Source organism: Medicago sativa, chromosome 8 (genome assembly GCF_051527215.1).
Source record: "Medicago sativa cultivar Bolivia chromosome 8, Bolivia_mono, whole genome shotgun sequence".
In the NCBI taxonomy this organism is placed as follows: Eukaryota; Viridiplantae; Streptophyta; class Magnoliopsida; order Fabales; family Fabaceae; genus Medicago; species Medicago sativa.
Genome location: NC_140756.1, coordinates 69,606,160 through 69,678,248, shown reverse-complemented (window position 1 = coordinate 69,678,248; position 72,089 = coordinate 69,606,160). Strand labels below are relative to the sequence as shown.

General features: G+C 34.0%; 5 protein-coding genes and 1 pseudogene across 6 annotated transcripts; 3 read left to right on the top strand and 3 right to left on the bottom strand.

Annotated features, from left to right (window-relative positions):
* The first annotated feature begins 1,919 nt into the window (after positions 1-1,919).
* Positions 1,920-4,397, top strand: LOC146900992 (NAD(P)-binding Rossmann-fold superfamily protein). 2 transcript variants are annotated; one of them, XM_085734638.1, is made up of 5 exons: positions 1,920-2,242; positions 2,489-2,733; positions 2,864-2,957; positions 3,064-3,175; positions 3,818-4,397. In XM_085734638.1, exons 1-5 carry the CDS (start codon positions 2,113-2,115, stop codon positions 3,978-3,980), a joined length of 744 nt encoding a protein of 247 aa, XP_085590764.1. In that variant the 5' UTR covers positions 1,920-2,112; the 3' UTR covers positions 3,981-4,397. The 2 variants fall into 2 exon arrangements, with proteins under 2 accessions (XP_085590764.1, XP_085590763.1); XM_085734637.1 differs by having other exon boundaries at positions 2,468-2,733.
* A 22,977-nt stretch (positions 4,398-27,374) lies between these two features.
* LOC146900991 (CDPK-related kinase 5-like) lies at positions 27,375-31,569 on the bottom strand. Its single transcript, XM_085731806.1, has 11 exons — positions 30,946-31,569; positions 30,728-30,858; positions 30,330-30,371; positions 30,068-30,176; positions 29,835-29,913; positions 29,453-29,749; positions 29,263-29,375; positions 28,685-28,792; positions 28,543-28,605; positions 28,286-28,453; positions 27,375-27,944 (listed from the first exon to the last, which is right to left on the bottom strand). The coding sequence occupies exons 1-11, from the start codon at positions 31,441-31,443 to the stop codon at positions 27,807-27,809; spliced, it is 1,746 nt and encodes a 581-aa protein (XP_085587932.1). The 5' UTR covers positions 31,444-31,569; the 3' UTR covers positions 27,375-27,806.
* Positions 31,570-33,419: 1,850 nt separating this feature from the next.
* LOC146900990 (Phosphoglycerate mutase family protein) lies at positions 33,420-38,452 on the bottom strand. Its single transcript, XM_085732826.1, has 7 exons — positions 38,245-38,452; positions 38,073-38,154; positions 36,893-36,943; positions 36,660-36,770; positions 35,579-35,710; positions 34,213-34,288; positions 33,420-33,946 (listed from the first exon to the last, which is right to left on the bottom strand). Exons 1-7 carry the CDS (start codon positions 38,289-38,291, stop codon positions 33,723-33,725), a joined length of 723 nt encoding a protein of 240 aa, XP_085588952.1. The 5' UTR covers positions 38,292-38,452; the 3' UTR covers positions 33,420-33,722.
* A 1,293-nt stretch (positions 38,453-39,745) lies between these two features.
* Positions 39,746-41,829, top strand: LOC146900989 (uncharacterized). Its single transcript, XM_085738294.1, has 4 exons — positions 39,746-39,895; positions 40,003-40,092; positions 40,770-40,772; positions 41,473-41,829. The coding sequence occupies exons 1-4, from the start codon at positions 39,746-39,748 to the stop codon at positions 41,803-41,805; spliced, it is 576 nt and encodes a 191-aa protein (XP_085594420.1). The 3' UTR covers positions 41,806-41,829.
* A 1,936-nt stretch (positions 41,830-43,765) lies between these two features.
* On the bottom strand, positions 43,766-46,099 carry LOC146900988 (phosphoglycerate mutase-like protein 4). Its single transcript, XM_085736293.1, has 7 exons — positions 45,921-46,099; positions 45,688-45,766; positions 45,014-45,064; positions 44,812-44,922; positions 44,343-44,474; positions 44,181-44,256; positions 43,766-44,083 (listed from the first exon to the last, which is right to left on the bottom strand). Exons 1-7 carry the CDS (start codon positions 45,953-45,955, stop codon positions 43,905-43,907), a joined length of 663 nt encoding a protein of 220 aa, XP_085592419.1. The 5' UTR covers positions 45,956-46,099; the 3' UTR covers positions 43,766-43,904.
* Positions 46,100-55,275: 9,176 nt separating this feature from the next.
* Positions 55,276-56,575, top strand: LOC146900987 (putative acetyltransferase At3g50280; annotated as a pseudogene).
* The last annotated feature ends 15,514 nt before the right edge of the window (positions 56,576-72,089 follow it).

Below are 72,089 nucleotides of genomic sequence, written 5' to 3'. Positions count from 1 at the left end.
TTCTCTGAGTTCATATATATTGCAAAAAGAAGAAAGAATAAAACATATTGTCAGAGAAAGTAAAGATAATCAATCTATTTCAACATTCTTATAACATCAAGTCGTCAATATTTCATCTATATTGTTAACAACGTTGTTGTACATGCATGTACTGAGAGGAACTAATGCGTATTTATTTTTCCTTGTACATATGATTATTCTATACACAAGATTACTTTTTACTTTTGGGGATAAAAATGTTGTAAGATGGAATGTGTATCTTTTCCCTACTCATGCCATCTGGGATTCTGAATAGTTCATATCCATCATGTCGATTCTATAAACATCAGGAACAAAACACCGTGTCGATTCTAAATCATCAATATAATTATTGAGAAATGTAACGGGGCATCTATATCTATCTCTCTCTCTCTATATATATATACACACATATATAAGCACAGCTCGACAATGAATCACCATTTCAAATTTAATCGGCTCTAGTTTTTTAGTGAGAGAAATTCCACATTCTCTGTAAGTTTTTTTTCTTCTTATTCACTCATGAGAGAGATGGTTTTAGATCGTTGTTGACCTAAGATCCCTCTCCATCTTTTTTCTTATTTCTTTCATCTAAATAATTGATTTCACATGTATCAAAGTTTTTTCTGTTGTGCTTTTTTTTTTTGTGATTTTGTTTTGAATAAATGAATATCGTTTTATTTTTATAAAAAAATAATAATAACCATTTAAATATTCCTACACACATAACAATCAAACTGCATCAGATTAGTGATTCGGAAAAAAACCAGAAAGAAAAGAAAACATTATAACAAAGATTTACATACATATATTTTTTTTTTGCCAAGATAACTTTTTTACCATATCATGTAACAAAGCTTTTAAGGTAGTTAATTTGATTTTTTTTTTTGACAAATAAGGAAGTCAGTCAATTACAACTAACTTTAATGGTATCAAGTTGTGGTTCGGTTTGGTTGGAGAGCGCGAGTATATTTGGATTAAGTATATAGTGGTATGACATGTTTAAAATTTATAGACTGATTGTTGGTGTTCAAGTCAAAGTGGTAATCCCCCAACAACTATGAATGGATTCAACATTTTTAAATATATAAAGGGTGACCTATATATTATTAATACCTTAAAACTTTAGGTCAAAATGTGGTGTTCTGATATCTTATTGGTCATAAACCAATAACTCGTTGTTGATCATGAAGCTCCTTTTGTCTTTCAAAAAGTTTGTCCGTTTTAAAAGATTTCACATAATTATTCTCTAGTTCTCAATAAATGGCAACAATTGTAATATTTTGGAGTATTTCACGTCAAATTCTTGTGTTGTGATCACAACCCAATCTAACCACCAGCAACCAGCATCACCACCACCAATGATCACAACCCACTTCTCCGACCATCGCCAACGACCGATGTCCACTACTCTCACCATTGCCAATTAACAACCACTTCGACTACCGTCGTCAACTACCAACCACCGCTCTAACCACCTCTGAATGCAAATTTTAGACCACCACTCCGGCCTGACCTCCAATCACCGCTATGACAACCATATGTCGACGTCGCCTTTGGCAACCACCACTGTCACCATTGCCAATTGAGTAGAAATGAAAACCAAAAACGACCAAAATAAACATCCCATTATTTAATTTGTTTTAAGTTAATTAATTATTTCCTAATATATTATCAGTCATTTGAGAACCCAAAACTAATTCTTTGTTGTCTGTAATGTTTTTAGAGTAATGTTAACGTGTGTTTGTCCATCAATTTGCTATATTTAGCATAATAGGATATGAAAAAACATACCAAATTTAGAAGCTGACTCTAAAAATATATGTCAAATACTCTACTTTTCCAGTATCTCACCCCACTCCACTAGTATAAATCCCCATCTCTTTCTCTCCATTAATTCCACCTACCACTACTTTGCCACTTCCTACTTTTATTTTTGCTTGCTACTTGCTACCTATAGTATAGGCTAGTATTCACTTCACATTCCTATATACATTCTTTATTTGTAACCTTAGGCTAAATCTTAATTCTTTCATTCCTTCCTTCCATATATAGTTTTGCTATTTGTAACCACTATTTTGGTGGAGGTGCACGATGAGAAACATGGCAAGCTCACGAGGTAATATTGCAGCCATAGTTGGCGTCGGTCCTAATCTCGGCCTCTCCATCGCTCGCAAGTTTGCTCATGAAGGTTACACCGTTGCCATCCTCGCCCGTGACTTAGGTATGAATGTATTTTCTTCTATTATATGTTCATCTATAACATACTTTTTGGACAAACATGTTATTATCGTCGACTCAACTTTCTCTTATATATAAAACATAATATTTGTTTAAACATATATTAATATAATAATACAAACTATTACTATATATTATTTATGTTTGATTGAATTGAAGGGATATGTGATGTGATACAAATGAGTTATTATAAATTGAACTGATGCAGGGAGGTTATCAAGATTTGCAGATGAAATAGCAAGGGAAGAAAAGGCACAAGTGTTTGCTATAAGAATTGATTGTTCAGATTCAAGAAGTGTAAAAGAAGCATTTGAAGGTGTACTTTCACTTGGATTTGTTGAAGTTCTTGTTTATAATGCTAATTATGAGTCACCTCTTCAATCCAAACCAACTCCTTTTCAACATCTCTCAATCCAAACTTTCCAAACTTCCCTTGCCGTTTCATCCCTCGGCGCCTTCAACTGTGCTCAACAGGTAGTTATAGTCTACTCTGCGATCCAACATATCAAATGTTTCTGTCGTTTTTTATTATCTCAATTTATTTGATTAATAAATCATTATCATATAATAGTATGATGAAGTTAAATAATGATTTATGAATTAGGTGCTGCCGGGAATGGTTGAAAGAGGAAAAGGAACAATTCTATTCACTGGTTGCTCTGCTTCTTTAAATGGCATTGCAGGATACTCAGAACTATGTAAATATACTACACAATTTTATTTATTTGATTGATTATGTTTTAATGTAAGTTTAATTAGCTTATAAGAGAACATTGCATTGCATGTGGTGTGTGCATGAGACAGGCTGTGGGAAATTCGCTTTGAGAGCACTATCACAATGCATTGCTAGAGAATTTCAGCCTCAAGGAGTGCATGTAGCTCATATTATTATCGATGGTTTTATTGGCCCACCAAGGTGCGTTTCGTTTGTTTATTTGTTCCTAGATCTTCTTTCCCTTTTCTTTTCCTGTCATTCATATATATTCATTGGGATCTTGATTTCACCTACTTGCATATATTTCATTCCATTATATATATATATTTCCTATTCTAATTCCACCATAACTAATATACATCTATGTAGACATTCCTCGGATTAGACGTGTCTTGATGTCCGACACTGACACGATACCGACACATATAATTACACTGAATTACGTGATTTTCTTAAATTATCAGCGGTGTCGGCTGTCGGTGTCCATATCGTGTCCGATATCCGTGTCCAAATCCGTATTTGTGCTTCATAGATCTACATACACATAAGATTTAAGGTACATATATATGTAAATACTATTTAAAATTTGCATATATTGTCAAGAGTTCTACATGGAACGAGATAAAACGTTAAATTTTCAGGTAACAAGTCGATTTTGTAAGAATTGAATTAAGTCTATCCCAAATTTCTAAAATGGTATCTGCGTCTATCTCTGTTATCCCACTTGATTACCTCTATGCGACTAGTTTACGTAGGACAATCATCATTTTACATGTAGGTTTTGTGACGGAGAATTAGGTTTTAACCTATTGTGTAAATGACTTGTTATGTTATGGGGTGCAGAGGATCATCGGCAACAACAACAACGATGTCGTCGCGAGGAGGAGGAAGTGGTGGTGAGAGTGTTATGGACCCGGATGCATTGGCTCAAACATATTGGCATATACACGTTCAGGACCGGAATGCATGGACCCAAGAAATGGATGTTCGTTCATCGAACTTCTAGTAGCAACTAGCAACAACTACTTTGTCTAATCTTCCCTACCAGTCCGTAATTTATGTCGCTCCATTATTTTCATGTCTCTCTCTCTTTTGCCGCAATCATGTCGTTACTGATGTCAGAGCATGAACCATGAATTAATTCATGATGTTTCTTATCATCTGCTACTATTTGGGACTTGGCTAGTGTGCTATACTCTCTGTGATTTTGTGTGTACAAAAATTAATTACACGTTACAATTATTGTTATCATTATGTAAAGGAAAAAAAAAATATGATCCATTTAAGCATCTCAATGCTTAGAACTTGTGTTGTTTCTTGGGTCTACTATTACAAATATATAACATTGTTGTTTGTAAGAAGAGAAGAGTATATTGAAATTTCCATGTTGCATCAAAATAATTCCTATGAACAGTTTCTTACATAAGTTAAATGCATCCTATAGTTATGATTAGTGACTAATTTGTTTGGTAATGGGACAAGTTGATTCTGATCATGGGAGTGGGGTCTTAAGGGACCAACATATAGGAAAAGTTAAGCGGATCAAAGGTTGGGAAGGGGACATGATTGCATGGATAAAAGCTAGAGTTCGTGTCCTCATTTTGGACATAGAAAACTATGTGTAGTTGGTTGAATTGAATCTCCAATATTGTTTTTGAGTGTCGACGTTCTTTTAATATTTTCTTTTGAGGGATTTTTGTTTTAATGTCTTTTAGCCTTTGTTTGAGAGTTTATAGAGGCCAAGAGAGAAGAGACCTTTGAGGATAGAGAAATGTTTATTTGAGTACATCCCAAATGAAAAATGTTGGGACATATAAATTAGAAGATTATATAATTAAAAAGGGTGCCACAAGAACTTAATACAATTATTGTAAAATTTGATAACCGCCTACCGTGGGTAAAAATGAAAGGTCCATGCTTAGAGGTACTATTTTTTTAATCAAAAAATGGGTGCCTCTAATGTAGTGTGCGTGCGGCTAAATAAATTTCATTTCAAGTGTCCATATAAGACATACCTTGAGGATAAAGGAATGATGAGGATGAGAAGGGGGGAGTAGCCCTCCACCATGCATGGATATACTTTTTAATTCACAACTTTTTTTTAAATATATCAAATCGGTATATAAGTTTATAACTTTTCTCATGAGTAGAGCTATCAAAATAGATCAAATCGATCCATTAGTCCATAACTTTTTTCTAAATAGCGAGCATATAAACAATTTAGCTTTTTTTAGTCTGAGTACATTTAACGCATATACAATTTGGGTTGGGTCAAGCCGAGCTAGGTCATTCTACTTCAAACCGACCCACTTCAATGTGATTCTTGAAAGAAGAAAAAAAAGGTATTAATAAAAACTTAAAAGGGTTATATGCTAACTTGTGCCCGCACAAGTTAAGGACTAAAAAAAGAAGGGTCATGTTAACTTGTGCCCTTAGGGCACATGTTAAGCAACCTAAAAATAGAAATTGTTTCTTAAATTTTGTGCATTCAATTAGTTAAAAGTCAAAAAGTTAAATTCAAATACATTAATTACAACAAAACATTTCTATTTTTACTTCTTAACTTGTGCCCTGAGGACACAAGTTAACATTAGCCAAAAAAGAAATGAAAAGTTAATTTTGCATTGAGAAAATCAACTTTTATACTTTTTAGTTGCTAAATGCACAATTTCCAATACTATAATTCTATATTTGGTTTGCTTAACATGTGCCAGTTTTTCCCAAACTTAAAAGTTAATTTATATTTAAATATATATAAAGTTAATAAAAAGAGATACATTAACTTTAACTTAAAATTATTAAATTTTATAAAGTATTAATTTCTTTGTGTGTTAACCCTTTGTTTTTTAGGAAAAAGGGTCCTAGTAATCCGGAGTTCAGTTAGGAGGTAAATAAAGTCTGACCAATAATTGTTCCATCCGAAAATCAAGCTCGAGTTCTCCCAAACAATTCTTCATTTGGCGGAGCTCATTAACCACTTGACCTCAATTGATTATAAATTATTAATTTGATTCAATTGAAGGAATAAAATATAAGTTTAATAGATATTCATTGTTAATGTTAAAAAATTGAAAGTTGCATCCAATCTTATCTCAACAAATATATAATTGTCAGAAACAAATATATTATGTCGCATATAAAATAAAATGAGTGAGTTAACCAACGAGTCATGAGTTTATTTTGTTTTCTAAGGTTGCACTTTGTGAGTTCTAACAAGTACTCTACACTTTTACGTAATTTTTATGCGATAGATATTTGTATAGATGTTAATTTATATGGTGTCTATTTGATTGATTTGCATATGAGCATAATGTTGATAAATTTCTAGTCAATCAAAATTTGACATGAAGGACATATTCTTTTTAATAAATATAGTCATGCAAAGAAATAATTTTTTTTTTAAGAAAAAACAAACAATTAATGTTATTTATCCATTTGATGCGTGTGAAAAAATAATGTAGTTTTGTTTTACATTGCATCTTTTTTTTTTAAAAAAAAATATGGTAATATTGAAATATGAGTCCGGCCAATCCATCTGCATAACCCATTTATAGTTGGGCCAGACTCAACTTTGGCGGTTCATATAGCTAACGGTTCGGCTCAATCCAATTCATTTATATGCGGTGGACCATTGGACAAGAGCCGAACTAGCCCATTGACAAATATAGGTACGAGTATGGATACAAGATGCAAGATTTATTTTATTTTTTTTAAAAAAAATTAAGGTATGACTACGTCAATTAAAAACATGAATTTTTATGATCCCGACTTGGTTTATGACTCGACTATCCCATTTTTCCTTAGAAACCAAATAAAAATAAGGCTTGATTACAGTTTTGATCATTCTATTTTCACTCACTCATTGAATCGTTCTCTCCAATTTTGTACTCAAAAAATGATGAGACATGTTTTAAACGAAGTATCATACGGTTGGATGACCTTGAATGATCAACAACCATGAATTACTAGAAAACCCCATAAAAAAACAATTTAAATATAATACATTACTGTATTATGTTTAAAATCTGGAAGAAAGACCAAAATTGAGTGATTTTAAAATGGGAGGACAAATTTCATGAGCGAGTCAAAACAGAGGGACCAAAATTATTGTTAAGCTAAAAAATAATATTTTTTAAAGAAATATAAGAATAGATTAAAACAACATAAACTAAGTTTTTGTTTTTGTTTTTATTTTGAAAAGCCAAAAAATAATATATTTTAAACAAACAATCAAAGCAGATCGAAAGGTTACAAAGTTCACAAATGGTATTTGGTTAAGCTAATTATTCAATTTCCAACAAAAACATTAAAATAAAAATTTAAAAAGCCAAAAATGGTGCTTGGTTAGAATAATAAAGAAACTCAAATTTGAGAAAACTATAAATTTCACTCAAAGATGAAATAATGAGGAAATTAGACGAGTATTGATAACAACACGTACACATGGTTCATCGTTTTACATGTATCCATGTTTCATAGATTTCAAAGTCCCTAATATGAAGGAACTAAAAAAGTACATCGAGAGAAGGCTTTAAAAAGTTTTGAAGCGCTTTGAATACATTTTCAATCATTCCCCATTTCTTCATAACATTCTAAAATCAAATAAAAAAAAGTTATAAATGTATTCTCATTTCATCCTTTTGAAAATATTTCAATTAAAGAAGGTGAATGAGTTTCCTTCGTTAATCTCTTTCCCCACCCTCCCTACAAAGTCATCTCCTCCCATTTTCTCTAAACTCCCAAACAAATGTTTGAGAGATTTGAAGGAAGGGCTTGGATGGAAGGGGAGGAGCGAAAATGAGATATATATATATATATATATATATATATATATATATATATATATATATATATATTCCATCTTACATGAGAATATTTTTTTAGAGAATAAAAAGATAATTTTTATATGAATAATATATTTTTAATTTATAGAGTAAAATAAAAAGAATTTGAAGAATTATTTTAACCCTAAAAACCTTCCTCAAATACATTTTTATTTTGAGTTTTCTCATATTCGAAGAGTTTTGTATTATGAAGAAAAATAAATCTCATATTTAAGGAGAAAGTCTTGTGTGGCCACAAAGCTTAAGCACATTAGAAACACACACAAAAAGAAAAAAAAAACGGTAGAAGAAGAAAGAATTAAATGACATATTAGAAGAGTTTTGCATTATGAAAACAAATAAATCATCTAAAAAGTATCTTCTATGCAAAAATTAATCATTTAAGAGCACACTAAAAAAAAATAAGGAAGACAAACAAAGAATTGAATGACCTATAATTTTAATATAGTATTTTTTTGTTGTGTATTTTGATTTTGGATTGTGACCTTTTTCAAGTTAGAGAACTATCATTCATTCCTTATCCTCCATTGTGAGGGAAGCAACAACGACGATACAAATACAAGTGCAAGTGTGTGCGGATGTAAGAGTTTTCGCTTGAGGGGTGAGCATGATGAAATAATGAACTTACATTTGAGTGAGAGATTGTTGTATAGCAAATGTGAGTTAGAAGTCCCACATCAATTAGAAAAATGGATATTGAATATTTTATAACAGAGATAACACATAAACTCCTTGTCTTAAGATTTTAGATTAAATTGTGTTGTCTCTTTCATGAACATTTTATAATCGAGATAACGCATAAACTTCTTGCCTTAAGGTTTTAGATTAAATTGTGTTGTCTCTTTCATTTATGTAATCTCTTACCTAATGTGGGTGATCACTCGAGCTCCCCTCTTAACTCAACGTAATTAACTCTCAACCATAGCCTTAATCTTTTCATGTCATGGCATTTATTCGCAGTTAGGCATTTCGAAAAGAAAAAGAAAAAAAGCATAGAAAAGTAAATTGGAGAAAGGTTTATGGGGTCAAAAAGCAACCAATGAATGAGATCAATCAATTTGGTGAAATTTATTGGAGTAGCCGTAATATACATGTTGTTAGGGCATTGCAGCTGTGCACTGACAGCTACATGGAATAGGTTCGTGACGAGGAAGGGGGTTCCACAATCAACACATCCTATCAAATGGTGGGTGCCAATTGGTCTATTGCATGATTGGTGCTTTTGTTTATTTATAGTTCATACAACCATATGATGATTGGTCATGTTATTCAAACATATCATTTCAATCTTAACTGTAGTGGTCCCTTAGGGTTGCATCTCAAAAGTTTAATTATAGTAACGTGTCCTGCTTTTCTAATGACAAATTCTCATTAATGTTGTTGTTGGTTTGTGTATGTGTACTAAGAGGAGTGTACCCTCTTATGTCATGGTTGATGTAATATTTGTGGTAGGAAAATCACAATCATTTGAGCGTGCCATAAAATTAACTTCAAATAACCAGAGAGTATTATATAGCCAATGTTTGTTTTCCGTGTTGAATTTGTAAGGAACTAGGTTTCACCTTCGAGAAAGATATTCTTGAGAGAAATTCTAGCAACACATGTTTTTAATACGTGCAGTGCTATATGTTAGAAAACATGGCATCCATTGATGAAGGAGAGAAAAGCTTGTGAATTCTTTCTATTGATAGAAAATGAAATGTTACAATATGAGAAAGTTAACCCACTTATGGGGAGGTTACACCTATATATACTAATAGAACTATGTATCTCTAATAGTCCCCTTCAAGTTGGAAGGTGTTCAAAAACACATCCAACTTGAAATGAGAAAATACAAGTAAAGATGCCGGAAATACATCGGCTAAAAAAAAATCAAACAAGTGCTCATCCAACAAGAAGCAACCACAACTCAAGGTTGAACCAATTGAAGGAAGGAGCATCAAAGCAACGCTTAACCACCATCCGGTAGAAGCCAATATCAACAAAGCCAATTAAGGCACAACGCTTAACCATCAAGAGTATTCAATCACTCAAGATAGAAGCACAAGACAAGAAATACAAGGATATCCAAAATCAATGATGATATCCAAAAAGAAGTGCAAGGAAGAGCCATAGTCTACAATGGAAGGAGGTCATATACAAGACCAAGGTTCCAAAGATAAAATTGATGCCCTCCAATGCCGAGCCGAGACAAGAAAAACCAAATGCAAGGAAGAGCCATAGTCAACAATGGAAGGAGGTCATATGTTGAACAAACTTCACACCAAAAGGACCATGAAGCAACAAGACCAAGCTTCCAAAGATAAAAGTGATGCCCTCCTATGCCAAGCCGAGACAAGAAAAATCAAAAGCAAGCCAATAGAGATGCATAGCCATGTGATGTGTCTTCAAATCATAGAAAACAAAACCATGTTGATGCATTCAAACCATAGGCCAAAAACCAATGCTTCCAATAATGAAGCCAAACCAAACAACGATCCAGGACAAAGAAACCGAGGGAAGATAATCAATCCAAGAATCTTCCAACAATCCAAAACTGAGCCAGAATCATAAACCTCACTAAAGACCAATAGAACAAACTATTCCTTGAGCAAGAATCTTTTGACAACTATATCACGGTTCCAAAACATACAAATGTAGTGAGAAACCCTTGAACAGTCCATAATACATGTGACAAGGCTCCAATGTCCAAAAAACAGTCTAACATTTCCAAAACTAATGAGCTGAAATGCACAGGGACTGTTGGCTATAACAACAAAACTTACATCTCCAATTAAGTGCAGCTGCTGGAAAACAGAAATAGAACACAAAAGATGGGTACAATTATGCAGTCAACATGTACCAACTGATGAGTGGCAGCAAGCCTTGTACTTTCAAAAGAAGAAAACCAATCCACTAAGAATCAATGGCTGTGAATAATGGTCCAAATCACCAAATAGGAGACTTCAAATTAATGAGTATGCACCATCTCAACATCCATGACCATTAATACCAGGCATGATTAGTAACCATCATAACACATAATGTCATATCATCAAACCTCAAAATAACCAAGAACTGAAATGGTAAAACACAATTCACTGTCAATGAACAAAAAAAAGTTGAACAAACAGCTACAACCACTTCCAATTCATTTGAACTGAAGTATAGGAAGACATGAATTTGCATATTTCTTCAAATTGGGAACAACTCCAGTGTAGTAACAAAGCCATATGTATCAACAAAGGAAATCCAATCCAAAATTATCTTCAATCAGCATATAAGAGTACTAGTTATCCATTATCAGTCAAGTCTAAAAACTGAAAGTAGCAACCTGAATTGGTGATTCTAATATAGAGCCATTTGCAAAAGCATATCCAACAAATTCCAGAACAAAATCTCAGACTGGAATTGCAGTGTCTTAACCGCACAAATCAAATCGGATTATTGATGCAAAATTCAGTTTGAAGAAAGATAAATCAAGAACCTGACGGTGTTTGAAAAACAGAACCTAATTTTGAAAACTTGTCACAAACACCTTGTGAGCATATGAATGAAGATGTGGAAATTCAAAGCAATGAACGAAGCTCCACACATCTGAACTGATAACTCCAAAACATCAAAGAAATTTGATAGGATTCATAGACAAATCTCAAAAATTGCATCAATCTGAAATCCTCAAGTATTGCTAATAACTTCATGTATTTCAAGAAAAACATCTATCAGTGATGCAATCTAATCTCAAACAAGAGCAAACGAAATTACTATGAAAGAGACGGATCGAAACAAAAGAAAATGATGATTTCAGAACTATGAAACCCTAGAAATTGGGGAAAAATGATGACAACGAAATCTAACCAAATTGCGAACAGAATTGAGATACGGATCATAAACGAAAAAGATCGAAATCAAAACGAAGACAATCGGATAGAAAAACGAAAAAGAAATGCAGTGTGAGAAGAAACAGAACCGATCAAAGACGGATCATGAAAGTGAAATCGAATCAAAGATGAAATGGAATCAGGAATTGGATTTCGATCGAGAAAGTGAAACCGAATCCAAAAAAGGAAGGAGGATGACGCAAACTGAACTGATTCAGAAAAGAAAAAGAAGCAAAAAAAAAAATGAATAAGAAAGAAAAGACGAAAAAGGAAAATGAAATAGAAGATGAAAAAATAGTTTTCTCGAGAAAATGCAGCGGAAAATTACTTCAAGGTGGATACCAGATTCGCTCTGATACCATAAAATGAAATAGAAGATGAAAAAATAGTTTTCTCGAGAAAATGCAGCGGAAAATTACTTCAAGGTGGATACCAGATTCGCTCTGATACCATATTAGAAATCATGGTTGGCCTAACACAACCCCACAAAACCGGCTTGTGAGGTGAGGATTGCCCCCACTTATAAACAAATTGTCAGGCCAACTCCTAACCGATGTGGGACTCTTAACACTATATTCAGTGAGAAAAATCTTTTCGAGTGATTAAAACTTGAAAATGGCTGGAATAAATGCAGAATGCGGAAATCATGGTTGATTTGAGGAAATCATGGGTGATTGGTTAATAGAAGTGATAACGCTACGGTTACAAATTCAATGCTTGTGATACTTTCTTGAAATATTTTTTCGCGAGAAACATCATTTTCCTTTTAATACACGTTTTTTAATATATTTTTTGGTTAAAATTCCCATGAAACCTACCAAGTTTATATAAGATCCACATGATTTGATGGAACCGATGTGAATTTTAACCAATCAAAACAAGTATGTTAAAATATGTGTTGCTAGCATTTTTCTATTCTTGAAAATGGGTGAAGAGTTTTTAGGTTACGACCTACCCATCTAAGCCTTTTTTTTTGGTTTGAGCAAACCCATCTAAGCCGAAATCTACTGAAATTTGTGGATATACTAATTATTTAGTTCCAAGAGTGCCGCAAGACTCTAATTACGGTAATTTATACCAAAAGAAATAATAACTACGACTATATATCTTTTTCCCTTCTTTCTTTAAGTTTTTGAAGTGTTATGTTTGAAACCAAGATTATTTAGTTCTCTACAAAAAAAATTGAACAAGCCTAAGTGTTAGCAAAGTGATTATACGCTTATCATCAAGAAAGCGTAAAAGATCTGTTAACACTCAAAAAAAATTGGTCGAATAATGTATTAGCAAACATATTAGTATTAGGTGATTCTGCATCAACTACATAGACTATCAGCTCATGGACATTAAATTTCACTCGATTTGGTGGCTAAAAGCTAATAATGTCACATTTGTGTATGGTTCTCAAAGATGGTGGTCGGACCCTTTGCTTTGTTTGGGTATCGACTGACCTATGTTTCTGTTATTATTATGTTTGACTGATTGTTTCTTGGGGGTGGTCTCTTTAGTACACCTTATGCTAAGGAGGTTTCACTGCCTTTGTTAATATATTACATTTTTTGTTCTTAAAAAAAACTATATAGACCATCAAAAAACTAAAACCAACGCATGCATTTGCATTTCGATAATTATCTTTATTATTTCCTAAAGAAAATTAAAATTTCAACTTTTCCAAACTAGAAATATATATTAAATCTAGTCTGAAATAAATTTTAACAAATGTCTTAAATAAATCCGAATGAAATCCAATTTTCAAGTGTAATCTAAAACCCCTAAAAAAAAAGTGTAATCTAATTAAAGTTCATATAGTTTATCCTACAACTTTGTTAACATCATGCACACACACAGATATAATATTACAGCATCATTACTTAATCGGCTCTACAGACAACCACATATAGATTTACTTAGGTTAAACTTACTCCTCTTTACATGTCAAAAGGTTTACTTTAGAAACATTTTTTTTCATGTCTTAGCTTCTTACAGAGGTGGCAATTTAATTCCTCGTAATTTTTCATTATTTTATTCTACTGAGAAAATTTACTTCCAGTATCATGGATTTCTTCCCATTTTTGTTACGAGGTTATTGGAGATATAGTTAGCTTTATTAGTATAACTAGCTAGTATAGTATAGTTAATATAGAATAAGTTAGTTATGTAACTAACTAACTACCTACCTATATCTCAAACTAATAGAAGTTAAAGCCAAACCAAATGATCGATATGCATTACTAACTTGAAGTTTTTATTTTTAACAGCAAAATAAGAATTTTTTTTTTAATAATATTTGAGAGAGCTAACTTGAAGTGTTTGAATTTTTATGTGAGAGAAGACATTTCTATAAAGTAATTTGTTGAATTTGAATCCTCACGTGTGGGAAAAAAAATGAGAGGATTATGTAGATGATCTCAACATTACAAGTGGAATCCAATACATTTTTGAATAAAGAAAGGAATATGCTGGTTAGAGCGACAAAAAACCTCACAATGTTTTCACGAGCGATACTTTACATAACATCTATTCTTGACCTATAGCCATGACCTCCCATGATTTCGGGTAAGGAAGCAATTTAATTGGCTATAAGCTTTTCGTGAACCGCTCTAGATGAATTTTGTCGGGATGAATAGCAATGTAGAAATCATCAATATAAACCTCATGTTTTTTGCACATATGAGATGATCCAAATCCACAATCCATATATATGTTTCCTTTTGCCTTTATACTTCATAAGTTTGACTTTTCACTCTACAAAATATTAATCAATCTCCTCAAGGAACTAATTGGATGCACAATATTTTTGTTCCCTCAAAACAAAATCCTTTATTTCTAAATAATAAAGTGTTGCTTAAAAAGGAATGGCTGAGATTCTAAACGCTTCTCTTTCCTTTTCCTTTCCGATCTTAAAAGGCATGCAATTGTGTCTTTATGCGGTTGCTAAACTGTTGAAAGCTAGCATGCACTCCCAAGTGGATACAATATAATGATATATGTAGAAGGACTATTTTCAAGCCCTAGAAAGATGGTCCCATTTTTTATTTTTTTTTGAACAAGCAGAAAGATGGTCCCATTAGTACAAGAATGGAAAAAATTCAAAGCACCTATATATATAGGGCTCCCCCTACCTAGTGTGTTGCATCTTTTGCTTACCATTTTCAGCTTGAATCCTTTTCTTGGGATTATCTTGTGTCAAGTTCTTATCTTCTCATCTCGAAAGGGGAAAGAAACACAATGACATGGAAAAACAAAAGTTGAAAATGAGGACCTTTTTTTACTCATAATTTATCTTCCCTTGGAGAAAACCTAATTTTGTGTTTTAACTCTCTTTTAGTGGTCCTTAGGACAATAAGAATCAAGAAGCCAAGTAAGACTTAATAATATTTTCCATTTTTTTATTCTAATGGTAGAATCTATTACTTATGGATCCCACAATTGTAGAATTCAAATTGTGCTCTTCCTTTCTTTCCACCTTGTATGCCTTTGTCAAGGTTCTTCCTATAGGACCATATGTCTCCACCCTGTCATTCATACCATCCTTCTCCAATGATGTGAAAATTATAACACATTCTTACTCTCAAAAACAACCTAAGAAAAGTATGTAGAAGTGTAAGGACATGATGGGAGCTTTGGAGATTACTATATTGAACAATCAACAATCACATAAATGATTCATACATCACTTCTTAATTATTTTAAGACATTAGATCTATGAATTCTCTCACTTATATGTTATTAAAAATTCACTTTTTTATTAATGCAGGAATATTGATCACACTTGATATATCGATCGTCTCCCTCTCAAGTGTGAGCACATACATTCATTTGAGGTTGCTCCCCCTGAAACATAAGCTCTTCTTATCCAAGTAGACACTTGCATTACAGTTGGCACTCAACATCAATGGGGCACGATGTCCTGTCAAACCATCAACTCTAATACAACTATTGAATCACAAGGAGAGTCTGGGGATGATCACATTGATCTTTGAGTAATCATATAAACGACTTGAACACTACATCTTAACATAAAACCATAAGCTATTAGATATATAAGTTCATTCACTTATATGTTGCCCAACATTTATTTTTCCATCCAATATGAGACTCTTGATCTCACTTGATCTGCTAACAAGTAGATGATCTTGCACAAAAAGTACACACGCCACAAGAAAACATACATTTGTGGTGGTCATTAGTTAAAGTGTCGGTGTGTTGAACCGTTGCTATAATTTAAATGATTTTCTTATTAAAATAATGTTTAATAATAAATTAAAATATAACAAAATTTACAAATTTGGAAGTAATTTCAGAAAGATTGCTATTTAGTAACCATTTTTTATCTGGTCGATAAATAAGTTTGGAGAAATGCTAGCAACGCACATTCTAACACACATTTTTCAACACACTCTCTTTGATTGGTTAAAATACACATGGGATCGACCAAAATTATATGGGACCCACATGATTTGGTGGGACCTCTGTGAATTTTAATCAATCAAAAAGAGTGTATGTTAGAATGTGTGTTAATAGCATTCCTCGTAAGTTTGTGACCGATTTAGAGTTCTCTATTTGTAAAATTTGTTAGACCACTAGTCACTAATATCAGCGATTCATTTGACATTCTTAGTCTATAATCGATGGCTAAATCGGTTACTATATAACAAAATTTTTAGGTCTCAAGATGTTGATCTTTGGGACATAGTAGAAAATAGTCCTTTCACTCCTAAATCTACTAATGTTGAAGAAACCCCAGAGAGCAAACCAATGCAAGCATGAGCCATAGAGAACAAAAAAGTACTACTGGTAATTCTCTCTCGTATATGCATCAAGTGTGAGATTAGTTATTTAATTAATTTTGCATCGACAAAAATAATATTTTATTAATATTTTCTTAAAAAAGGAATTAATATAAATTATTATCAATTGTTATAACCAGTTAATATAAATTATTTTCAATTGTTATCCAAAGGATGACTTTTCAACCAGTTATTATTCTTTCAAAAAAAAAAAACCAGTTATTATAGTATGAGTGCAATAAGCTAGAACTAATTAAGCTTGAATGTCTAATGCTCAAGAAAAGTTTCAAGAAGCTTCAGAAGAAAAAGAAAGTTGTGATGTATAGATAATTTATACTAATCGTTGTCTTTTGCATCAACTGAAACTGGAAAGCTTCAATCTTCTGATGTGCCTTCTGTTGTCTATATTATTATTCAGAATGAAAATAAGCTTTGAAATAAATGGTCAAGGTGTATGACACAAGATCTAACAAACTTTGTTAATGATAAAAATAATAAGAAACTTATTGGCAACAAATTTAGAATTTTTGGAATTTGGGCCTAGGGGGGAGCATTCCTTTCAAATATTTGGGCCTTCCGGTGGGTGCTAATTCAAGGAGTATGTCTACTTGGGACTCGTTGGTGGAGAATCTTAGTGGCAAGTTGAATTCTTGGGGCCATAAATTTATTAGCTCTGGTGGTAGGATTGTGCTCTTAAACTCGGTTCTTAATGTCATTCCTATTTTTTACTTGTCTTTCTTGAAGCTTCCGGTCCAAGTTTGGAAGCGGATTGTTCGGATTCAAAGAGAGTTTTTATGGGGAGGTGTAGGTGGTGGAAAGAAGATTAGTTGGGTGAATTGGGAGACGGTGTGTCAAAGTAAAAGTAATGGGGGGCTAGGTGTCAAGGATATTCGCCTAATGAATGTTAGCCTTTTAGCCAAATGGCGTTGGAGGTTGTTGGAGGACGGTACGGCGTTATGGAAGGAGGCTTTGAGGGCGAAATATGGCTCTTGTGTGGATAATTTGTTGGTAGGTAGCAATGTTGGGGTTCCAAGATTTGCTTCATATTGGTGGAAGGAAATGCTTAAGGTAGGGGACTTTGGTACCCATAATTGGTTCAATGCGGAGGTGGAGCGTAAGGTAGGTAATGGCCTTTCTTCTAGCTTTTGGTGTGATACTTGGAGAGGGGGTACTTGAAGGGATTTTATGAGAGATTTTTCAAAATTTATAATCCTCTTAGCGGAACAAATCCCATTGAAACGGATCTTGATTAAATCATTAATCACAAATCAAACAGAACACATGCTTAAACATTTTAAGGATTCATGTGTTTACCTCTTGAAGCGCAAAACCTTTGTAGAAGAAATATTTCTGATCACGAGCAAAGCAAAGCAGCGATGCATCTACTCAGTCCACACGAACAGAACTTCTCCGATGACCGGTGCTAGCCAATTCCAACGGAGATTCAGAGAGAACAAGGTTTAGAGAGCGGCGGCTAGGGTTTCACAACTTTTGTGAATTAGATTAAGCACTCACAAAAAGTTAGCAATGCTTCAGCACAAGGGTTCTATTTATAGAACCACTTATGTGGTCAGCAAGACAACACTTAAGTACACCGTACCTTACGGTGGACCACGTTTCTCTATTTTTCGTAAATTAAATAATAAAGTCATATTTAATTATTTAATTACTAATAAGTCTTACTTATTATTTTATAAATAAGTCTCACTTATTTATTTTATAAATAAGTCTTACTTATTTATTTCTCTCTTCTATCTGTCCTTTGTGTGTGACCCTATAGGTTCTCATAACGTTGGCAATAATATTAAATCACATATTTAATATTATAAACAGTGAGCGGTATCCAGCAACACATCACTGCTACCCAAGTGACGAGAATGTCATGTGATCTGACGAAACCTTTCTGTGATAATGATCATGTGTATAATTACCCTTTTGCCCTCATGTCTATATTGAACACAAGGCATAGACTGTGTCATCCTTGTCTAGTTCAATATTGGGCCCGTAGACATTTCTCCTGTTATGTAGGAGGGACAAATTCCATCTAGGTCACTCATGTCCCTCAGCATGATTCATGGAGTACCCATCAACCAACTTTATAGTTATCCTGTTACGGACAACGTTTGAATGGTGACAAAGCACTCGACTTCAACATCTAAGGTACATAGTGGTTTCAGGTCGAAGGGTGGAATACACCACTATCACTATGAGAATATCTTATGACACTTTTCATAACTTTTACTATGTAGTATTCTCATAGCGGGTCAATCCAATATAAATATTACTCCTAATATTTATATCTATGTGAAGACTTGATAACTCTTTTATCCATGATCTGTGAGATGTGATCATCAGTCTACCCACATAATAGTCTCTATGCTTTAATGATATCTCACTTCTCAATAAAGCTTGACTATGGATACTTTAAGAATAATTTCATTATGTTTAACGGGGTCTCACAATTAAGTTATACTTAATGTTCCATTAAACGGACTAACTATTCTAGGGACTTTATTATTTTGAAACAGAACAAAATCAATAAAGAAATGCCTTATTATTATATATTCACAATATATACTTATATCAATATCATGATACAAAGCCAAACCCAATCAACATAGATTGGCTATTAGGGCTTACTCCAACAATCTCCCACTAGCACTAAAAGCCAATCAAATAAATATTAACTCAATATCTATATATTGCTCAAGTGTTAGCATCAAGCACACTCTGGGCATGATACTATTCTAGTAGATAAGGAACCCTTTCCTATGTTGGTAGGCTACATTACTTTCAATTTACACTTTCGATTTTCCATCGAAAAGAAATTGAAGTGTCAAAGTATACATTTGGATCATTGGTGAGATCAAGTTTTCATTGCTTGCAGGATTTAAACCAATTTTACCTCAGACGAGATCAATGGAATCCGCAACGCAAGAAACACATGTTTTCACTCAGTTATGAGCTAAACAATCCAAATCATATATATTTGATATCTGTAATAGAAACAACAACTATCTGAAGCTTGTACTTTCACAAATTTCATAGTTGATATCCTAGCATAACATTTATTCCAAATTACGATCTGGATATACTGTACACCCATATGAAAGTAAACACCATTGTAACTCATTTACAATGTTTCTTTCATCCGTGTTCAAGAAACAATCCAATATCCTTTAAGACATCCAAGGATATTTTTTGAAGGTATTCTAGTGTCGAACACTATAATCAATTTTGGTACATATTAGAAATAATTTTCTAATCATGTCTTACATGTGTAGATAAATTGTTTTGGTGACTAGTATGTCATCTACATACTCTACCAAACTAATATCAATGCTCCCACTAATCTGCTTATGTGCACAAGATTTCTTTATTAATAAAAGTTTTCATAAAAACTCATTAATAAAATAAAAATTCAACTTCGAGAAGTTTTCTTTAATTCATAAATGAATTTTATAATACATCTACCTTTCTAGTATCCTTTGGATTAACGAAATCCTACATATATCAAATACATATATAAGGTTATTCCAATTAAGGAATACAACCTCGTTATCCATCTTCTAGAACATGTATTATACAACAATGGGAATTGGGATCGTTAGATTTAAGCATTACGATGATGGAATGGTTTCGTCATGATATGCATCATGAATTGCATGAAACCTTGTACAATCAATCGCATCTTAAAGGTATTCATAATACAATCCATGTCAATTTTCTATAAGAAAACTCACATTCATCTTATGAGTCATACTCATTTGGATGATATAACCAGTATCCATATATGGTTTGTGTACATGGATTCTTTATAAGATCCCATGGCATCTAGCCACTTCTCAAAATCAGGCCATTTACGACCTTCTAGTAAGTCAGGTGCTTATCTTCCATGAGCATCATATTACCTTGTTGAGTCATGACAAATCATGTTTCTCATCCTAGTGTTATGACATATCAGACTCATCTAGATCATGTGCTACTCGAACTAGCGATTTACCAACAACCCTTTGTTGAATCAGTTCATGTTCCATTCTTAGAGAAACATGTATTTTGTGGTACTTGACTTAATTCAAGTTCTACATCACTCCCACTAGCTCTTGCAGAGCTATACTCCTTGAGAAGGAATACTCCAGTTCTAGCGACAAACAACTTTTGTCAAGGAAGAAGATGTAGAAATAGTATCCTCTAGTTTGCTAAGAGAACGTCCACAAGTATACATTCATTTAATTTGAAGTTTAGTTTATCTAGTAAACCATATAACCTCAAATTATCATAAAGTCAAAAATAGGTACTCTTACCTCCATATCTAATATGGTGCCTTTATGATTACTCAATTAGAACTTGTTGTGGGTGAAGAATAACTGTAATTTAATTAATTTCAAGAGTCTTTGAGTTATAATCAAACTATTTTAGACCGAGTCATGTCAAACATGAAACGATATAAATAATCATTATACTCATTAATCAAGCATTTACCATCACGACTTACTCGTATAGTTTTTATACTTTTCAAACTTATTCTTTTTACTTCATTGTTAAAATCTTTGAACAATTTCAAAGTTTTCTTCAATCATGTCAAATACACTTTGCTTATCTACTAAATGATTTAGTAATGTTAGATGAAGTAATAGAAACAATATCTAGCAAATATGTTTAGTTCTCCATATACATCTCATATGTATATAAACTCAAATAAATTACGTGCCCTTTCACCTTTGTTGGTGATTGGTATACTAATCTATTTTGAAAGGTGGGACTCACATCATTCAAAATGATATAAAATCAAATGAGTCCAATAGTCCATATCCATGGATTTTGGAAATATGAATCTCACTTTTTTGTACTAAACAATGTTGCCAATGATATACAAAAGGTTCAAATCTCATTTGATCCTTTTTCATATGTTATAGATCAGCTTATCGAGATCATGGAACTCAATTCCATTACTTGATTAGCACACTTGTATAGAAAACATTATTTGGATAATAGGACAACATTTATCCTTTTATTCAACTACACAATCATTCTCTTGTCAATGCAAGATTTATGATTTGATGCTTCTATTTTATATGGAATTTAATAACAATTATTTGGCTCCATATCAAGTTAAATTTAAGTTCAAGCATTAGTTCCTATGTCAATGAAACAATTTGTTTCATTCTAGACGTAAGTGGACTTCACTTATAGTTAATGTCCCCCTTCTTTAAAACTCTCTATATTTAAACAAATATGAGATTAATCATCAAGTATCATATACTTATGATGCAGAAGTAGAAATTTAACTTTCTATAACTATATGAGCAAATAAGAAGTCTTACTTCTATTTTAACTCTTTAACAGTTTTCCTCATTCATAAGAACAATTCTTAATTTTGCACCAATTCAGAAACTCTTTCTTGAAGATATTGTTCTTCACAAGAACATTTAACAGTATAATAAAATGCATATGCTAAAGAAATTCTAAATACAGAAAATAAATAAAATAAATATATCATGATTGAAAAACATACTTAATTAGGTCTTTAATTAAATATGCTCCCACTATTTTACTCAAAACAAATGACCTTCAACATTTGAATCGGAAAATCTCACATTGGAAGATTTTCTAGTGGGTTGAAATCCATATTTCACCATGCTTTAAGCCAACGGGGGCTGTATTCAAAACTCAGTTATTTAGGTAGGAACTCCTTCCAATTGTATCTCATACAACTTTCAAATCATTTGAGTGAATAACTCCTTACTCTAATCTATCATATAGATGTTCCCAAACATTGCTTCTAAATTTATTTTAATCTTATTAAAATTAATTTAGTTAAGTTAAACCCAAAAGAATAACACTTGGGTAAATTGGATTACCGCACCGCAACTTACTAGTATAGAATATGCGCTTCACGGAGGCAAAACCCACATAATCGATATTAGTCTTGAAGGGTGTTAAACTTTTGGAAAGCATTAAACTTAATATTTCATTTGAAGTAAATATATATTTTAATCTTATTAAAATAATCTAGTTAAGTTAGATCCAAAAATAACAATCAGTAAATAGAATTACTGCTCACAACTTACTAGTATAGAAAGTGCACTTCGCGGGGGCGAAACCTACACATTTCGATATTAGTCTTGAAGTGTGTTATACTTTTGAAAACAAATTACTTCATATTCTATTTGAAGGATTTTTATTTAGTTTAATCTCATTGACATGCATATCTCATACACACATTTTTAAAGATGCATGACATTCATGCTCATAGAAAGCAAGTATATAAAACATTTAAAATATACATGCTAACATACATCTAAAACATGTTAAGCATACATCACATACATGCGCTAAATAAACATACATTTCATGCATCACATACATAAAATAAATTAGGTAGTATGGTTATGACCTCCTAATGCGTAAGAATTAAATAAGCTACTTTATTACAATTCTTTGACCCACGAGCAAGCTTAAAAAGTTTCTCCAACTGGAATCATCATTTGGCGTCGTCTTCTCTTCAACTTGAGAAATTACATTATTTAACACTTAAATAAAAGAATTAAAATAAATCACGACACGCAGGTCGTATTTAAATAAAAGAAAATAAATCACGACATGCAGGTCGTATTTAAATAGAAATTAAACGCCAAAATCTAAGGTCATAACCATATACCATTAATTAAATTATAGATCAGCACGTAATGAATCAAATATTCATTCATATAATTACCTACTAAAGGATGTCAAGTGCCGTAATTCATATCTATGAATTTAATTAAATAAATAATTATTAGCGAGATATCTAAACGTGATATTAGCTTTTGAGTAGTCAAGCTGCAAACCGTGATTTTAGAAACATCAACAATTGAATAATAATTTCACACGGTATCAATTATTACGTATCAATTGAGATTAACTTGCCAAATTTGTTATGAAGATAATGATATGCCTTAAAATTATGCCATAAAATAGGATACAATTTTAATTCAAATCCAAGCCAATAACTAATTCTCCTAAAAGAAAAGAACGTGTATGAAAAATCATCCCATGATTTTCTATAACAACTAATTACACATATGTAAAACTTAGATATGATAGCAAACTGGTTTCCGAAAAATAATTGAAACAAGGATTTGATCAACTGTGTTACCTTTGGAACGATTTCTAAAGTTATACACTTATACTTATTTTGAAACAATTTCAAAATCAATATCATTATTCAATATCCTGGCTGCAATTGAATCACGTTTATATATTTGGTATTTCAAAACCAAATATATTTTATTTCTTATTATAACCATTATAATAACATCCATCAATTGAAAAGAAACTAATTTTCTAATCAAATCTGCACGTAATCAATCGCTAATTTTCGTTTCGAAAAATTTGGATCACTTTCGGTTTTCACAAACAACTTTGGAATATAAGTTTTGCCAAGTATCCTTTTAAAAACAATTTTAAAACTTATATCTTTAGTATTTTGAAACAATTTCAATACATTAACCAATAACCAATTAATACAGAAACACACTAAACAATTAGTTGTGCCTATTCAATTTGCATCAGCAACAGGTCACATACGTGTGTTATTATGATTCACGGTTCACAAAATCGAATAACAGACGAGAACAAACAATATCACAATTCCATTGAACATAGAAAAGAATGATCAGCAAAATTCACGAAGAGATTATGTAGCTTAATCGATTAATATGTGTTAACATAACTTGTGAAACTCCTTTCACAAATAAAAATAAATAAACTATACACACAGAATTCAGAATTCACCGTGTAATTCTATTTATTTTTTAATAATTAAAACTAAACACATGATTAAACAAAACTAAGCAAGGAGATGCATACGACACTTGAATATATTATCATATAACATATGCACAGATCAAGGTTTGGAGAGCGGCAGCTAGGGTTTCACAACTTTTGTGAATTAGATTAAGCACTCACAAAAAGTTAGTAATGCTTCAGCACAAGGGTTCTATTTATAGAACCACTTATGTGGTCAGCAAGACAACACTTAAGTACACCGTACCTTACGGTGGACCACGTTTCTCTATTTTTCGTAAATTAAATAATAAAGTCATATTTAATTATTTAATTACTAATAAGTCTTACTTATTATTTTATAAATAAGTCTCACTTATTTATTTTATAAATAAGTCTTACTTATTTATTTCTCTCTTCTATCTGTCCTTTGTGTGTGACCCTATAGGTTCTCATAACGTTGGCAATAATATTAAATCACATATTTAATATTATAAACAGTGAGCGGTATCCAGCAACACATCACTGCTACCCAAGTGACGAGAATGTCATGTGATCTGACGAAACCTTTCTGTGATAATGATCATGTGTATAATTACCCTTTTGCCCTCATGTCTATATTGAACACAAGGCATAGACTGTGTCATCCTTGTCTAGTTCAATATTGGGCCCGTAGACATTTCTCCTGTTATGTAGGAGGGACAAATTCCATCTAGGTCACTCATGTCCCTCAGCATGATTCATGGAGTACCCATCAACCAACTTTATAGTTATCCTGTTACGGACAACGTTTGAATGGTGACAAAGCACTCGACTCCAACATCTAAGGTACATAGTGGTTTCAGGTCGAAGGGTGGAATACACCACTATCACTATGAGAATATCTTATGACACTTTTCATAACTTTTACTATGTAGTATTCTCATAGCGGGTCAATCCAATATAAATATTACTCCTAATATTTATATCTATGTGAAGACTTGATAACTCTTTTATCCATGATCTGTGAGATGTGATCATCAGTCTACCCACATAATAGTCTCTATGCTTTAACGATATCCCACTTCTCAATAAAGCTTGACTACGGATACTTTAAGAATAATTTCATTATGTTTAACGGGGTCTCACAATTAAGTTATACTTAATGTTCCATTAAACGGACTAACTATTCTAGGAACTTTATTATTTTGAAACAGAACAAAATCAATAAAGAAATGCCTTATTATTATATATTCACAATATATACTTATATCAATATCATGATACAAAGCCAAACCCAATCAACATAGATTGGCTATTAGGGCTTACTCCAACAGTACTTGCTTCCGGATTAAATACCCAAGGCTCTACTCTATTTCAACTCAAAAAGAGGCCTTGGTGGGGGAGGTGGTGGATCTCCGCATAGTGTGGAATCTTACTTGGAGAAGGCATCTTTTTATGTGGGAAGAGGAGGTCCTTTTAAGCCTTTTGGAGGACTTAGAGGGTATGAGGATGAATGATCAAAGGGATGTTTGGTGGTGGCGCTTAGAAGAGAAAGGTGAGTTTTCGGTTAGGTCGGCATATAAGAAGTTGGAGAGTGTGGTTTTGTGTGAGGTGGGTTGGAGCGAGGAGGAGAGAGGAGTCTTTGTCAATTTATGGAAGTGTCCGGCGCCTTCGAAGGTGGTGGCCTTCACTTGGAAGGCTTTACTTAATCGTATCCCTACTAAAGTCAATCTTGCTAGGCGTACTGTTCTTGGGCCGGAAGCAAACTCTACGTGTGTTTTGTGTAATAGGTTGGAGGAATCCACTCTTCACCTTTTCATTCATTGCGAAGTGTCGAGTAAAGTTTGGCTTTTGTTAATGAGGTGGTTAGATAGGTTCTTTATTTCCCCTCCCTCTCTTTTTGTTCATTGGGCATGTTGGCTTAGGGGGGAAAGGAACAAAAATGTGCTAAAGGGTTTGGAGGTGATTTGGTTAGCTACTATTTGGACCTTGTGGAAATTTAGAAACGATAAGGTTTTCAATGATACAAATGTTCGAGTGGACGCCGTGGTGGATGAGGTTAAAGTTTTGGCTTGGAGGTGGGTGTTGGGTAGGATTCGTATTCCGCCTTGTTTGTATTATGAATGGTGTTGGGATCCTATTTGGTGCTTACGTAGGAATATTGTCTCGGCTGTGCTAACTGGAGTGGGCTAGCTGTTTTTGTCCGGAATCGGTGGAGAGTTTCGTAGTCAGTTGCTGGGCTTTTCGAGGTGCTGTTTTGGTCTGTGTTTTTTGGGCTGCCTGCTGTTGTTTTTGTTGTTGCTGGTTACTGCGGCTGCTGTAGGTGGTTTTGTTGGTTGGCAGCGGTTTTTGGTGCTTCTGCAGGATGGGTTTTTGGCCTGTGGTGTGCTGGGCAGCGAGTTTCTTCTCTTTGGTGGAGCTGCCTGGCGGTTTTCTTGGATTAGGTAGTGACGCACGGGTATGCTTGCCTTAGATCTTAGTATATGTGTGCGTCATTACTCTGTCGTTTTTGTACTTGTTGTGGGTGGTTTTTTAAGGGGTTTTTGTTCGAGTCATCGCTTTTATGGCAACCGATTTCCCCTTGTTGTAATTTTTTTTCTCCACCCGAGCTTATTAGTGCGTCTTGCACGGGCTTGTTGGTTAATAATATTTGCCATTTCAAAAAAAAAAAGAATTTTTGGAATTTATTTTTAATAAACTGAAATTTTTTTATTTATTTTTTTATTTTTTCCATATACATTAACAAACTTTTCTGTACAGTATTTTTCGTTCGAAAATAAATTTCCTTGTTAGTAAAAACTGGGGGTGCTAATAGTTGCACTCCATGGGATACATCAAGTATGTTATCTCTTTGTATGACTTTATAAATAAAGTGAATATTACTATATATGCATCTCTACTACAATTGAACTGAAAACTTTCTTTCTTATGTGAATGTGATCAAGTAGATTGGGAACCTAGCATAGGATAAGGATAACATAGTCAATAACTACCTTAGTTCAGAAGTCAATAGTCAATAGAGGATATACCTACCTCACGTGCTGCTTATGCTAGATCCTCAATATATCAGCAACTACCAAGGTAGTTAGCACTACTAAATTAAATGAATGAAACATTTATCCAAGAAGACTAAAATTTCAAAAGGTACAACATGGAAAGGTAAACTAAAAACTTCTTTTCATTTAACTGTGGAATGCAATGCAATGAATTTGCATTTGAACAAGAATGATACTCTTCAATTGTTTGTGAATCTCAGAACATGTAAGAATATTAACCAGTTAACAACAATCACATAATATTATCACCTGCACCTTAACACACAACACCTTTACAGTGGAAAATATATTTCTAAAAAAACAAAAAAATATGTAGGAACAAGTTTAACTCCTGGATTACGTGTAGAAGAGCTTCGCCTTATAAAATGGTAAATATAAACCCTGATGATTTATGCTGAGTACAAATCCAGCAATGGTAAAGACCCTTTGATGCTATAAGAATGTGATGTGTGGACAAACATTTCATTGACCGGATAATCATAATCATAGTATAATTGAGTATGCTTGTAAGTACTCTGATGGGGTTCCAAACTTTTTTATTGAGGTTTTACAAGACTTCGAGATGGACCGTGCAGCAACTTAACAAATCCAAGGAAGCTTAACTTTCCATCGGTGTGCCTAATCCAGTCATGAAGAACGGCATGAACAGGTACAGATGGACCAAGGCCAAGCTCCTGATTAATTTGGTTAAAACCATGCATGAGAAATGTATTGCATACATAGTACGTGACTGATGATAGGAAACTAACATATATTAACTCATATACTTCAAAACAACCGAAACTAGTTTTTCTTGTGATATCTCCACTCCGATGTTGAAATTAATGGTTTATTAAATCAGAGATTATTACGATGCTATAAAATATGAAAAACTGAAGATGAAAATTATTAGATATCTTCATTTTAAAAGAATAGTTGATATAGTAATATTATCTGCACAAAGAATTCTAAAGATGTGCATGTGTGCATAAACTAAATCATCATATTTGTATTCAAGTAATCAGATCAAGCATACCGAAGCTAGTTCCTCAATCATTATAGCTCTGTTTCCATCCTTTTCAAAAATTTCATAGGCACAGCGTGCATGTTGCTCCCACCTGTCAAGTGCTTCGAGTTGATGAACACTAAGTGCAGCTGTACAGAACTCATCAAAATCCATCCTTCTATATTGCAAGGCATTAAGCTGCCAAAAAAAAAAAAAAAAACCATTTGTACCAATATTCAATACATGCAAAAAAAATATCATGCGGATAGTTAAGTCAAAGCACTTACTGATGCCACAAGATCAGGAATTCGCGACTCCTTCATAGCATCCGTCGCATTCTTCATCAAGACCTAAACAGCTCAATTTTATGAGAATCATTATAAGAACATTCTCCTAATATGGTATACAATGAGTTTGGAAGAAACCAACCGCTTTGATATTTTCCAAGTTAATGGTTCCATTTTTGTTTGGTTCTAGAAGTGCGAACTGCTCCTTCAAATAATTCAGCTCATCAGCAGCTACTGTCTTAGACAGAGCCTGTCCCAATGCCCAAGAATATAAAATGTTAGTAAGTTATTGGGAAATATAAATGCAGTATGATCCGCAAAAGAAATAAAGAACAGTAGAGAACAAAGTTACAGTAAGAAGAACTACCAACAAACAATGACAATGTATATTTAAACATTTTTACCATCTTTAACTTTGAACTTTACAACTAGCATTTCATCAGTAACATATTAAAGCCTGTCTAGTTGAAACACTAAACAAATATGGACAGGTTTGCAACTCAAATTAATCATGCAACAACAAACTAAGCCTGGTTAATACATTATGTAAATTAAACTCTTAAACAAGTAGTACACTGTACAGTGTACCCTAGTGATGGTAGAGAGTATGAAGCCAATCAGAAGCACATGTATAGTAGTAAAAACCAGAAGATACCAACAGATATATTGTTCCAAAAAGACTCTTTATTTGTACAGTGATTTCTGAATAAATATACACACCCTTAAAGCTGCTTTTCGTAGCGAGGAGGAACGCATGTATGCCTTCATGAGCTTGAACACTAGAATATCCAACGGTACTTTTACAATCTTATAACTTTTGATCCATGGATGACCTGCAGTATAGACCAGTAAGGAACATAACAAAACGTAAGAAACACCAAGACCCACCCACGGTAGACGAGAAACACACCTAATGCCTGTGCTGCTGTCATTCTCTTCCTTGGATCTTTATTTAGTAATCGTTTAACAAAATCTTGTGCCTCATCTGACAAAGAAGGCCAAGGAGGTTCATCAAAACTTGGATCTGCTTTCAATACGGAACGAAAGATCCCAGATTCAGTCCGTGCCCAAAATGGACGACTTCCACATAATAAAATGTATGCGATCACACCAATACTCCAGACGTCAGCCTCTGTGCTGTAAGCTCTATGCAAAACCTCGGGAGCCACATAGTATGCGCTACCAACGATATCATTAAGCCGTTCATCTGTAAATCGCAATAAAGTCAAAACTTAATCCATACCCAATATACTACATGACAGGAATCCTACAAAAATGGACACAAAACATACCCGGTTTAACGAAATCCGACAAACCAAAGTCAATGGCCTTCAGCTCTGAGTTTTCATCTTTGGTTGAAAACAAGAAGTTCTGAGCCAGAAATTACCAATTTTCTGAAGTTAATACTTGATAAGAAATTATATTTACACGACACAAGGCCCATGAAGGAAACAAAACATAGGCACATTTTAATAAGTTATCAAATACCATCCTAAAGGATGATTAAATCCCGAACGTACTTCACCTCAGGTTTAAGATCGCGATGAACAACACCTTGTAAATGGCAAAATGCAACAACATTCAGTATTTGTGTCATGACAACTTTTGCATCTTCCTCTGAGTATTTCCCACCTCTGAAAGTGAACACATTGTCACAAGTCATTATATGTTTCCTCTATTGATCACAATTTCTATTTATCCCAAAACCAATACCAAAAAAAACAAATTCAACATTCAAATATTAAATTTTCAAAATAATTAACATTTACAAAATAACTAATCGTTACCTCGATAGTATTCTGTCCAAAAGCTCCCCTCCTTCACACAACCTTCAATGCATAAGAGTTTAAGACAATTAGTTACAAAATTCACCAAAAATAACCTTAATAATAACTAAATAAGAAGATGACAACAAAGAATCTTGACAATTATAAACCAAACAGTTACAAAAGATGAAAAATAAAAATGTAAGCGTTGTAGTAGAAGCCTATGAAGCACGGACAAAGACACCAACATCGGACACAGTGCACACAGATACTGACACATTGACACTAATAATAATTTGAAAAAAATGACATAATTCAATGTAATCATATGTGTTGGTGTTAGACACTACACTGACACGTGTCAGACACCGAACACATCTTTGATCAGAAGTAGCAGTGATACAAAGATAGAAGCTTACTCCATGACTATATAGACATTATCATGATCTTCATAAGCCTCATAAAATTTAATCAAATTTTTGTGTCCATTCAAAGCTCTCAAGATCTTCACTTCCCTTCTAACATCCTCAATAGCAATAGCAGTTGTCATCTACAATTCAAAAACCAAACAAAATCAACACAAACAATTTCGTTTCAACATAAACCAAACAACAACAAATCATGACCCTTAACAAACCTTAACTTTCTGAATAACCTTAACAGCAACACGATGACCCTTAATCTCACCCTTATAATTAACCTTAACAACAGCAGAACAAGTGTAACCAAAATGTCCTCTACCAACTTCTTCACCAAGCTGATACTTACTACCAAAATGCTTCGAAAACCCGAAATTCTTATCAAGAGGAGCAACACTTTCACCTTCACTTCCTTCTGATATACTAGCTGCACCGTTCGGCTTTACGGAGCCGTGACGGCGAGCTAGCAGTGACCTAATGTGCTTCGCCGGCGACGGTGGTCGGAAGAATCTCCTCGGAGTTCTTGGTGTCGCCGGAGTTTTGCCGGAGAATAAATTGTGAGCTGGACTTGGTGTGTAAAAGGGGAGAAAGGGTGATTTTTTAGGGTTTTGAATTTCTACTACATTGGTGGAAGAGGGTTGTTCTGGTTTTGATTGAATGTGAATAGTGGTTTCTGAATTGGGTGAAGAGAGTGGTTTTGAAGTGCAGAGACCCATTTTGAATCACTGATTTGAATGTGATTTTGAAGATTGAAGAAGTCAATGGTGACGGTGATGATGAAGATTTGGATCTTTGGGTTTTGGAGAGGATTTGAAAAAATGGGGATTTTGTTTGTGGTAGTTAAGGTTAGGTTCGTTGATCATGGATATTATATTTTGGTGTGAATCGTGTATATCTGCGCGCAACTGTAGTAGAGATCATATTTAATATCTCGAGTCAGACAAGATCGCAATTAATAATAAGTACATTCTCAAAGTTGGATTTAAATTAGACGTTTCGTTAAATTACTTACTGTGTTTTCGTTAAATTATAAGTTTCGTTTCGTTAAGTATATTCTCAAAGTTGGAGATTTAATCTCTCGAGTTAGACAAAAATTGTAATGGATAGCGAAATTTAAGTTGATGTATGTTTAAGGTTGGATTCGAATCGGACAAGCTTGATTAGAAGAGCTATCATGTATTGTTTTTTAGCATTTAAGATTTAATCTCTCGAGTTAGACAAAAATTGTAATGGATAGCGAAATTTAAGTTGATGTATGTTTAAGGTTGGATTCGAATCGGACAAGCTTGATTAGAAGAGCTATCATGTATTGTTTTTTAGCATTTAACTAGTTTTGTTATTTTGGGTAATGAAAAGGATAATAAAAGAAAGAGAGAGATCCGTGTAACGTAAGAGAAATGAAAACGACGAAGCGTTTCGTTATTTTTGTTTTGTTGTGTTGCACGGATTGGAGACAGCTAATTTCACTTTCTTCCTTGCCTTGATGTTAGTTTGGTGTGATAGAAGACTTAACGGTATTTAAGTGCTTTTGAAATAATTTTACTTGCCGAAATAATCTAGAAGGGGTGTACTAACACTTGTTAAGGATTCAAGAAGAAAGAATTGATAAGGGTGGAGTGTTATGTAAACAATAATTTTAACATAGTCTCTAACACACACTCTTATTCTTTTTTTTGTTAGTACATACACTCTTATTCGATGTAACATATGTGAGTCGTTGGAAATTTCACATAAAAGAGTGAGATCTATATGAGTTCGTTTTTTTTAGGAAAGATCTATATGAGTTCTTATTGACAAGTTTTATGTAAAAAAAAAAAATTTGTTTCTTTAATGTTTTAAGGTATCAAATACATAATTTCAAAGATAATATTCTTTTTAGCAAATCCCCTAAGAGATACTGGTATTTAACATTTTCCTTATATAAATATTTTCTCAGATCATAAAGTCGATGTATATAGTCTAAATTTTAAACTAAATACATCAATTTTTATTGACTCAAATATCTCTTATAAAAAGATCAGAGGGAATATACGATAAGGTTTTTCCTTTAAAAAAATGAGTTTTTGATTGAATTTAAAAAAGATGATTACTTCCATTAGTACGAAGAAAGGTGCAATACGAAGCCGAACTACAAAACAAGGGTGGAGAGAGGTCGGATTTGGAAAGGTTTGACTCCAAAACATCAAATTTGGCTCAATATGAAAAGGAAATTTTACGTCATACCCTACACTTTACAACTCTATCTCTAAAAACATTATGAACTTTCCATAATACCCTAAGTTCAAGTACAACAAATAAAAAAAATAAAATTCAAAATCATTTTTCACACACCTCTCCAAAATTATGGAATGAAAATTCATAGCGACACTTTCAATTTCGTCAATTCCATAATGAATATTGCAAAATTGGGTTAACATCAAATTGTAGAATAGAGGTACAATCGAGTGGGTATGAGGTAAAAATGGGTTAACATCAAATTGTAGAATAGAGGTACAATCGAGTGGGTATGAGGTAAAAAAAATTATGAGAAGATGAATATATGACTGGATCACAGACATATATGGATAGCAACTTCAATACTCGTGCCCCTACCCTCTAGGTATCGTCGTAACCACACCTGTTACCCGCAATTTAATTAAAATAAATATGGATAAATCACAAAACGTCATATCATTTTTACATAATAAAAAGGTTATTCAAAGTTCTTCCATATTAAATTATATATATTTGTACGTTTGCAATGAAATTTATCTGGAGTTTGACAATATAAGTATTTCTATTGGTCCTCCTGTCTTCCATAAACCTCTTCATTCTTCAACATTTTGAAACAGAAGCTAATAATTATTTTTCTGTACTTCTACTCTTGTTAATTATAAAGAGTGCAATGAGTTATATACTCAAGGTTCTACATAGACCTCAAACAATCATAGTGAGTCAAACTTTAGTTAACAATGGTTGGGAGAAACAATCAAACTTCTGGATGGGATACAACGGCCTAACCAGAATTTTTATCACCCCCAAATCCAGACTGTAGAAATCCAGTTTGGCTCAAATGGCTAACATCACTCCACATTTTTATGATCCATTTATCATCAGCGTCCAAGTGAAAAACACTGACTGATGTGTTGAGTACCTTCCCACAAGGCCCTCCATTTGGGCAGGCCCGGTTGTAGAGTTGTCTAATGAATCCTCCATGAGTCACAACGATTACTCGCTCCCCTACAAATAATACATATAATATCAGCAGAATGTATTTTAGGAAATGTCTCTCTCTCTTTCACACACACGCACACAGAACAAGACTTTCAGAATGTATTTCATCTGAAAGAGATATCAAGTGTCTTTTTGGCAAAGTAGCTAGTATGTTAAACCAATCTAGCCAGACAAGTAAGGGTGTCGTGCAAGGCACTGCGGTTATTGGACGAGCTAAATAAAAGATCACATATCAAATGTTACGACGGAAGGACTTTCGCTGATAAGCCTACCTATATGCTTCATGGCAATTCGGTCCAACGCAGATGTGGAGCGATCAAAAAGTTGAACAATACTTTCACCACCACCCTGCACGTAATGGTATATGGATCAAGGTTATATAAATGCAAAATGCATCCATCATTATAATTATATAATGCATAAATCATACATAAGCTGAATCACAAACATCAAGTCATAATAGGAAACTGTTATCTACAAGTATGTACCCATGTTTCTACATTATGCAGAAGGCAGCAGGTATTAACCTTTACTTTTATAATCTGAAATCTCTTCTTAGTCATAACTCATATTTGAGACCATGACACACAATAAGAAATACTTTAGAGTAGAAAGGCAATTCCAAGATACATGCAAGACTACATGACAATAATTTGGTTACGCTATATAACAAATAAGACAACTACAACATGGATAAATAGGCAAGTTCTAAATCAAAACAAAGTAGATTCCATGACATTTGCTAGAGTTGTCTTACATGTCATTGTCAGCATGTTTAGAATTTGCAAAATGGATGATCATCTTATATAACTGAAATTTGAGATCTCTAACAAAGAAATTACATGATGAGTTTAATTGCTCTAAATGATCTTATTTCATATTTTACTTGCCGTATGATATGATATTACATATGTTGGCTACTTCTTCAGGTTCAACATGCAGCCACGTTATGACAATGATAAATTCTTTGGATATGCTCATTAAACTTGAAGAATTTTCTATTTGGTAGCCTAGTCCAAAGTTATGCTCTTCATGTTATTACATGGTTAACAACAACAATAACAACCAAGCGTTATCCCCATTAAGTGGGCTCGCCTACATGAATCAAACGACTCTATGGTGTTCTATCAAAAATCATGTCCTTCTTTAAATCATTAATCTCTAGATCCTTCTTAACAATTTCTCTTAGGGTGTGTTTGGATGGAGGGTTTAGGAGGGGAAGGGGGAGGGCTTACTTTTCTTTTTTAAATTACAGACATTGTAAAATGATTTTTAGAAAATTGAATTAACAAGATAAACGATCATATAATACTTCAAAAACACTTATTTATTTAAAAAGACATTTTACATTGTTCGTAATTTAAAAAATAAAAGTGAGCCCTCCCCTCCTAAACCCTCAATCCAAACACAATTGTTTTTCCAGGTCTTCCCCTACCTACCTCTAGTGATTTGACTTCCCTCCATCTGATTACTCTCCTTAGTACAGAATCCCCAGGTCTTCTCTCTACATGCCCAAACCACATAAGTCTAGCTTCTACTGTTTTTTCTACTATAGGTGCTACCCCAACTCTCTGTCTCATGTTATTACAATGTTACCAAGGAAATTTACGCTTACAAGTTGGTTTATATGGTACTTACTGGTATTTCCATTTCTTCGTTCTTAGACATAAATGCTTTGTAAGCCTTGGGATTAGCTTTTGCCATTTCATGATAAACAAGGCCTTGGAGATCCCCCAGGTGTCTTTCCCGTAGGTCAGCATCCTTGACAACCTAAAGTTTCAATAAGGAAAATAATTTTCAGAAAAGGAATAGGTAATACACCACTTGTACTAAATATGAGTAGAGTTACGAAACAAAAACAATGCAAGCATAATTTGACTTAATTATGAACACAGAAAGACAGTTCTAGAACTGCTTATACAGTTATACCCAATTATTAAATTTAAGCAATAAGTTTTCTTTTTGTTGCCATCTATTAGAAGGTCAACAAAATCTCAAATAATATCTTTAGTATTCTGAGAATTTAAAAAAGTCTTTGCAATGTCTTAATGGGTCTTTAGAATATACAGTGCAATTGACTAGTAATCTGATTGAGGAAGCGATATTAGGCGCAGTTGCCAATTCGTTATTTCCAACTTTTTTTCTTTATTAAATTATGATCACTGGTCTTACTTTATTTGGGCATGAACTTATAATACTATGCTACTAGCACTTAATCAAATTATTAGTAAAATAGGACCATTGGACTGGTATTTTATATCATATCATAACACTGAAAACACCACATATCAACCATTTATCCTATTGTTCTCAATCTTTATTCTCTCTGACTCCTTCCCTATCTAAACCCTGTAAGTTCAACACTATATAAGGAATTGTTCATCCCTTTGTATTCCATAATTACTAAGAAACATCATGACAAAACAAAAGAATGTTCTACGAGGAATCATTCGGGAGAACCAGAGTTCAATTCCTACTAGGAACAATTTTTGGCCAGGCTTTACTTACCTCCCGGCTGTACTCCAGATTACTAGGGCCCCATTCTTATAGGAATGGGAGAGTTAACACCAAATAAAAAAACTAAAGAATGTTTGTGCAAACCAAAAAACCATTGGCTTTAAGCATGAATAGAGTTAAAAAAAATCATTACTAGGTTATTATCTTATAGCAATTGAATCGATAATAAGCAACATGTAGAAAAATGAGTCTGGTTGCTAACCTCCACCCCTCCACATTTGGATGCAATTATCTGTGCTGTTTCAGAAGCTCGTTGAAGGTCCGAAGTATATATCACAGAGGGCTTAGATTCCCTTGAGAGTCTATCACCCACCTAAATTGGAAAATTTACAGGAACTAGGATCATGAAAGCATAAATGAACAAAAATGTAATGTACAGCTTCCATCTTGTTGGTTTGTATATAGAAATTAGAAATCACGACATATACAACTTACTTCAGCTGCTTGCTGTCTTCCAGTTTCATTCAATTCAACATCCAGTTGCCCCTGTTTACATGTATTAGTGGAATATGAACATAATCAGGGCCAGAAAACTCAAAACGAACAGCAAACATAAAACACAATGCCCACAAGAAAGAAAAAAAATCTAATTGAGTGAAGGACAAGGAAAAATAGTTGGACATGGAAAGCAACGCAACTTGTCATAGCTATGCATGAAAAAAATAAATAACTATTTAATCGTAAAGTCTAAGGTTCTGCGAGTCACTTGCAATATTGTTTTTTTAAGCCAAAGTTTAACATCAAGTACAGAGATTAGCCCACAAAGTCATACACATACAGCCTGCACTACTTAAAAGAACACATTACAGTTCAGCTACTACTCAATATTATTGAGGAAAACCCAAGTCCCGCATTGAATAAAGAGAAGGCCTTATTAGAGTTTATAAAGATGCAACCCGGCTTTGTAAGGATGAATAAGGCCCAATATAAAAAAATCTAATTACAGTACGAGCGTAGGTAGTTATTTATACCTATGTAACCTGATCTGAACCTACAATCAGTTACAAGCATAAGCCTCTTTCCGCCAGCTACTCTATTATCTATACTGACTCGCTATTAATTACACAACAAAAACAAAACACAAGACTGAGATAATGCAAAGCAAGTCAAAATTCAGTCTCCAAATGCCTCAAATTCTCATGAGCCGCACTACTAAACGAAATTCATACAACACTATGCCAGTGACATGGCTTCAGATTATAATCTCCAGTTCCAAACTAGTACCAAACATAACTGTCACAATAGAACTCAATATAATCTAGTTACAATTTTTATCGTAAAATTTTATTTGAATTCCATAACTTTGATCATTGCCTGCGAATGCAAAAGGTTGCAACTTTTGGATATAAAATTTGTAGTTTGTGTTATATAAAGCGAGAAAGGTTGCATAACTTTCACAAATAAAAGATACAGGAACATTTTGCAAAAGAACAGAAGTTGGTAAATTGTTTGGATCACGTTGTAAGTAACTCACTAAAACCTCATTTTCTCAACAATGAGCCATTACAAGCCCCTACATTAGAATCTTAATCATCCAAAATAAAGACTAGAAGGAAAAGCACAGAGTAATTAGCGAGGTGAAGCTGAAACGATTAAAAAAGAAAAAGAAGCTAACCTGGACTTTACTGATGGCATTCCAAGCAGTTTCACCGTGACGCACAACAACGATCTCAGCGTAATCTGAACGAGTAGGAGAGCTATAATAATAATAATAAAAATTTCGAATTGAATTAGTTAGTTGGATAAGAAGAAGAATTGAATGAATTAATTTAAGTTAGTTTTGAAACCTGGAATTATTATTGATGGAGTCGTCGTCGCTGGAAAAGTCGTCCATTGTGAGAGAGCGATTTAGTGAAAAGGGTGCGTGGGTTTGAGAAACGACGGCGGCTGCGGAAATCACAGTTGTTGATGGCCGGAACGGAATCGCCGTCGATGAGATGATTGAAGAAAACGTAAAGTGCTGACGAGAGACAACGACTGAATGAGTGAGAACGTGAATCGATTGCGAGAGAGAATCACTATATTTATACTTTATTTTTCATTATCTCAGTTTTTTCTCATAATTTGAAAAAAAAAAAAAAAATTAGGAATATCCTTTATTATAAAAGCTAGACTTGCTTGGCTAGCATGTTTGCCCTAATCCTCCCTATTTTGCCCTAATTTCCTAGCTTTTTTCCCTCCTAAACATGTAGTAATTGCTCGAGTAATCTCATCCGTTCAAGCATTTGATCACATCCGTTTATTCGACCTTGAAAAAAGTTCTCTCACTTCGTTAATGCAATTGAATACCTATTAAAGCCTAATCAAGTCGAAACATGTACTAATCACTCTACCAATTACTGCCAATTGAATACCTATTAATGCTCACTTATAATGGCAATTAAGAACGTAGTTAATGGCTTGAAAACGTCGTTAATGGCCATTAAAAATGTTTCACGCATACACATAAACATCCCTAAGTTTATGGCAATTGAAGATGTTTCGCGCATACATTTTTTAGGCCTTGCTGTTTCACGCATACATGCCTTGCTGTTTCACGCATACACTAATTCTTGTCGCATTAGGCTACTGACATTTCAATGTTTCACACATGGATTATTTACACCATACTGTGTTATCTGATACAGAGTGGTAGGAGGATATGTGTTTCAAGGTGAAATTTCCATCGAATTTTACCACTAAAATATGCACTAATCACTCTACCAATTACTACCTATTAAAATTAATTATGACGTACTTATTTCAAAAAATAACACATATCATGGTTGATCCGATTTTGAATAGTAATTATTGCGTACTGTTAATGGCAATTAAGAACGTAATTAATGGCTTGAAAACGCCGTTAATGGCCATTAAAAACGTCGTTAACGTCCTTTTAATCCACGGTACTCCACGCTTTTAGTTGATTTTATGCATTATGCACCAACCACTCTACCAATTACTACCTATTAAATACAATTATGACATACTTATTTCAAAAAATTATTGTTGTTTAAAGGTTGATTCGATTTTTTTTGAGGGAAGGTTGATTCAATTTTAAATAGTAATTATGACGTAGTGTTAATGGCAATTAGAAACGTAGTTAATGGCTTTAAAACGTCGTTAATGGCAATTAAAAACTTTTGAATAGTAATTATTACCTTTAGAACACTACGATTATTCACATTTGAAACTGACGAAGAGAATTGTCAATTACCTATTTTAAATACCACTTAGTTGTGCTATTACAACCATTCTCTACTTTAAGCAAATATATATCAAATATAAATCTTTCTTGCACTTGCTAATATGGCAAACACTTTCACCCCCATCTCAGCTGTGACAGGTGGAAGGAGAGATTTGAAGTTGATTGTCCATGTGGCCCATATATGGCTGATCCGTGATAAGGAAAATCCAGACGATGTTATCTTCATGAACATGATATTGGTTGATGAGAAGGTATACTATATGTTTCGATTGTATAAATAAATGATCCTTTTTTCAAGTTGCCACTATGATAACATATAATATGGTTTATTTTTGATGACATGTTATTTTTTGTTTAGCGAGGAAGGATCCATGCCACTGTTCGTAAGTTCCTGGTGCCAGCGATTCAAGGAATGGTTGAAGAAGGAGGAACATATAAGTTAGAGAATGTCATGGTAGGATTTAACGAGGGACCTTACAAACTCTTGCCACACAAGCACAAACTTAACATGGCGGCAAATGCGAGATTTACTAAGGTGAATGCAGGCAATTTACCTCGGAACGTGTTTGAATTCATGTCTTTCAAAGACATTTTGATCTCTCCGTCAGAGGACGTGGTTGCTGGTATGAAATCCTACCTTTTTTTTTTTTGCGAATTTGTTACTAGCTGTAATGTTAATGCATATTTTTTTGTTGTAGATGTCATTGGTCATGTAGTTGAAAAAGATGGTGTATGGAAGAAAAAGCAAAGTCATTGATCTTACACTCGAGGATTTAGAGTAAGACGTGCAATATATAACTTATCGGTTTATTTCAATTGATGACTTTATTCTCATGATCGAGTTGATTGTGTTATTTGGTGTTTCAGGAACACCAGGATCCGTTGCTCTCTTTGGGGTGAATTTGCAACTGATATTGAAAACTACTTTGCAACCCATGACAACACTAAGTTTGTTGTGCTGATTGTACAATTTGGCAGATTGAGGAAGTATATGGGTAAATATTTTAATATGACTTAGTGTTGTGTTCAGTGTACTCACTGTACTTATGACTTTAATACTGATTTAACTAATATTTACCCAATATTAGTTAAATATTCTCTTCCTGAAGTTGAAGATTATAAAAGAGGGTAAATATTAGTTAAATTAATAGTCACGACAATATTATTATGTTAGTTAGAAATTTGTGAATAGGTTCTTAATGTAAATGATGCCCGTTAACAGGATGAAAAATGGTCATGTTGACCTAACGCAAGGTGTTAGTCAGATGTCCTCATGTATTGCACGCCATGTATCTGAGGAGTTGTTTGACACCTTCAGAATGACTATTGAGGATCTTATTGAGGCGAGATCGGTACTAAACATATCTTATTGCAATATATTGCATAATGTATTTTTTGGTTTCTGCTGTGATGGATTAAAATAAAGTTTTGTAATCACGTTCAATCTATTGTTGATAGCACTTATCCAAACCTGTTAGATGGTATGACTGATATATCATATTTTCAGGACAAAGCAATACTTGCTCCAACAAATGCAATAGTGGATCAGATCAACTATTACATGTTAGATTTGATTCCTGGTGAAGAGAAAACATATTTGAGCTATGATACTCCATTGACACAGAATGGAAATTGTGATGTTGTTGATGATGTCCACACTCCAGAGTTTCTCAACACAATAAATGTTTCAGGACTCCCACATCACAAGATAAGATTGACGATTGGAGTTCCAATTATGCTTTTGAGAAATATTGATCTAAAGTTAGGATTATGCAATGGAACAAGGTTAACCATAACCAGAATGGGAAAATTTGTACTTGAAGCAAAGGTTATATTTGGAAGTAACATCGGCAAAAAAGTTTTCATACCCAAGTTATCTCTTGAACCGTCTGATATTAAAATTCCATTCAAATTTCAGAGAAGACAATTTCCAATATCTGTTTCATTTGCCATGACAATCAACAAGAGTCAAGGGCAATCACTTAAAAATGTTGGTATTTATTTGCCGAGTCCTGTATTCTCGCATGGTCAGTTGTACGTTGCAATATCCAGAGTCACTTCAAAACAAGGTTTGAAAATACTAATCGTTGATGGAGATGGAGAGAGCACTGATACGACCTCAAATGTTGTTTATCACGAAGTCTTTCGTAATGTATCTTGATGGTTAATGTTCAAACCTATTTGTTATGTATGCTACCATTTCATTTTGTTATGTATGATATAAAACTTCTATCGGCAATGTATGGTTACATTATTTTTCATTGATTCGATTAACTTCTAAGTAGTAGGACCCGTGCGGTAGCACGGGTCAATGGTCTAGTAATAGTAGTAATTTTTTCTTTAAACAATTTTTTCCTAAAAAAATCTGAACCAATCTGATTTTTTTTATTTATTTTTCTAAAAATAGAAAAATCACTATTATAGGGGTAAATCACTATTATATTCCTAAATAAATTTTCAAACTATATATTTTTTATTTACTTTTTTAGGAATATAATTTTTTTTAGGGTTAATAGTGATTTACCCCCTGTAATATAGATCATTTCCAGTTTACCCCTGTAAAAAAAATATATTTCATCCTTGTAATTTGAAAATTTCCGGTTTACCCTCTTCATGAATTTTAACTGCATAAAATCGATGATAAGACATGGAGTAAACCGAAATTTGTAATTCGATGACATCAAGGTCCAAAACCAAAGAATCTTTAAGTTACAAGGATAGAATCTAAAAAAGAAAATTATAAGGGTAACTCGGAAATGATATATTTTACAGGGGTAAAGCACTGTTTACCCTTTTTTATTAAGATTAATATTACACAAATTCGGTAAAATAATAGGTTTGATGCAAAATATATTAAAAAATTAAAATTACAATATGAAAATTATCGATTATTTTTTAAGCATATGAATTAATAATAATATACATTAAATTAATGTAGTGTATAAGATTAAAAACCAACAAGTAACACAATAATGCAATATATAATACTAATAAAATAATAAATAAGTATTAATATTTACTTTTGTGGTTTGGTTTGTTTTGGTTTTGAGAAATTGATCCAAAATCCGATCTGATACTAGCGGTTTTTACAAAACAACATCCAAACACATCCAAAAATATTTGTTTTTTTTTCTTTTTCAGTTTTCGGTTTTTTTTGATCGATTTGCGGTTTTATTTTGGATAAGTTTAAATTTGAACACTCTTACCGTTGATGGACCACCTATGGCTAGCGAATGGAGAATGCATTTCGGATGCTAACACTGGTAATGCACAATTCTATTTGATTTATGTTAGTGAGTGGATTGATCAGTCGACTAAGTCTTGGAAACCACACATTGTTTATCATTTACTCCCTCTGATCACATTTATAAGCAAAAAACTATATTTTAGGTTTATTGAATACCTAATGTATTTGGTTTATATATATAGACCAAATACATTAGTTATTCAATAAACCTAAAAAATATATTTTTTTTGCTTATAAATATGACCAGATAGAGTATTTGATTTGGAAACCGCAAGATTAATCTTTAACACTCCTCTATTTCCCCAACTATTAACAAACACATTTTTTTAAGAAGAAACAACAAACACATTCATTTGGAAAGGTGGGAAGAATGGACATTATTCTGTTCATAGTGCATACCGGGTTTGTACCAAGAGTATTAAAGATAGTTCTCATTTAGGGCGACGGGGACAATGAAACTCTATTTGGAAGCTCAAATTTTCACCAAAATTGAAAAATATAGTTTCGAGGGTCTGGCGTGGATGTTTTCCTACTCGTGCATGCCTTGTTAGTAGAGGAGTTACATGTTCAACAAATTGTGTCATTTGAAGACACCTTACATGCTTTTATTGAATGTCCTCAAGCAATTCAGGTGCGGTGTGCTAGACATTTGTGGGAGGATATAAAGAAAGCATTGAGTAATAACTATGGCATGGAAGAGACGGGTTTTATTTTATTTCGACAACTTTACTCTTCCCAAAGCACACATTTGTGGAGTTTATGGAAGCGTCGGAACCTAAAATTATGGCAGCAGGTGGATGAAATGACTTCCCAAGTGTTGGAACATGTTGTGCACTTGTTAGAGGATTAGAAGCTTGCAATAGACATTCAGAGAGATGTTTATGTTCTTGGATTTAACATTATTTTCTTCTGTTGCCTTTAATTCTTTATTAACTTTGGATAGGAAACAACATGCATTACATCCTAACCGGAAGTTATATTACCCCAACTCCCAAGAGTATATTGTAGAGAAATCAATTTTGGCTCAAATGACTAACATTAGCCCACATATTTAAGGTCCATTTTTCCTCATCATACAAATGAAAAATACTGATAGATGCATTGTGTATTTTTCCTTCATATCCATTTGTGCAAGCCCACTTGTAAAGTATTTCAATGGATGCTCCATGAGAGACAACTACGACTCTCTCCCCTGCAATAAAGTTAGGTACCAAGAATGAGTATCATATATGACAATGAAGTTTTTGGGTTAGCTAAAAAGATCTTAGAAAATATCAATATTGAGCTACCTTTATATTTTTTGCCAATTCTTAGCAATGCAGATTTGCAACGTTCAAGAAGTTGAGTAATACTTTCTCCACCACCCTGCACATATACAATAGTTTTTATGCATCATGTGTTATGTATATGCAAATTTAAAGAAACCATAATTGTATATCCATGGTACTTACTGGGATTTCTTCATCTTCATTCTCAGACATCATAGCCTTGTAACTAATGGGATTAGTCTTTTCTATTTCATGATGAGGTAGGCCTTGAAGATCTCCTTTGTGTCTTTCCCGTAGGTCGAAATCCTTGACAACCTGAGAATATTCACATCGAACGTAAGTTTAATTAACATTTTGATTTTCAAGATGTTGTTTAGATCGTCCAGTACACTTCAACTCATAGTGTGGCTCTTCAACCCCTCTTACTCAATATTCTTCGTCTAATTCATCTTTTCCGATTGAAGTGTATCGTTGAAGCATACTTAGAGGGAGGCTAACTCGTGTTGATTTCCTTGATCGATAACTTTTGCGCCGGTCCAATTACTTAAAAGGGGTAAACTGTTTGTATTTGGGATAACTAGAGAATCTTTTGTACTTTCTATAATAAGTTTTTATTAGAAAAATAAAATAAAATTATGGATATAAATCAAACCTCTAATCCTCCACATTTAGAAGCAATTATTTGTGCAGTTTCAAAAGCACGTTGCAAATCAGAAGAATATATGGCAGAAATCTTTGGTCCTCTGGATAGTTTATCAGCCACCTCCATTGTAAAAATTACAAGAATTAGTGTCGTGATCACGTAATTAAGGAGCCAAATTTGGTTTGTATGTATTTCAACAAAAACAACTTACTGCACGCGCTTGCTCTCTTCCAACTTCATTCAATTCAACATCCAAGTGTCCCTGTTTATATATACAAGTATGTATGAATTTAATTAATATTGGACGTACACAAATGAATTATAAGAAAAAATATATTTATATCAGAAATAAATGTTATCAAGCACTTATTATTGATAAATTGTTTGAGTTTTGGTTCTCAATGAACCGTGATAGGTTGGATCATTCAATTGAGCTCGAGTAATTGTGCACATTAGTTTATCTATTCAATTGTTTTTTCATTAGACCAATGAAACTTAAATCCTAAAACATAGACACTGATGAGATAGTCATCAACGTTGCTCTCTCATCATCTATTGATTTAAGGTGACAACTACATTACCTATCAACAAAAGTTGGATAGAGATTACGTATCTGAGTTGACACCAATCAAAATCATATTTTGATTAGTGTGAGGTGAGGTGAGTAACCTCTACATATCTTTTGATAGGTAAATAAGAATTTGTCTCTTTCCAATCTAAAATATGTATAGTTATTGATCAATTATATATATAATTTGTATCTATCATTTTATAAAATACATCAATAAAACATGAAGCCACTTTGCATAATTTTATTTTTTAATAAAAATAATTAACATGTTGAAGCAATATCCAATCATATGCTATGTTTTTTTAATAAAATACCTGAACTTTTTTTGCAGCATTCCAAATTGTTTGACCATGACGAACCACAATTATCTCAGCATAATCTGGATGAGGGTAACTATAACCAACATCATTTTCCAATTAGTTTGATGACTAATTAATTATATTATATAATTAAGAAAAGCAAAACAAAATTAACTAATTGCATTAATTACAATCCCAAGAACACAACACAAATAAAAAGTTGAGTAGTAAATCAAAAGGAAAATAACCTGGAAAGAGAATCGGTGATGAAAGACTCAACCATTTTGAGTGAAGAGTTGAACTAAGGTCTTACTTTGGTTACAATAACTAAGAATTTGTAAAGCAAGAAGGGACAATGAATGGTGATTAACAAGAGGAAGGAGAATATAAGTTATAGATTTATTTCCTCGTTGCTTGGCTTACTTACATTTTCGTAATAACATACAGCACACCACACTATATTATATAATTTTTTGGTTGACATACTTTATAGTATATTACTATAGTTTATAAGACTATAACAACTCCTTTCCAAAAACAAAACATATTAAAAGACTATAAAAACTTATTATTAACAAAAAAAACTAAAAAGACTATAACAACTATCTCATGTAGATAAAAAATGGTTGTTGGAATTGAATATTGTGGGGTGTGACTCACATATCAAAGGCACCTTGGACTGTTTGTGGGTTCAACACTGTGTCCATTTTTCTTCTCTGTGCCAAGGCATTAAAAAGTCATTTTGACTCATTCATTTTGGTGAGAAGCTATAGACATAATTGTAGCAGAAAAAGAGAAGAAATCTCCATTCTTCTTAGAAACGTTAAGGAGAGAGTGAAAAAAAAAAAAAAAAAAAAGAGAAGGAAAATACCATTGTTGAGTGAAAAGAAAGAATCCATATTTGATGACTATATGTTAATTATTATTATTTTTGCAATATCTTAACAAAGTGATTTTTGGAAAGGAAGATAACATTGTATTTGTTGACCACGAGAATTTTCATATTAGGTAATGTCATGCATGTCTTGTTATTCGCTAGATTTCGTTGTATTTAGTACTATCTCCAATCTTATATATAAGAAAAAGTTCAATCGAGGACTGCTATGTCCCGACAGATTTCTTCACGAAGGGATCATGAAAAGCCATTTTGTCCAATTAAAGCTTATAGTGGCCGAAATACACGGCATTCTTGGTGTGATTTGGTTTTTAATTAAATCTGATTGTTATTTAATCATGATGAAGCGGTGGAATTTTTTTTAGATGAAGCGGTCAATCATTTACAACACAAGATCTAACGGATGATAATGTGCCAACTCTTTCGGGAACATGTTGTTCGCTGCATCTAACATTATTCTTTTCTAATATATAGAATCAAATGGAGTAAATCTTGAGCAATGTTGTAGCCACCAAATAAGTCATTGTATCAATAATAATAAGCCACCAAATAAGTCATTGTATCAATAATAATAATAATGATTATAATATTTAAGTTCCACCATAAAACATATCGCACACCGATTTTTCTCAAATGCAATTAAAAGTGTGCTCTTCAACTTTTGTGTGTGAATTTTTTACTCTTGCCTATCAACTAAAAAATGTGCTACTTCGTGGAAACAACTATTCCAATTCACAGGAACATAAACAATATCATCGACACAATCCCATAAATCGGTCAGAAACTTATTAGTCATAAGTTTTTTTTTTTTTACAAGATTTATCTGGATATGTTACTTTCACCTCTTCTCGTCAAACATAGAGACCCAAGACAGATCATTTTCATAGGAGAACGGTGATAGATACCGCTTTTGCAAAGAATAAAATTGTGAAAACTCGTTTGAAATATTCACGATTGTGTAACCTCCCCTTCTTCATGTCACCTTCCACTGAACAGTGCGACTTACACTTATTATGTTAGATAATCCACTTCAATGTGCATCTAGCCATCTACAAATATAGATGGAATAAGCTATAGCTATTGAAAAAAAATTCAAGTTCCACGTCGGATAGATGACAATCTTGTATTAGATTGTTGTGTCTAGTTAGAAGTTAGTTGGATAAATTTGAGTCAGTTAATTTAGTTGGATAAGTTTGAGTCAGTTAGTCCGTTAGAGATTAACCTGACCGAGTAAATTATTGTTGATTACATTTCACAGAAGAATAAAATCTTCACATTGAATTTTCACTTTTCCCTCTTTTTCCTCTAATCTCGAGTTTTCTCTCTTTTCTTCTTTCTACTTAGTTTTCATGATTCACTTGGGTTTTATCACATAATAGAAGCTTAACGCAACAAATTTGGAATTAAAGATCACTTTTTCGTTCCAAGCTTTCAACAATCGCGAACGGAAGCACAACCTCAAATAAATTTCCTGCAATTTGCTAGTTTTTAAATGCCGCAGATACACCTTCGATGAGTGTTTGCAGGTATACACTATCCCTTCCGAAGAGAATGAGGAGTTGGTGTTTAAGCCCTTCAATATCTTCTTATCATCATTTGATCACCCTTGAGTCTGCATATAATAGTTGAAAGTCCTAAATTCAAACCCGGTCAAAAAAGGAAATGTTAATTTAACTAACATTCCCCTTTATTTATTAAAAAAAAAAGGCTTAATAGCAGTTTTGGCTCCCTACGTTTCAAGAAGTTGCGATTTTGGCCCCCTAACAAAATAAAATACAAAATCGCCCCCTAAGTATTATCCCTTTTGCAGTTTTGGTCTCCCAGGTCAATTTTGACCAAGTCAAAGCTGACGTGGACGCCACGTATGTAATTTTTTTTAATTAAAAAAATAAAATATATTTTTTTAATAAAAAAAATTACAAACGTGGCGTCCATTTGTGCATTGACTTGGTCAAAATTGGTCTGGGGCCAAAACTGCAAAAGGGGCAATACGTAAGGGCGGTTTTGTATTTTACTTTGTTAGGGGACCAAAATTGCAACTTCTTGAAACATAGTGGGCCAAAACTGATATTAAACCTTAAAAAAATTGAGACCGCGGATCTCCAGCCTGGTTGGATTATTATGAACAAAATCTCTTACACGGCTGGAATATTTTGATTTGTATTTTTTCTTTTAAAAAATTTGTAGTAAGTTAATGTATTTGGATTGAAATGCGAGTAAAGTTCATTATGTTTGTAGACTTTAATTACGAACTACTATTTGTGTAGAACACCAATGCAATTAAATTCATTAATGCACATTAAAACATACCAGAAATAAACTACAAGTAGTTGACTAAAATCTCATTAATCACTTGAACTCAACTACTTGTTTTTTGCAGAAGAATTGAATTCCAATGTTCAATGATTTTCATTGGATTTTCTCATTTGCTCCAGAAAATCTACCCGAGTGAAAATGTTTGCAGCTTTGGTTGTTGAATCCAAAAAAACAAAGTTTTCCAAAAGTTATCAATCAACTTTAATAAACGGTGGAAGGTTATTATAAGGTCACTGGAGTATTTTTAATCCTAAAACTAATCAAACGGTTAATTGTGATCTAATTGTTGTCATCAATAGTTTTCATTTCTCACAATAGATAAGAGATGTAGTATTCACCATAAGATTTTGTATAAGAAAACCAAAGTGAGAAAAAAATTGAGATAGAAAGGAAGATCAAACTCACAATTTGTAATGATCAATGAAAAATATAGGAAAAAAAAACGTTTATCACATTATTTCATTATATTTATTGTTCCTTCTACATAAATTTCATTGAAGAACTGAATTGAACAAGTTACACATCCTCTAAAAAAATCACACATTAAGAGTACCATTGTCTTCACCAAGTTGCATTTCTTCTGTGCCATTTTTAGGGTTCCATTTAAAGCATTCAGTATCAACACCCCTTACGTTACATGGTCCTGATTTATTTATTGTCCAATGACAATCTCTTTTGCAAGTTTTGTCATCTCGTACTTCAACATAAATGTCAAAGTATTGAACTTCTTTCATCCAATGAAATCCACAAAAGTACAATTCTGCTTCTAAAAAGATCCTAGGCCTAAAAGAAAAACTGTAAGTTTCTCCAAATTTTAGTGTGTGATACCCTAAATCAGTGTCTTTGTCTTTGCAGTGAAGACCTAGCTCGGTATCTGTTAGGTTGCTGGTAATGTAAACAAATACTCTTTTTTTACGAAACGGATTACTTTCACCATCCTGAAACTGCAAAGCAAGAAAAATTGTTAGCAACATGGAAATTGAAAACACAATTTTGGAGAATGAAATCATCATACTTGCGCAATATTTTAACTGATGGCACTGACATTGAAAGATATGATCGTTGTTGTTATATATATTGTTGAAACTAATGAAAGTGACATTTTTTAATTTTAAACATTGCAAATGTTAATATTAATTAGTTAAAATAAAATGTTTTTTTTTTGGTCAAGAAAATAAAATGTTTTTAATGCAATATAAAAAGCTTTTAATATCACATCATTTTATTACCATAAAAAAGATATTTTTTTTGACCAAGTTACCATGTAAAAGATATCAAATAATTTTATTGTCAATCATTATGCTTAGTCTTTCATTATACTAAATATAAGAGAAAATTCTTTTTTTAAAGTTCATTGAATAAATGATGTATTTAGTACATATTATAGTCTAGATACATAAATTATTCAATGAACTTAAAAAAAGATTATTCCCTTATATTTAGGACGGAGAAGTAGTATTCTGCCTATTTAATGTTTTAAATATTTTCATCGCAAAATATTTAAAATTATTATACTTATATATTTTTTGGATACAAATTATACATATTTATTTTTTACTGGAAAATACTATACATATGTTTAGTTTTATTTTGACCCGATCTTTTTTGTCCTCTAATTCATTCCACAATTAGGGTGCGTTTGTTTCAAGTTATATTTGTAGATTCCTGAGAATAAAACGATAGGAATACATATATGTCTATGTTTGTTACAAGTTTACTAAATTTTATTCCGGATATAAAATGTTCCTAGGAATAGAAAAAATTTCCCCAAGAAAAGGGTGGGAATAAAGTTCCCATGGAGATGAGAATAAGTTCATGAGTAATTTCCTATTATAATTCCTATTTTTATGGTTCCAAAGAATATTATAGTGTGAAACAAACATCTTTTTTCTAAATACCATGGAATAAAATTCCCATCTTTATATTCCAAGGAATGTTATTCCTAGGAATAAATTTGGTAAACTTGAAACAAACACACCCTTAATGATTGTTTTTTATTTACAAATATATCAATTAAATACTCCAAAATATTTGGTCAACCTCTATGGAGTAATTTTTTTTTTTTGACTAACCTCTATGGAGTAATTGAAATGCTAAAATGTGCCATAAAAGCACATGTTTGGTACCAAAATATAAATTTTCTATTGAAAACTATGTCAAAATGTTTTTCAGAATTTTTAAAATTATTTTTTTCTCAATAAATACTTAATATTTATGGAATCCTTAATTGTATTCTAAGGTAGGGATGGCAAAAAAATTTGTGCCCGTTGATATCTTCATATAAAATATGTGATGGGTACGGGACATATAGTTTAACGGGTATCAACAGGTATAATAAAAGGATATTTAACTACCCGTTACCTTATAAATATGAATATAGATTTGATTGTACATGTGTCTGATGTATCCGTTAATAAATTAGATAAATTACTAAAATTTCCGTTTATTTTATTACAAATAGCTTGAGGGTTACTTTAGTAGTTTTCATTAAAACATATTTGTTAACTTGCACCAATTTGTTAACTTATACCCACTTTTATTTTATAACAAATAGCTTGAGGGATATTTACTAAACTATCTCTTACTTTAAATTGGTATACATTGTCCTCGTGAATTTAGCTCAGTTGATTGGGACAATGCATAAAATATGCAAGGTCCGGGGTCCAAACCCTGACCACTACCAAAAAAAAAAAAAATTGGTATACGCTAGTGTATATTGGTTTTTTTGTCCAAATAAAAAGGTGCACTTTTGCTAACTTGGACCTTCATGTTTTTTGTTGGTCTAAGTTAGCAAACCTATATATAGATATAATTTTATTTTATTTTTTAAATGGTCAATGTTAATAGGTAGTTGTTACATTTTGTTAGAAAAATGTTGAGCTCTTCACCTTCTTATCAACTCCGATCTATATGTTTCTCCCCCAAACTATGTGCCAAACCACCTTATTGCTTCCAGTAGTGATACTTTAATTGAAAATAATTTTTCTCTTCTCCAATTTTTTCTTTTAAATATGATCATTACAATATGACCCATATCCTTAAAGAGAAGCTTAAAGTCTTGAAATACAATCTTAAAAGCTGAAATAAGGAGGTGTTTGGTAATTTATGTTTTCAGAGATCGTAATCTCTCGCTTACGGACTTGTTGTCACTCCTTATGCGTAGAGACTCTCAAACCATCTAATGATCTAAGTTGAAGTGGCTGAAAGACGGGGCTGCTAATTCAGGGTTCTTTCGTGCATGTATAAAAGCTAGGCGCAGGAGGAACTCCATCTTCGCTATTCGTGTGGGTGACAGGTGGGTGAAAATGTTGGAGAGGTGAGGGAAGAGATTATGCGATTTTTATCTGACCAAATTTTATTGAATCTGCTTATGATCGGCCAACGATAGACAACATTCAGTTTAAACCAGATTTTAGACCAAGACAAGCTGGCCTTGACCACACCCCTTTTGTCCTTTAGAGATAGAGGTGATGATTTTAGGAATCATATGGTAATAAGATTTCAGGCTCATGTGAGTTTAAATTTGTTTTCTTGAAGAGGTTTTGATCACTTCTCATCCTTAAGGTGGGGGTTATGTTTGAGAACTATTTGCTAATGCTAGCCTTTCGAAGAGTTTATCCTCTTACTTTGTTACTCTGATCCGTAAGGTGAACTTCCCCCCTCTAGTTGGGTAACTTCCATCCTATCTCCTTTCTTGGGTCGCTTTATATATTTTAACTGGTCAGTTAGCAGGGGTGATGTATACAATTATTTCACCTAATAAATCTTCTTTCCGCATAGGAAGGCACTTGGTTGACTAGGTAGTGGCAGTGAACGAGATTATAGATTTGACTTTAAGGTCTAAGAAACCCTGTTTGATTTTCAAGGTAGATTTTGAGAAGTCGTACGACTCATTGAGTTGGAGTTTTCTTGATTATATGATGGGGCGCTTGGGCTTTTATTCAAAATGGAGATCTTGTATTTGTGTGTTCTCGGGAGTACTCTCTGTGTTGGTGAATGGGTGCATGAAATAATACATCAATATCCATAAAAGGCTTAAGCAATGAGACCCGTTGGACCTATTCCTCTTCCTTCTAGTAGTGAAAGGGTTGAGCACATCCATTAAGATGGAAAAAGAGTTAGGGGATTTCACTAGATTCCAGGTTGATTTTGTTGGGTTGTTTGCGTCACATCTTCAATATGTCGATGATGCCCTTTTCTTTGGGGAAGCATCGATGACTAATTTTTGGACTTTGAACACTACTATGTGTTGCTTTGACCTGGCATCGGGTCTCTGAGTTAATTTTGCAAAAAGTATTATAATGGGGGTGAATGTTGATTCTTACTTTTTAAGTTTGGCAAAGGGTTTTCTTCACTGCAAGACTATTTATTTCCCGTTCCTTTATTAAGGCCTTCTTATAGGGGTAAACCCTAAAAATTAAAGACCCTAGGAGCTTCTTGGAAGCATAGTTCGAACAGGTTGTTTTCAGCTCACTCTAAGTGTGGTTACATTTATGAGACTAATCTTGAAGTGTAAGTAGAGTGGACGATCTTTCTAATATTCTAACCTTGGTTTGGAAGAGTATAGCTCCCTCCAAGGTGCAAGTGTTCTCCTGGCAACTCCTCCTTGATATGATACCGACTAGAGTGGATCTCTTGAGGCATAGAGTGATGCAAGATCATGCGGCTACCTTGTGTGCCTTGTGTCTGGATGAGGCATAACCTGTCAGTCATCTTTTATTAATTATGCAGTTGCGATGAGGGTTTGTGATAGGATTTTTAGGTGGTTAGACCGGTAGTTGGTTCTCCTAAGAGGGGTTGTTAACTTTTTATTATCATTATTATAACTTTGATTAAAAAAAACACTATTGATTGATATTTAAACATGGGACCATTTTTAATATTTTAGATAGACCTTCAATTTTATTGAGATGACCATGGACATGTGTTACTTTTTTCTTTGAGGGGGTGTGCGTTACTTTATTAGTTTGCATGAGTGTCTAATGATTTAAGAAGAGGAAGAGGAATGGGTATAGGCGTATATCTGTACTAATGTAAGTTGTGAACTATTGTTGTTTCAACATCTTCATTTCCTTCGATGCTTCGCTTTCTTTCATTTTTAACAACAATGAAACGTAACAAAAAAAACGATGAAACAAGCTTTACAATATTTGACTGTCAAAAAAAAAAACAATGAAACAAGCTTTACTATAATCTATTCGGGTTAGCTTTTTCATTTTCAACATAAATAGGAGTATTATTTTTTAACAAAATAAAAAACTTACACGCGAACCTAACTTTTGAGTAAAAACATAACTAAAACATAAAAAATGTTATTTTTTAAGAATCTTAAATAAACGGACCCTCTTTACAAAAAATAAATAAATAAATAAACGGACCCTAATATATTTTACAATGAACGTGTGTGTGTGTGTGTGTGTGTGTATATATATATATATATATATATATATATATATATATATATATATATATATATATATAGTATGCGATGTACTTGCTTTTTACTAATAATTCTATACTCTAAAGTTTGATTGGATATTAACACCATGCTACATTTTATACTTGATTACTTTCCAACTGAATTTAACTAAATTTCAGGTTTGTTTTCTCTTGCAATTAATTTTTGAGCTCTTATCAAAGAGCTGTCATATAATATATTTCTTTTTCCCTCAAAAAAAATTCTTTTATCATGTTTTAGGTATCAAGTTTTAACCGTTGTTTAATGGTGATTAATCTCAATAAAAGATGGGTTCTCTCCTCCGAACATAATTTTTTCATACTCTAGAGTCATAGAAAGTATAATCCCTTGTTTAAGGGGCTCTAGTCTCTTATCACTTGGACTTATTCATTAAAAGGATAGAGCAATTTATTGTTGATAGCATCATATAATTATTGGACTGTTAGTTCCTAGTAGTTATATAAAATCAGCTGATAGTGTTGTGTGAGGGCTTCCTTTTCCCTCCTTCTCTAAAAAATACTGCAGTTGGGTGAGTCGGTTGCAGTTATATAATCCCATTGTACATCAAATTATTGTTCTATGTAGATTTTGATTTTAGTATAATATTTTCATTTTGTTTCTATCATTTGGCACCTATATAACCTTGCCTGTCCTATGAGGTGTATGTGGTTTTAATAAAATTATTTTTCCTCTTTGAAAAAAAAATAAAAATTTGATTAACCTTTCAAGATCCATGATAAGTATATTTCAAGGATATTTCTCTATATATTTTTTTAAAAACTCGGTATCTAATCTAAGGACCGACTAAGTCCTTACAAAACTTTGTTATGTCTTTAAATGAGGCCCTACGTACAAACGGGTAGGATATTTCTCTATATTATATATTGCTCCTCTCATCACATCTCATTCTATACATTGCCTTGATTCACTCACTATGACAGGCATTCAACTTATCTCAACTAGTACAATCCAAGCAACAAATCATGGTGGTGACAAATCAACTCACAAAATTATCCATTTAACTCCATGGGATCTAGGATTACTAAAAATAGAACCAATCCAACAAGGCCTACTTTTCCATAAACCTAAAACCAACCAAATCCAACATCTTAAACAAACACTTTCCTCTACTCTCAATTTCTTTCCACCCCTCGTTGGTCGTCTTTGTAATATCTCAACACCACGACGGTAACAATGCGTCATGTTCCATCATTTGCAACAACGATGGTGCGTTGTTTGTCCACGCCATAGCAGAAAACACTACCATTGCTGACATCCTTCAACCCGACTATGTTCCTCCCATTGTTCACTCGTTATTTCATCTCAACGGAGTTAAAAACTACGAAGGTACATCACAACCATCGCTTGCAGTTCAAGTAACAGAGTTAATCGACGGTATCTTCATTGGTATTGAAATGAACCATGTGGTTGTAGATGCCAAGTCGTTTTGGCAATTCGTCAATTCTTGGGTTGAAATCTCACATGGTTTCAATCAACCAACAAAAATCCCTTCTTTCGAACGTTTCTTTCCAAACAACATTAACCATCCCATACAGTTTCCTTTCACAAAGGAATCACAAAGTCAACAATGTGAAGTATCACCTCCTCATCGAATCTTCCACTTCACAAAGGAACAAATTATGGAACTCAAATCAAAAGCTAATGCAGAAATTAGTAGTAGTAATGGTAATAGTAGTAGCGGTGGTGGTAAAATAATAATATCTTCACTGCAAGCGCTTTTAAGTCACTTTTGGCGTTTAACTATAAGTAAACAAAATCTTAAACCAGAAGAAAAGACTGTTTTGAGGTTACCAATAGATTGTAGGACAAGAATGTGTCCAGAGTTAGCAGAGAATTATTTTGGAAACGCGATCGGAGTGTATGGAGCTGTAATCATGAAAGTAGGGGAACTAATTAAGGAAGGTGGGATTGGTAAGGCTGCTATGGAAATGAACAAGATGATTTCCAAGGAATCTCATCATGAGAAGGTAATGAATAACTATGAGTCTTGGTTGAAAACACCGATTATAGGAGAGCCAGGTACGTTAAGAAGTACTAATGTGTATTTAGTAAGCAATTCCCCAATATTTGATTTTTATGGTAATGACTTTGGTTGGGGTAAGCCAATTGCAGTTAAGAATGGGGTTGGACTTCAAAAAAATATTGGTAAAGTTACTATGTTTGGTGGGGCAGAAGAGGGTAGTATTGATATTGAAGTTTGTCTTCCTTACTAGTGTACGAACCCGTGCAACGCACGGCTGGAATATCCTGTTAATTTTTATTTAAGTTCGAAAACAACGTGAGCAGACCAAATATATTCGGTTAAGAATAAATATTATCACTCAGCAACAGCAGCAATAATACAAAAACCACCAAAGCACACATACATAATATTAACCATCAAGGGGAAATCCACAAAGAAGAATACAATCTCTCTTTCTGTACTCTGTTGTGCTAAAGATGCATTGATAAAGAGCACATCCTTTCACAGACTGTTCAACTTCACAATGTAAAAAATACCCCTTTTTGTTCGAAACTGTTCACCTTGTTTCCCTTTTTCACCCATGCACTTTCAAAACACAAAGAAATATTAAACATATTGTAGAAAACACAATACAAAACGGACAAACTGTTTACACAATGTATTGTATAAACCATATGAATCTACATGCTTTCACAGACTAACAAAAAAGAAATCTAGATGCTCATCAAGTTCATTGTCCCCTCGAATAACATTCACAACCACCGATTGGAAAAAACTCAAAGTCAAACTTGGAATTCTGCACAGTAGAAGAAAGCTTTGCCTTAGTCTCAGGGTTGCAGATAAAACGAATTAAAAAAAATAAAAAAATTGCTTACGCAACACACTGTCAACCCCAATAAACATAGAGAGATTACACAAAGTCGTTTTAAAAAAGTCTCCTAAAATCCCATAAAATCAATAGAATCACACAAAGTCTTTTAAAATCTGCAGGATTTTGTTTGCCAAAATAATCTTTTAAAATCTCAATCCAATACACCCCTAAGTCAAAATGTATCTCTAAAAATAGAGAGATTAGTTCGCAGAAATCTAAATTCCTATACAAACAAAAAACCATTGATTAAAAAAAAGCAAGAACTCCAAACAAAAATAAAAAATTGAAAATACAAATAAGAATATGGATACAAGAACTTCTTAAAAAAAGGGACATATATCTTCAATAAGCTATCGAAAGAAAAATGAACACCGCAACAAACTCTTCCCAACAGCTGGAGAATATTATCAGACCTCTATATATGAATTGCAGAATTAAAGTATCAAACATCTTGAACAAATCATCAGTACTTAAGATAAAAGCAAACTAAATCCGACAACAACTAAGTGTGAAACACACGGCTGGGAACACCCTGCATACACCACTCTAGTTTGATTACAAAAAGCAGAATAAATGAGCGAAACAAACAAAAATTCAGTCCACACGAACGATACTCTGGTTTGAGTTAGAGTTGCAGACAAAACGAAGTTAAAAAAAAACGACAGAAAATAAATATGCATGAATAAATAATGCAAATGTTGAATAACAAATTTAAACTAATAAAAATGCATGAGGAAATTAAAGTTGCGAGAGAGAAATAAAATGCATGTAGAAGAAATAAAAATTAGATGCTGGGGGGTGCAGGCAGTGAATGGGAGGTGCAGTAATTAAAAAAAGACAGAATTGGGCCTTGTGGCTGGGTTTAGGCCGGTTCAGACCGGTTCAAGGGCTGAACCGGTTCGGCCTGGTAATATATATAGGTGGTGCTGGTTTTTTTCATCATTTTTTCTTTCCCTCTCTCTCTCTACCTTCTTTTACACTTTGTTTGGTTGAGCAGAAATAGCAGCGAGAGAGTCATCGTAGAGAGAAATAGAAGAGAGAAGCCCAACTTCTATCGTTTGGTTTGGCGAGAAATACAGAAGAGAGACCAAATAATTGTGGGACCCTCAGCTTTTTGCTTTCTTCGCTGAGGTGCGAAGAAAAGAGAAAAAGGGAAGCTGATATTTTCTATTCCATTAATGCCCCTGTCATGTACACCATCTTTTCTATTTTTTTGGCACTGCCCAGCTGAAGAAATTTTATCATGAAAGTAAAACAGAAATGAGTCTTCAAGCAACCCAATTGAAAAGAATCTTACTGTATTTTTTATTAGAGGAGGCTCATGGTGAATTTGTTCTTTTGGGGTTATGGTGGATCAGAAAAATTGATCGCAAGAGAGAAGTAGGAAAAAGAAATTGGAAAAGTTGAGGAAGATGATGAGGTTAGGGAGTGACTCTCATCGTATAACTTAATAATTTAGGTTAACTTAAATTAATTTAATTGTTTTTTAATTTAAATTTAATATATTACTTAATTGAAAAAATTAGTCGAAAATAATTAATTTTAATTAATTCATCGAAAATAATTAATTTGAATTTATTCACCAACCATAAGTTAGTTTTAATTAATTCACGCTGACAGATATTTAAGAAAAATATTTTGATTATGTAAAATGTAAATCACATAATTAATAACACTAATATTAATAGGAAAGGCATTTTGGTCATTTCAAAAATAATAGCATTTCTCTCTCTTCTATTTCTCTAGTATATCTCTTGTACCAAACAATCCCTTAAATCTACTTTATTTCTCACATACTTCTCTCTTCTCAAACTCTCTCTCACCTATTTCTCTCTTCACAACTTCTCTTCTATACCAAACACATCCTTAGAGAGAGAAGCTCTCTTCTCTCTCCTTCCTTCTTTATCTTCTCCGACGAGAAGAGTGGTGGCCGGAGGGCTCCGGTGCGGTGGCCGGCGAGCCATCGTGGCGGCGCCGCCGCACCGGAATTAAAAATCGTTCCTTTTTTTAATTTTTTTTGTTCTTTCTCTTCTACTCTCTGTTGGAACAAAATGTGTTTAACAATAAACCTTAAAGAGTTTTGATGATAACAAGGTATTAAAAATTGTAAATTGGATTAGCTAATATTTGTTCAAGTGTACAGGACCATAATTATAAAGTTACATCATCATTGGTTCTGAATGAGCAAATAAAGAGCTATGGAAACAACAAAGATTTGAAGCTTGGACGCTCCTGAAGGCAACTTGCTCCTGAAGAAATAGCGCTCCTGAAGTCAAGCTGCTCCTGAAGAAATAGCGCTCCTGAAGAATAGTGCTCCTGAAGACAAGAGGTCCAGAAGTCACATCATCAGAAGCTGCATCATCAGAAGCTGCAGAAGTCATCTCATCAGAAGCTGCATCATCAGAAGCTGCATCATCAGAAGCTGCCTCATCAGAAGCCATTTCACCAGAAGCTGAATATCAACTGGATTTGCAAAGAATCAAGAATTGAAGAATCATCAATGCAAAAGCTGTCTATTGGATTCGAAAACACAAACAAAGGATTAGTGGAGCTTGCAACGGTCATTTCAAAGGTGTTTGAAGGTGTGTGTTTGCAATTTGGACGAAAGCGTTGACATTGTACTTTGTACGAATTGTACAACCACGTTCTCCACTACTCTGTTTTGTGTCTGCACTTCAAGACAAGAAAACAGCTCCAGAATACGGTCTCGCCTGCATAGATGTTCCTTTGGATAAGGAATGGATTTCAAATTTGTTCTTCATAGGACAACAACCAAATCAGGCAAAAGATCATTGGTGAAAGATCAAGCTTCAACAACGACTCTTTGGTGTGCTGGCAATTTCACAACGTCTCTTTCACACCTCTATATAAAGGAGTGAAGACCTAGAGAATTGGCAATGCAAGAACGCTGAACGAAAGACTCACAAAGATTTTCACAAGTACCAAACCTCTGCTGAAATTGTTCTGCATTCACTTAGAATTTCTGTGTCTCAAAGTCATATCTTAGAAATTCTTAAGTCCATTGAGTCTGTATCTGATTTGTATTGTGAGCACCTCTGATTGTATATCAAGTGTTCAACCTTAAACAATTTTCTGTGTAATTTTGTTTAGTTAGGAAGTCTCTTGCAGTTGTGCTTGAGCAGGAAGTCTCTTGATTGTGTTCTTGAGCAAAGGAAGTCTCTTGCTTGTGTGCTTGAGCATTGGAAGTCTCTTGCTTGTGTGCTTGAGCATTTGTAATCAGATATTACTCATAGTGAAATCTCCTTGGAAGTGCAAGGGGGACTGGACTACTTCCGGATTATGGAAGGAACCAGTATAATTGCTTTGTGTCGTTCTTCTTCTCTCTCTCTGTTTTATTCCGCTGCATTTAAATTCTGATCATCACTTCAGAAGCTGTCTCACTTAGCTTCTGATCAGTGTATTCAGTTATTTAGAGAAACGAAGAATTTTTCAAAACACAATTCAACCCCCCTTCTTGTGTTTTTCTCACCTTCAATTGGTATCTAGAGCCTTGGTCTGTTGTGTATCACTTAACCGTGCAACAGTCAAAGATCTGAGAAAAACATGACTACTCCTCCTCCTGATGGTGATACTAGCTATAAAAATGTCTCACATGATTATAGTGATAGTAAGAAAACCAGTGTTGGAAAAGTTCCAAAGTTCAATGGAGATGCTGAAGAGTTCTCTTGGTGGAAGACCAATTTTTACAGTTACATCATGAGCCTAGATGAAGAATTGTGGGATATTCTGGAAGACGGCGTTGGTGGTTTAGTCCTTGATGAAGAAGGAGCTGCTGTGGATAGAAAGAAACATACTCCAGAACTGAGGAAACTTTACAAGAAGCATCATATTATCAGAGGAGCTCTTGTCACTGCCATACCCAAAGCAGAATACATGAAGATGAGTGACAAATCCACTGCTAAAGCTATGTTTGCTTCTCTCTGTTCAAATTATGAAGGGAGCAAGAAGGTCAAAGAAGCAAAGGCTCTCCTGCTTGTACATCAGTATGAGTTATTCAAAATGAAGGATGATGAAACTATTGAGGAGATGTACTCAAGGTTTCAAACCTTAGTTTCTGGTCTACAGATTCTAAAGAAGAGCTATGTTGCTTCTGATCATGTAAGCAAGATACTCAGAAGCTTACCTGCCAGATGGAGACCAAAAGTGACTGCCATTGAGGAAGCTAAAGATTTAAACACTTTAAGTGTCGAAGATCTTGTTAGTTCTCTCAAAGTTCATGAGTTAAGTCTTAATGAACATGAGTCTACTAAGAAGAGTAAATCAATAGCTCTTCCATCCAAAGGCAAGTCATCAAAAGCTCTCAAAGTGGTTGAATCTGAAGAGGAAGAACAGTCAAGTTCAGACTCTGAACCAGATGCTGCTGAAATGGCCATGCTCTCAAACAGACTTCAATATCTGGCCAAGAAGAACAGAAAGTTTCTCTCCAGAAGGGGTAACTCCAGAAGCTCAAGGAAAGAAGATCAGAAGGGATGCTTCAACTGTAAGAAGCCAGGTCACTTCATTGCTGAATGCCCTGATCTTCAAAGAGAAAAGTCAAAGGACAAGTCAAAGAGGTCTACCTTCAAACCAAGCAAACTCAAGAAGCAGATTAAGCAGAGTTTAATGGCAACCTGGGATGATTTGGGTAGTGAATCTGGATCTGATAAAGAGGAAGCTGATGAAGATGCAAAGGTAGCTGTTGGGTTGGTAGCAACAGCAACTTCAGAAGCTGGATCAGATTCAGACTCAGAAGATGAAAATGAGGTATATTCCAAAATTCCCAGAGATGAACTTGTTGAGTCACTTAAAGAACTTCTTACACATTTTGAAGTAAGAACCAATGAGTTGAAGGATTTAAAAGAAAAATATGCTGATTTGGTACAACAGCAAAAATCAACTCTATTGGATCTGAAAGCTTCTGAACAGGGACTTAGGGGCTTTGACTTCATGTGTAAAACATATGAAGATCAGCTCAGGTTCTTATGTCAGAAGCTACAAGAAAAGTGTAATGAAAAACCTTTAAGTAATCATGAAATTGCTCTTGAAGACTTCATTATATCTGGCATTGACAGAAGCAGAGTGGCTTCTATGATTTATAGCATTTACAAGAACAATGGCAGAGGAATTGGCTTTCCAGAAGTGAAACTGGAGAAAACCAATCTAAAGTCTTGTTGTGAATGCATCAAGGAAGGTCTGAAAACATTCTTTGTACCAGAAGGGGCTGAGTTGGAAACTGTTGTTCAATCAGAACCTGAAGCTTCTAGTTCTAAGGCTAAGATTACTTCAAAGCCAAAGAACTCTAAGTCAAAGGCTATGATCAAATCTGATTCCAAAACTTCAAAGGTTAGGATCCTGAAAAGATCAGAACCTATTCCTCAGAGTCTGGTGAAACCAAAATCTGGGGTTCTGAAGTCTAAGTTTCAGAAGAAGACAGTTACTGCTTCTGAAGTACCAAAACCTAAGGTGATGGCTAATCAGAAGCAACCCAACTCACAGCACAAGGTACAAGAAGTGAAGAGTAAAGCCTTAAGTACTAACCTTCCAGGACCCATAGAACAATGGGTACCTAAATCTAAAAATGTGAATAATGCAGGTATGTCTAAGAGCAGTGCCAAAGCAAAGATCATGGTACCTAGACAGCGGTTGCTCAAGACACATGACAGGAGACAAGTCCATGTTCCTCAGCCTAACAATGAAAGAGGGAGGAAATGTGAAATTTGGAGGCAACCAGTCAGGCAGGATCATAGGTACAGGAACTATTGGTAATTCCTCTACCTCAATTAATAATGTATGGTTGGTAGATGGTCTTGAACATAACCTTTTGAGCATTAGTCAATTTTGTGATAATGGTTATGATGTGCTTTTTGAAAAACCCAACTGTACAGTAATCAACAAGGAAGACAAATCCATTGTGTTCAAAGGAAAGAGAGTTGACAATGTCTATAAAATCAATTTTTCTGAACTGGCTGATCAGAAGGTGGTTTGCCTACTATCAGTGAATGATAAGAAATGGATGTGGCACAGAAGGTTGGGACATGCTAACTGGAGGTTAATCTCTAAGCTTAGTAAGTTACAACTTGTTAAAGGGCTACCAGACATTGACTATCATTCAGATGCACTTTGTGGTGCATGTCAGAGAGGGAAAATTGTGAAATCATCTTTTAAAACCAAAGACATTGTCTCAACCTCAAGACCTTTAGAATTACTCCATATTGATTTATTTGGACCAGTGAGTACTGCATCCTTATATGGAAGTAGATATGGATTAGTCATTGTTGATGATTACAGCAGATGGACTTGGGTGAAATTCATAAAGAGTAAAGATGTTGCGTGTGATGTATTCAGTAGCTTCTGCACTCAAATTCAATCTGAAAAAGAGTCAAAAATTTTGAAAGTCAGAAGTGATCATGGTGGAGAATTTGAAAATGAGCCATTTGAAGCTTTTTGTGAAAAACATGGAATTTTCCATGAATTCTCTTCTCCTAGAACACCACAACAAAATGGGGTTGTAGAGAGAAAGAATAGAACTTTACAAGAAATGGCCAGAACCATGATTCATGAAAACAATTTACCAAAACATTTTTGGGCAGAAGCAGTGAATACAGCATGCTATGTTCAAAACAGGATCTATATTAGACCTATTTTGGAGAAAACGGCATATGAACTCTTTAAAGGAAGAAAACCCAATATCTCTTACTTTCATCAATTTGGATGTACTTGTTACATTCTGAACAACAAGCTCTACCTAAAGAAATTTGATGCCAAGGCCCAAAGAGGAATCTTTTTAGGTTACTCTGAAAGGTCAAAGGCATACAGAGTGTATAATTCAGAAACACTCTGTGTTGAAGAATCTATGCACGTTAAATTTGATGACAAGGAGCTTGAAGATAAAACTTCAAAGCAGGGTGAAAGTTTTGCAGAGATACAGGTTCCTGAAGCTACTCCAGAACCTGATCAGATAGCTGAGTCTGAAGATAGTCCAGAAGCTGAACCCACATCAGAAGCGCAAGATGAAACTGCTTCTGATGAAGCACAAGATGGCTCACATCAAGAAGATCCTCCCAGAAACACATTCAAACACAAGTCTTCACATCCTGAGGAGCTAATCATTGGAAACAAAGATAGTCCAAGAAGAACAAGATCACATTTCAGACAAGAAGAGTCAATGATTGGACTAATCTCAATGATTGAACCTACAACAGTTGATGAAGCACTTTCAGATGATGGATGGATCCTAGCTATGCAAGAAGAGTTGAATCAATTTCAAAGAAATGATGTGTGGGATCTGGTACCCAAACCTCAGCACAAGAACATTATTGGAACAAAATGGGTATTCAGAAACAAGCTGAATGAGCAAGGTGAAGTAACAAGAAACAAAGCCAGACTTGTTGCACAAGGGTATAGTCAACAAGAAGGCATTGATTACACTGAAACGTTTGCTCCAGTTGCAAGATTGGAAGCAATCAGGTTACTTCTTTCCTATGCAGTTAATCATGGCATAATATTATATCAGATGGATGTCAAGAGTGCATTTCTCAATGGTGTCATAGAAGAAGAAGTGTATGTTAAGCAACCTCCTGGATTTGAGGATATTAAATATCCTGACCATGTTTTTAAACTGAAGAAATCACTATATGGCTTGAAACAAGCTCCCAGAGCTTGGTATGATAGACTAAGTAATTTCTTAATCAAAAATGATTTTAAGAGAGGACAGGTTGACACTACACTCTTCAGAAGGACCCTTGGGAAAGATATTCTTGTTGTGCAAATATATGTTGATGATATAATATTTGGTTCTACTAATGCATCTCTTTGCAAGGAATTTTCTGAGTTAATGCAGGATGAATTTGAAATGAGCATGATGGGAGAGCTGAAGTTCTTCCTTGGCATTCAAATCAATCAATGCAAAGATGGAGTCTATGTTCATCAATCAAAGTACACAAAGGAGCTTCTGAAGAAGTTCAAACTTGAAGATTGTAAAGTGATGAACACTCCAATGCATCCTACGTGCAACCTGAGCAAAGAAGATGAAGGAGCTAAAGTAGATCAGAAGCTGTATAGAGGTATGATTGGTTCTTTGTTATACCTCACTGCATCTAGGCCAGATATTTTATTCAGTGTATGCTTGTGTGCAAGATTCCAATCAGATCCTAGAGAATCTCATATGACTGCTGTCAAGAGAATCTTCAGGTATTTGAAGGGAACAACTAATCTTGGACTCCTTTATAGGAAATCCTTAGATTATAAGCTAATTGGATTCTGTGATGCTGATTATGCTGGTGATAGGATTGAAAGAAAATCAACCAGTGGCAATTGTCAATTTCTGGGTGATAATCTTATATCCTGGGCTAGCAAAAGACAAACAACTATTGCTATGTCTACAGCAGAAGCAGAATACATTTCAGCTGCAAGTTGTTGTACACAACTACTTTGGATGAAACATCAGTTGGAAGATTATCAGATAACTGCTAACAGTATTCCCATTTATTGTGATAATACTGCTGCTATTTGTTTGTCTAAAAATCCAATTTTGCATTCAAGAGCTAAGCACATTGAAATCAAACACCATTTTATCAGAGATTATGTTCAAAAAGGAATTTTAGATATACAATTCATTGATACTGAAAATCAATGGGCTGATATATTTACTAAGCCTTTAACTGTTGAAAGATTTGATTTTATAAAGAAAAATTTGAACATGCACTTCGTGTCTGATTAAATGTTTGCTTGCTCCTGAATAGGATTTTAGGTTCTGAAGTTAGTTCAGAAGCAGTAGTCCATCAGAAGCTCTTTATTGAGGTTCTGAGGAAAACTCGCTTCTGATGATGACATCAGCATCTGAAGTCCAGAAGCTGGATTTGTTGCTTCTGAATAGTTGAATAAGTGGAAACGTTGGGAGTTACTTTTTAAAGTAACTTCTGGCCCACTAACCTGGTAGTTACTCTGTGAACTTCTTACGTGGCCTGTATGTGTTGGTGTATAACTAAAAAGGGCAATGATGATTTAAAAGCTTTGAAAGTACTTTTCACGCGCCCCCAATTTTGTCATTAATGTTATGTTTGTTTGTCTCTTTTGAATTGCAATCGTTTTACTTTTAACACTTTGTCAATTCACACACTACTCACTCACAACAAACACATTTGCTCTCAAACCGTTTGCGAAGTAAGCGCATTCTCTCAACCTTAGAACCCTAAAAATCTTCATCTTCTTCAAATCTTCGTCAATCATCAAATGGCATCATCAAGCTCGCAACGAAAAGATTCAGTATCTACTTCAAGAATGGTCCCTGAATATGACTACAGAGGAAGAAGCATGAAATTGGAAGAATGGGATTTGCAAGTTCAGATAGAGAATCCAGTGGACTTTGATTCTCTGAATTTTCATAGGTGTTCTATCAGAAGCTACTATGAAGAGCAAGGACTCATGGATTATTTCAGAATGTTGAATGGACCAACATATGAAGCTCTGGTTAGACACTTCTGGGTAAGAGCAAAATTTTACAACAAAGCGGCATCCTTATCTGAGGAAAGTCAAATGGTGCTAATGTATCCTGAATTAGAAGGGAAAACAAGAGAAGAAATGGGTCTTGCGCCATTTGTTGAAGATGAAATCAGGTCGAGCATCTGTGGTATTCCAATAAGAATTGCACAATGGCACATAGAGTATGTTCTCAAGGCTGCAGCCTCTGGATACTACTCTGGAATTGATCTTTCAGATGCTGCTGAAAAACGCATTTGGAAAAAGCAAGCCAACTTGGTGATTTACAATTCTGAGAAGGAGAAGAAATATGCTGAATTGAGCATGGAAACCAAGATGCTTCTGAAGATTCAGAATGAGACCCTGTTTCCAAGTGGTGACTGTATGAAACCAAATCTAGCTCAGAAGGTCCTTCTCCAGCACTTCATCAAGAAGGAAAAGGTGAATGTGCCCAAATACGTGTTCAAGTACTTGGTAGAGTGTTTGAAGCAGAGTCAGCTACTGGATAAACCCTGGGTTCCTTATGGAAGACTCCTCTCAGAGATATTCTATCAAGGAGGTATCCTGAACAGTCTCAGTCAATCTCAAGGCTTCACAGATCAGCTACTTGACACAAAAACTGGAAAATTCATTAATGCTCATACTCTATTGAATATGAAGCTAATCAGTGAAGTCACCAAACTTCAAACTGATTTAAGTGAATCACTTGTTATGTCTGATCTTATGAAGGACTTTCCACCCATCTGCAAGAAGGATCCCATTGAAGTGCAATTGTACTATATCAAGGAACATTTTGAGGCAACCAATGAGAGAATCAGATTGGAAGATATTCCAGAGGAAATGTATGGTGGTGCTCTGCCACGAGCCAGAGGCAGAAAGTCAAAAAGGAAGATGACTGCAGAGCAATATCTAGAGGTTGAACAAACTACTAAAAAGGCAAAAGTTGCTTCTGACAAGCTCAAGATTGGTAGTTCATCAGCACCTTCTATTGAAGAAGCCATTGAAGACATGGACTCCAGGATGATCATGGGTGTTGACATTCCTCTTGATCAACCTGCTATACCAAAGAGGAAGAGAAAGCCAGCCTTGAGGAGAACCAAGGATTTTCCTCATATCACCTTAAGAGCTCAAGCTGCTTCTGATTTGAAGTTAAAAGAGTTACAAGAGAAGAAAGCAGCCGCTGAAAAGGTTCTGGAAATTGCTGCTGAGCTACGAGAGTCTGTAGTTTCAGAAGCCAAGCAACTGTTGCAGGTGTCCAGTGAATCTGCTAAAGAGGATTCTGATCCTGAACCAGAAAAGGTAATTAATATATCTTCAGATTCCGCATCCGCATCATTATCAGATTCTGATGATTCTGATGATGATGTACCCTTAGCTCAACTTTTTCAAAAACCAGTAAAAAGCCAATCAACATCAACCAAAACCAACGATAAGCCCTCTTCGTCAACTTCTTATGAACCAGTTGGCCACATAGTTAATGAGAAGTTAGCTGAACTGGCTGTGCAAAGAGAAAGAGTCATTGATTCTATCTTTCGCCTTAACCCTCAACCCCTTTGCATTCAACCTCTCAACATGATTCCTCCTGAAAATGTTGAGTCCACCTCAGAAAAAGCCTCTGAAGCAACTCCAGAAGCAGCTGCTTCTGAAAACGTTGTTTCAGAAAACCCTCATCAACAAACACCTGAACCACAAAAACCCACAACACCCCCACAATCACCAATAACCATCATTGACCCCCAACTCAACACTCAAACATCAACTTCACCACAACAACCACCATCTGAAACTGAATTTCAACCTTTACCTGAACACTCTCCTGAACCAACTCCCATGGATGTTGACATCTCTCTAGTCAATGTTCAAGCCTCAACCTCCACCACACACATTGATTCTGACCAGCCCTCATCTTCTAACACACAAACTCACCTTACCATTCCAGTTCCTAACCCTATTCAAGACTTAGAAATCAGTGATTCTGATCTTGAAATCCTTGAACATCCACCCACAAACATCCTGGAATCTGGATATATCAATTCTGAGCTTCAGACAATCCTTAGTCAATTGCTTAATCTTGTGGATCAACGAAGGACAATTGATCTCACAAGTGCATATGAAGACTCCTGGGCATCACTTCAGAACCGGGCAACTGAGCTAATTGAAAGCTTAAGGGCTAAGTGCATCAGAAGCAAGGAAGCTTCTGTCAGGAAGTTAATGGAGAATCTGAATCAGAGTCTCAGAGTAAGAAGTTCTACACTGCTCCTGGCAAACCAGCCTTTCTTCTTAGAAACGGATTACTTGACCAGAGAAGCAAGGTTGTGTAAGCTTCTGAAGAAACAGATGGCACAGCAGCAGCAAGAAGCTAAGGAAAGGGAACAGGCTCTTCTCCAGAGGCAACAACAGCTTGAAGAACTGTTGCAGAAGAAGATTGAAGAAATGGAGGAGATGAAGAAACAACATCAAACCAACACTTAGTTGCACACCCCTGTGTTTTTCTTTTTGTTTGTTGTTTGTTTTGAATTCCTAGTCCTTGCTTCTGAAACCATTCTGTTTTAATTCTCTTTGCTTCTGAATGCTTACTGATTCTGACTGTTTAGCTGCTTCTGACAATTGAATATACATGTTTTTTTGCTCTGATTTATTTAGTTCATTGCTTAGTATACTCTCTCACGTTTGAGTTTTTCTCATATCTTTTTGTCTTTTGTGCTTAGATTTATTTTATTTTTTTTGATAATGACAAAAGGGGGAGTATATGTGACAAGTATTTAAAGGCTCTGAGCCCCATTAATGGCATTTGAAATTTTTGAAAAACTTCTATCTTTTTACCTTATTGGTATAAGCTATGAATGAACAAAGGAGTATCAAAATTTCAAGTAAAGTTAATTGAACCATTCTTCTTATCTATAAGTAAATTCTTTCAATGATTCAATTTTGCTTTTAAGCTCTGATAATAATTATTGCGCGCAAAATGAATTTAATTAACCTGGATAGAACTTAGGGGGAGCTTACAAACCTCACCTTAAAGACTATCAGACTCAGGGGGAGTTTGAGCTTACAAACCTCAGATTCTGAGCTTACAAACCTCAGAACCCCAAAGTCAACTTGTTAATTAGATTAACAACAATTGATCAATTTTAAATACTTTTGTTTGTCATCATCAAAAAGGGGGAGATTGTTGGAACAAAATGTGTTTAACAATAAACCTTAAAGAGTTTTGATGATAACAAGGTATTAAAAATTGTAAATTGGATTAGCTAATATTTGTTCAAGTGTACAGGACCATAATTATAAAGTTACATCATCATTGGTTCTGAATGAGCAAATAAAGAGCTATGGAAACAACAAAGATTTGAAGCTTGGACGCTCCTGAAGGCAACTTGCTCCTGAAGAAATAGCGCTCCTGAAGTCAAGCTGCTCCTGAAGAAATAGCGCTCCTGAAGAATAGTGCTCCTGAAGACAAGAGGTCCAGAAGTCACATCATCAGAAGCTGCATCATCAGAAGCTGCAGAAGTCATCTCATCAGAAGCTGCATCATCAGAAGCTGCATCATCAGAAGCTGCCTCATCAGAAGCCATTTCACCAGAAGCTGAATATCAACTGGATTTGCAAAGAATCAAGAATTGAAGAATCATCAATGCAAAAGCTGTCTATTGGATTCGAAAACACAAACAAAGGATTAGTGGAGCTTGCAACGGTCATTTCAAAGGTGTTTGAAGGTGTGTGTTTGCAATTTGGACGAAAGCGTTGACATTGTACTTTGTACGAATTGTACAACCACGTTCTCCACTACTCTGTTTTGTGTCTGCACTTCAAGACAAGAAAACAGCTCCAGAATACGGTCTCGCCTGCATAGATGTTCCTTTGGATAAGGAATGGATTTCAAATTTGTTCTTCATAGGACAACAACCAAATCAGGCAAAAGATCATTGGTGAAAGATCAAGCTTCAACAACGACTCTTTGGTGTGCTGGCAATTTCACAACGTCTCTTTCACACCTCTATATAAAGGAGTGAAGACCTAGAGAATTGGCAATGCAAGAACGCTGAACGAAAGACTCACAAAGATTTTCACAAGTACCAAACCTCTGCTGAAATTGTTCTGCATTCACTTAGAATTTCTGTGTCTCAAAGTCATATCTTAGAAATTCTTAAGTCCATTGAGTCTGTATCTGATTTGTATTGTGAGCACCTCTGATTGTATATCAAGTGTTCAACCTTAAACAATTTTCTGTGTAATTTTGTTTAGTTAGGAAGTCTCTTGCAGTTGTGCTTGAGCAGGAAGTCTCTTGATTGTGTTCTTGAGCAAAGGAAGTCTCTTGCTTGTGTGCTTGAGCATTGGAAGTCTCTTGCTTGTGTGCTTGAGCATTTGTAATCAGATATTACTCATAGTGAAATCTCCTTGGAAGTGCAAGGGGGACTGGACTACTTCCGGATTGTGGAAGGAACCAGTATAATTGCTTTGTGTCGTTCTTCTTCTCTCTCTCTGTTTTATTCCGCTGCATTTAAATTCTGATCATCACTTCAGAAGCTGTCTCACTTAGCTTCTGATCAGTGTATTCAGTTATTTAGAGAAACGAAGAATTTTTCAAAACACAATTCAACCCCCCTTCTTGTGTTTTTCTCACCTTCACTCTCCCTCCTCTATATGTTTTCAGACTCAAAATTCACAAAAACAAAATCAAACAACCTAGATCTAAAAAAAAGAATTACTATCTTTTGTTTTTTCTTTGATGGCTGTGTTTGTGTTGCGGTTTGGCAGCGAGTTGGTTCTGCTTTCGTGGTTTGGCAGCGAGTTGGTTGCGGTTTATGTTGCTGTGTCTGTGTTGTTTGAAATCTGGACATATGAATTTGATTTTTTGAGGTTGTGGTGATGAACCTATGAACAGCTACGATTGGACCTTTACTAATTTTAAACTAACCTATAAACAGCTACCTTTCTTATTAATTTCATTGGGCCATCCCCTATTAAAATTATTTTCCCATCCAAAATAAATCAAAATTCTGAGAAAATACCATTTATGATGAACAGTTCTCCCCCATTAAGAGTAAAGGCACGTGTTTGGATAATATTTTGGAGGCTATGGGAAATGATCATCTGTCCATGAATGCTATGTGTGTCATTGAAAAACTAGTTGATATAAGGGTTTAGGGTTTCAACATCTTCATTTCCTTGTTGCTTCGTTTCTTTCATTAGTCCTTTTGCTATAATCTATATTTTTTGGTTTGACGTTATTATATCTTCTTCTACGAAACGTTATTATATACCTATAGTCCGTTTTTTTTTTTTAACAGGATATACATATAGTCCATAACAACTACTTATGTAGGTCAATATTCAATGGATGGATATCATTACTTGGCAAATGTTTATTTTAAAGGATTAAAAACATCAAATATTAAATTAAAAGTAAATTTTCTTT

Excerpts from the sequence above, each read along its gene's own strand:
- LOC146900988 (XM_085736293.1), bottom strand. The coding sequence starts at position 45,955 with ATGGTTGAGTCTTTCATCACCGATTCTCTTTCCAG. Across the intron at positions 44,923-45,013 it reads GAAGAGAGCAAGCGCGTGCA|GTGGCTGATAAACTATCCAG; the intron begins GTAAGTTGTTTT and ends TTTACAATGGAG. Across the intron at positions 44,475-44,811 it reads CTAAATGTGGAGGATTAGAG|GTTGTCAAGGATTTCGACCT; the intron begins GTTTGATTTATA and ends GAATATTCTCAG.
- LOC146900992 (XM_085734637.1), top strand. The coding sequence starts at position 2,113 with ATGAGAAACATGGCAAGCTCACGAGGTAATATTGCAGCCATAGTTGGC. Across the intron at positions 2,243-2,467 it reads CATCCTCGCCCGTGACTTAG|GGAGGTTATCAAGATTTGCA; the intron begins GTATGAATGTAT and ends GAACTGATGCAG. Across the intron at positions 2,958-3,063 it reads TGCAGGATACTCAGAACTAT|GCTGTGGGAAATTCGCTTTG; the intron begins GTAAATATACTA and ends TGCATGAGACAG.
- LOC146900990 (XM_085732826.1), bottom strand. The coding sequence starts at position 38,291 with ATGGACGACTTTTCCAGCGACGACGACTCCATCAATAATAATTCCAG. Across the intron at positions 35,711-36,659 it reads CCAAATGTGGAGGGGTGGAG|GTTGTCAAGGATGCTGACCT; the intron begins GTTAGCAACCAG and ends TTGAAACTTTAG. Across the intron at positions 34,289-35,578 it reads ACGAAGAAATGGAAATACCA|GGTGGTGGTGAAAGTATTGT; the intron begins GTAAGTACCATA and ends CATTACGTGCAG.
- LOC146900989 (XM_085738294.1), top strand. The coding sequence starts at position 39,746 with ATGGCAAACACTTTCACCCCCATCTCAGCTGTGACAGGTGGAAGGAGA. Across the intron at positions 39,896-40,002 it reads TGATATTGGTTGATGAGAAG|CGAGGAAGGATCCATGCCAC; the intron begins GTATACTATATG and ends TTTTTTGTTTAG.
- LOC146900991 (XM_085731806.1), bottom strand. The coding sequence starts at position 31,443 with ATGGGTCTCTGCACTTCAAAACCACTCTCTTCACCCAATTCAGAAACC. Across the intron at positions 30,177-30,329 it reads TTGGACAGAATACTATCGAG|AGGTGGGAAATACTCAGAGG; the intron begins GTAACGATTAGT and ends GTTCACTTTCAG. Across the intron at positions 28,606-28,684 it reads ACTTGGAAAATATCAAAGCG|GTCTTGATGAAGAATGCGAC; the intron begins GTTGGTTTCTTC and ends TGAGCTGTTTAG.